This window comes from Varanus komodoensis, unplaced genomic scaffold (genome assembly GCF_004798865.1).
Source record: "Varanus komodoensis strain SLA01 unplaced genomic scaffold, ASM479886v1 scaffold37, whole genome shotgun sequence".
Classification (NCBI taxonomy): domain Eukaryota; kingdom Metazoa; phylum Chordata; class Lepidosauria; order Squamata; family Varanidae; genus Varanus; species Varanus komodoensis.
In genome coordinates this window covers 7,192,846-7,264,934 of record NW_025335889.1, presented here as the reverse complement: position 1 = coordinate 7,264,934, position 72,089 = coordinate 7,192,846, and the positions used below count along the sequence as shown (strand labels likewise).

The following is a 72,089-nucleotide window of genomic DNA, read 5'->3' as shown; positions in this document are numbered from 1 at the left end:
TTTCAGAATTGTAGTTCTTGAGAGAGTGTATTGCACAGAGAGTCATACATTCTCAGCCTCCAACTTCTGTCTTGTAGTTTCTTTCCAGAAGAGGTCCTGGGCCAGCAGATGGACTGTGGGCTGAAGGTTCCCCACGCCTGTTATAAACGATCTTATTCACAAAGAAACACAGTCCCACTGGAGTTCTAGCACTGCTCATACTAAAGCACACTGGTTGGCACTGTAATTATACCATTGTGTCATTTATGACTTATGACAGAGATGAAAGCAGAGCAGTACAGCTCCATTCATTTACAAGAATCCTGCCTATTATTGGGGGAGTTTTTGGGGGAAGATCAGGTTTACTGGGGAAGAAGATAGATTTAGGCTTAAGCACATATATGCAGGTCTAGGTAACTGTACCTTTTGCCTCGAAGTATCATTTCCAAACAATGTCTTGCTTCATGTGTGTCTCCCAAATATTCCCCTTTCTATCCCTGCCTACATTTCTGGGTGTTAGGGCAGACCCCTTCCTCCTTTCACTAATACTTTTAATCGAATAACAGATGCTCAGGCCATATATCACTCTAGTTATCTCAACTCTGTGCTCATTTCTTGGATGAAACAGTTTCTTGGACAAAACATGCCACAAGGTATTCTGAAGTTCAGTGTACCATTAGATCATTATTTATGCAACTTGATCTAGAGAAGGAATCATCTTCCTTCTTCACTAAGATGCACTCTCGATGAAGTTGCATGAATTAGCTGATGGGGGGAACTCCACAATGTAGCCTTTTAATTGTATATCAATACATGAGCATTTAATGGCTGACATTTAGGAATGACCTTGCCAGGCATCAGTAGGTTAATATTGATAACTACAGCATCCCAAAGTAGTGGGCAAGCTTTCAAGTTCTCCAGAACTCTTCTTTGGGCTTATTTTAAGCAAAACAGGTGATGCAGGGATAGAAAAGGTCAAAGTTCTGTAATTTGTAGTTGTCTTCAGGTGGAGAGGAGGAGCTGTTCTAGCAGGAGTGCTAAACCTCCAAGACATATTTGGCCTCCAGGCTGTGCAGTCCCACCTACTTTGTCCTAGGGGGGAATAGACCGCTGTTTTTAGCAGCCTTGGGACAACCATCCAGATTGGAATCATGTGGCACGTTTTGGGGTGCTAAGTAGGGAAACCACATTCTTACCTACAAGCTGTTTAAAAGCAGCTGAACTTTAAATATCCTGTGCTTTAAATACTTTAACATTTTAAAGGTATTGGGAAGTGTTCAGTGAAAACAGATATAGGGGTATATTTTGCATAGCTGAAACTAGTTGTACTGGGGTTTTCTTCTGAGTAGACATACATAGAATTGAGCTGTACTTTGTATGCTTATTGGGTCAGAACTGCATGAGTGTGTCCACATTTGCAGCTTTGGGCCCTCCAGCTCAGTCCAGATGTGGTGCACAGGGCTGAAAAGTTTATGAATGCTAGTGTTAAATAGAGCCAATTAGATAATGCTGTGCAAGGTGCAAAACAGATTTCAGGCTGAACCAAGCATTTAATGAAACAAAGAAATGAATAAACATGACTGTTCTCCCATTATTCTAAGTATAAAAGTCAGCAATTTCTTGTAGCTTGCCACCTTGTGTAAGATGGATGTGCATTAAAAAGAGTAGCAGTTGCAGCTACTTAATTAGCTTGAAACATTGAAGAGAACAGAAAGATGGGTGTATATTCAGATTTGTGTTCATTCATGGGCTCATTAGATGTTCCCAGGTGAGTCATTTTCCCAGACTCATTCTGAAATCAGAGAAATGAAAATGACTACTTTGTAATACATAGGAATAAATAAGATCATTTAAAAAGCATTTAGAAAGAAGGATATTTATCATGATCCATGCTCTGGTTTGAGTGCATAGTAAAGTACTTTTCCCCTCTCCCCCTACCCTCCTTTCTAGCTTCACATGGACTGATGGGAAGCTCAACAGCAGCAACTTGTTGCTACTCTCAGGCCAGGTAGTTGAGCACTTTGATCTGGAGTTCAGAATACTTTATGCAGACTCAAAGCCTGTGAACACAAGGCTGTCATCAAGCTGCAGGAACAGTGCTGCTCAGGAGCAGCCAGCCAGCCAAACGCCTTGCAAAGACTTCACTCAAAGTAACCTCCTGAGAGCTGAGTTTGCCCGGCTGTCAAGCACCCCCAAAAAGCTCGAGAGAGAAATAGAACGGGCTAGAGAGCTCCAAGAAGGCCGGGTGAGTGTAAAACGCCCTCACCTTAGTGGTGAGGAACAGTGGCATGATGGTCCTGAATTTTTGGCAAAGGCTCAGGAGTCCAAGAGCCAATCAACTCAGACTGAAACACTAGAAGAGGAGAAGCCCAGCGTTACGCTCTTTAACTGTGCTACACAAACCAGTATTTCAGTGGCAACAGCCACCACCCAAACCACTACTCGATCCAGAATGGCGGGCACTCAGACAGCAGTTGTGCTGAAATCTGCTGCCACACAGACAGGTAATAGGGAGGTTCCAGATGTGGTCCAGCACCAGAAGATTCCTGACCAGAGGATACCCAACCAGAGAATGCCCTCTAAGGAAGGATCTCCTATTTCTAGAAAGTCCACCTCAACGTCTTCTAGTGCACGGTCACTTTCTTCACTGTCCTCCCAGTGCTCTCGGGCAAGTTCTGCTGGCTCACTGACATCCCTTAGGTCTATGGACTACTCTCCCAACCACCGGGGAGAGTATTTCCGCAAACTAAGCCAAGAAAGGGATATCCACTACTCTGTCATTCAGTCCAAGCTTAACCACATGGTTTCTCTGCTCTCCAGAAGAGGGAATGTAGCTGAAAACTACATAGGTTGCCGCCCAATAAGGTGCAATTTAAAACCAAGGCGGCAGATTAGCACTAGCCTAATAAACCTCAGAGACTTTGCACTGTATAGATCAAATGATTGCTTCTGAAAAATGGGGAATGGGTGAGCTGGTGCATGCGCACACAAGTGCCTGCCTGTGCACACCTGCACACCAACCATCACATGGATTTTTTAAAAATTGTCCAACCACATCCAGAAGTTTTTCTGGGTCATTTCCAGCCTTCCCCCAAACTTTGCTGCGGAATGGAGAAAAAAACATTGGCGTTCTAAGCCAATAAAGAAATAGTTTCCATGACTAAAGCAGCCATCATATGGAGACTTAGCCTGTGTTGCTTATATTTTTTGTGCATCAAATTGTAAATGCTCCAGTCTGTGTTACCTTATGAAAGTTGTTTTCTGGTGTTTTTTTAATTATTAATTTTGTTTGTTTTAATTGTGTGTTAACTTGTTAATGCACAAAAACATTACGGTTTTGTTTTGTTTTAAATCTCAGAATGCTTACCAAATCAATGCACATGAAAACGTATTTTAACTAAGGGTAAAGGTGGGTTGGTAAGTGATGACTAATTAAAGGCAGTGTCATAGCAATTTTCTATAGCTATGGTCCTGTACTGTTAAAGGTTGGGGGAAATTTCCAGCTGTCTTTTGCTACCTTTACTGTTGTTTGTTATACTTTCACATACTTTGTTGATGCATTTGACCTTGTGAATAAAACCTAAAGAAACAACCTTGGGAAGGTACTGTGGACTCTAGATCTGGTCTCTAGTTTTATTTGGAAGGTGTTGGATCTTGTGCACTTGGAACTGTCTAGTGACAGTTGAAAACATACTTAGCCATAGGATGATACTGCCAAGGGGGAGTTTCTGAGATCATCCTTGTTACCTCTGTGTTACTGCTTTGCTGTGTTACTTCAGTAATTCCCCTTCCCTTGATGGCTACTTTAGCATGGCATTTTAATCTATTTAGCAATCATGCACACTGTTCTGGAAAGGTGCTTTAAGAGTAAGTGTGGTCGTAACATGAAGCAGCTTTCCTTTAAACAAACAAGTGTTTAAATGAATGAAATTGACAAGTGCAGACCATAGCTCTGCTGGGTTTAAAGAATTAATGTGTTGACCAAATGAAACTGATAGGATTTTTACAGGGAACACATAATGGGTAGGTAAACTTGCAAAAGACTACCCATTAAAACATTGAAAAATATGACACTGTCTGCTTAAATTTAAAGAGCCATTTCCCCTAAACACCATAGTATTTCCACCAGTGAAAAAGCGTGGCTTTAATCTTTTGTGCAAATTGTCCATGTCATTAAACAACCTAACAAACCTGAGATCTAGTTATTGAATCAAGTCACTAAAGACATAAAGCCAAACATGAAGATAGAGGAATATAAAACATGACCAGAATTCTGTGTAGTTGTAGAATGAAATCACCCAACAGAACCAAGTATCTGCCAAGGGGATCCAGATTCTTGCCTAAGAACAATTCAGTGCTGTGACATTTATCCAAGCTAAGCAAAGGTGTGTGTTTTCTTCCTGGTTTGCAGTTATGTTTCTGCCTCGCCTGTGGAGCAGTTAAAGAATTCTTACAGGGTACAAATACACTTTACATTTTTAGTCTGTTACAGCTGTTACTCTTGGCAAGTCATGCACACATTTGTGTACATAAGGACTAGAAACTTGAATGTTGTTACACAAAAATTGCCATTGTTGACAAGCTTAATCCTCTGCCAAATGATAAATTACTTAAGGGTGGAGAGCATAGTATATAGTACCTTTTGAAAGTGGTGCCAGTGTTTCTTGCAAGAGGAAATAGGCAGAATATAAACACAATGTAATAATATTCTCACCTCACTGTTTATTAATTAGCTTTAGATTTATATATAACTTTATTAAATTAGATTTATATATTAATTAGATTTAGATTTCTGCCAAACATGGCCCCTCCAAGAGAATCCTAATACGTGTTGCTGATGACTTCCTCCAACAAATAGGAGGAAGGAATGAAAGGAATGGCTATACTATGCTAACCAACAGGGATGATCTAGTGGACAAAGTGGCAGCTACAGGAAATCTGGGAGAAAGTGACCTTACCATGCTTGAATTCTGGATTCTAAAGGAAGCAAAAGCCAAATGTAGCCAAACATGTTTCCTGGCTTTCAGAAAATCCCATTTTAATAAACTTGGAACAATGCTAAGACCAGACCCATGGGAACTGACTCTAATAAGGCATCCAAGATGGGTGGTAATTTTTTTAAGAACATTCTAAAGGCACAATTTCAATCATTTCCCACAAGGAAAAGGAAGAGAAGACAACAATATAAGCCTATGTGCCTTCACAAAAAGTTTAGAGATAATCTAAAAACAAAAAGGACATGTGTAGGAAGTGGAAGGAAGGCCAGGCTACAAAGGAAGAATACAGACATGTAGCATTGAATTGCAGGGAAGGTAGTTAGGAAAGCTAAAGCTAGGAATGATCTGAGGCTAGCAAGGAATGCCAAAAGCAACAAAAAAAGCCTTCTGGTAAGCCCAAAGTAAAAGAGGAAATAAGTAGGAGTACAACTGCTCAATGTGGATGGCAAAATAACAGATGACACAGAAAAGGCATAAGTACTCAGTAACTTTTTGGCTCAGTCTTTTCCCAAAAGAAAATCTATGACTTTACTGACGAAGGGGAAGTACAAGCAGAAGCAGCAGGATGGCAACTCAAGGTTGATAAGCAATTGGTCAAGCATCATCTAATCAGGTTGCATGAGTTCAAATCTCCAGGGCCCGATGAACTCCATCCTAGAGTCATAAAGAAGCTGGCAGAAGAACTCTCAGAAACACTGTCTATTGAGAAACCGTGGAGGACAAGGGAAGTGCCAGATGACAAGGGCTAATGTCCCTCTTCAAAAAAAGAGTGAATGTGAGTCAACAAAGTGATGTGGCTGCAAAAAGGGCAAATGCTATTTTAGGCTGCGTTAATAGAAGTATAACTTCCAAATCCCATGAAATACTTGTTTCCCTTTACTCAGCACTGGTTAGGCCTGATCTACTGTGTCCAGTTCTGGGCACTAGAGTATAAGAAAAATGCAGACAAGCTAGAAAGGGTTCAGAGGAGGACAAAAAGGATGATCCAGGGACTGGAAACAAATCCCCATGAAGAGAGATCGAAAGAACTGCACATATTTAACCTTGAGAAGAAAAGACTCAGGAGAGATATGATAGCACTCTACAAGTCCAAGAAAGGCTGTCATAAAGAGTAAGGACAGGATCTCTTGATCATTGTGGAGAGCAGTACGCAGAATAATGGGCTCAAGTCACAGCAAGCCGAATTCTAACTAGTATCAGGAAAAAACTGGCTGTTAAAGCAATACAAGAATGGAACAAATTACAAGGAAAGTTGTGCGTTCTCCCACACTAATGGCATTAAGAGAGCCAGTGTGGCGTAGTGGTTAAGAGCATGGGACTGGGACTCAGGTGATCTGGGTTCGAGTCCCCGCTCAGCCATGGAGCCAACTGGGTGACTTTGGGCCAGTCACAGACTCTCAGCCCAGCCTACCTCACAGGGTTGCTGTTGTGGGGATAAGAGGAGGAGAATGATGTAAGCTGCCTTGAGCCCTTTGTAGGTAAAAGGCAGGATATAAATCGAAGGAAAAAAAAAAGATACAACTGACAATCAAATGAGAGGAATGGTTTAATTTGGAGTCCTGAGCTAAGCAGGGAGTTGGACCCAATGGCCCTCTGGCCACTTCCAACTCTACTATTCTGTGATTCTATATCCTGTCTTTTTCTTATAAATAACTCATACTGGCTTACATAATTTTTTTCTTCCCCTCATCCCACAACAACCTTGTGAGGTGGGCTGTGCTGAGAGCCTGTGACTGGCCTATGTTGCTCATTTCCCTGGGTCATATGAGCAACACTTACCAAACATTAAATTAATATTACTGAATAGCACTATGTAGCAACTGGGGGCAACCAGACATGAGTGAAGATTGTTCCAGGAATGGGGCAGGTTTGCAGAGATCCCAGAAGGGAGTTCCACTGACCTGTCCAAATGCAGAAATGTGTCCACTTATTTCCAGGATTATTGTGCAAAGTGCTAACCTCAAATTGACTCCATTCAGTGGTTTCATATAGGTCTTAAATAGCAAGTGGGGTGAAACTGGCACTTGTTCCACCTCATACTGAATGTATAGGGCCAAGCAATACTAGCTAAGCTCCACTTCCTAGAACTAGTAGGAGTGACTCAGCTGCAATGCAGTGCCTCCTGCTCATATCTCAGACCATAATCCCAGATGGACACCTTTCCTTCACAAATTTGTCCATTTCTTCTTTAAAGCCATCCAAATTGGCAGGTAGAACCGTATCTTGTAGCACAGTTTGAAATTTAACTGTGTGTTGTATGCAGAATTCTTCCCATTTATTTATTTATTTATTTATTTATTTATTTATTTTTAAAAGTTTTTGTATGCCATCCCCTTGCTATATAGCCTCTGGACAGCTCACACAAATAAATATAATACAAATACAGATAAAAATCTGACTCAAACCTCCCACCAGTCAATTTCTACAAAAATCCAGTTTGTTGACAAAGGGAATGTAAATTCAGTTTTGCCAGTGGGGGCTCCCGAAAATGAAGTATGTTCTTTATTATTTCTATTACTGAAAAAAGGAGGCTGGATGAATGCGAGTTCTAAAAAAGCGGTAAGTATTTTTGTTGCTGTGTCCATGTTCCTGTGTGCTTTCTTTTATCTCCTGCAAGTGAAATTTGTGTTGAAAGCTGCATAGTAAAAACCACCTAATGCATATTAGTCAACACCCTTTTAAACTACCCTAGCATATTTGCAATGAGAAGTGCCTGATTCACAAGTGGAAGCACCCAAGGTGTGGTTGGTTGTAATAAAGAGCTCTGCTGGATTACATTGAAAGCTTATTTAGTGCAATTTTCTGTTCCCACAGTGGCCAACTGCCTGTGCAAAGCAGACAAAACGTGCATGAGCAGAACAGCACCTCCCCAGCAACTGGTATTAAGCACACTGACTCTGATCCTAGAGGAAATATGTGGTTATGGCAAGTGGCCATCGATAGCCTTATCTTCCATGAATTTGTCTAATTTCCGTATGGAAAGCCATTCCAAGTTGCAGCAAATCCAACGGTATGATTGCAAATTTTTGAAACTCGACATGTTTCTTGTTCAAAGCAGCAGAATGGGGACCCAATTCATAAGAATAGCACCCCCCCCTTTGTTGTTCTTTAACTGGCCACTGAAACTGGTTATAAATTGGGCTGCAAGGAGCTCAGTAAAGTGGATGGGGTGATCTTGAGTGAACTTTAAAACATTCACTATACCTTACAATCGATATTAATGGGTTAGGGAACAGGACAGGCCAAAGTAATTAGGGGACAGAGCTATACAACTATTAAAGGGAACAGATTCCACTGCTTTCTTTCTTGAGCTCTTTTGCATGTGCAAATGCATTTCTCCAGTTTGCACTTCCAACTGCTAGTTGAGACTAGAAAACAAACTGGAAAGCTTACAGGAGAGGTAATGTTACAATGGAACTTTCACATGTCTGACTTACTGTATCTTTGCATGAACAAAGGTACGCATGAGCTCGCAAGGAAGCCCTAATAAATGCTTCATTCTGGAAGTTCTTACTGTTTTCGTAATCAAAGACGGTCAGATTAAAGCAGACTTCTCATGTAGTGGGAGCTACATATGCAGTACAGCATTAATAGAATCTAAAATTAATACAGACTGATGACCATGTTGCAGCGTGCATTTTACCACTACACAAAGGTTTCCTCCATTTCTTTGAAAGTTTTCTTCTTTAGGGAAAAATAGCTTTAGGAGGTGTCCGATTTTTAATTGGGAAACCTGTGAGAGTGAGTACAATTGTCTGTCTCTCACGTAACACCCCTACCTCACTCCCTCTTTCTGGCCTTGGTAGCACAGTCCTAATCCACTTGCTCCCCACACATTATTAAAATATTTGAACAACATATCTCCAGTCACACGAACAGCGAGCATAGTAATAACGCTGGATCTTGTAATAACAGCAAACAGGACTCATGCTGGAATCAGTTGGAAGAGTTCACACTACACGTGGGTGACTCCTGCAGCAGAAGCTCCTCTAACATTAAAGAAAAACCACTGATGTTGGAGAGAGCAGTCCTCGCGCCGTCTGCTCTCCACTATGCTTGTGTGTGTGTGTGTGGGGGGGGGGGCGTTTTCTCATGAGAAAGGCCCCCTCTAACGTGCCAGCATGCGGGAACGAGTTGGATCAGCTCCCTTAGTGCGAACAAAGCTATTGTGACTCAAGCGCTCTCCTGTACGATTCCTATACTCGCGCTCCGGGGCTCTTGCTCAAATTGGGCTCAGCAAAGTGATTCATCGAGGCAATCGCGGTGCCACTTCTCCGCTCGCTCTGCTCGTCCCAGAGCGGGTTCTCGGATAACCAGCTCGACTCCGTTCCCCCCCGCCTCTGGGGCGCTGTCGCCGAGGCAGGCGCCTGAGGCGGCAACTCGCGAGCCTGTTCCACAGCGGCGCGTTGCACGGCTGTTTTCCAGCGCAGACCCCCCAGGTTGGAGGAACTTGGTAGCCTTGTGTGGCGGGCAAGTTATATGAGCTCGGTGTCCCGAACACTTCAAAAAATAGCAGTAGCCACTCATTCATTCAGCCTGGCATGGGAAACTTGGGGGCGATGCGAGACGCTTCCAGCTATACAGAAGAAAGAGGGCAGGCGTTCAAATTTAGCGTATGATTTACGCGCCTGTCTTCACCCGAGACACTGGGTACGTTTCTGCACCTACCTCCCCGCAGCTGATGGCAAATCATGCTCAGAGCTAGGAGGATGTACATTTCAGGGGCTTCCACGTGTGGGATCCACCCACCCCAAACCTACAGCGAGGCCCAGCTGGCTTTCGACGCGTTCTTGCCCCGAAGATGAGAGCCTTCCTTTCCGACCGCGAGATCCGCGCCGCGCTGCTGCCCGGGCCGGACGACAGCGCCGCAGTTGCGGAACAGGCGCTGAACGCATCTCTGGAATGCTCGTGGCTTGCTTAACTCCCCGCTGCAATCTGACGTGCAGGTCCAGTGCTCCAGCTGGGCTGGTCAGCCTTTGTGAGCAGCTTTTGCCAGGTTTGCATCCTCGTGGAAGCTCACTTTCAGCCCAGTTGTGGCGAGGCCATCTGTCAGTTAAGGAGGCTGTTCGCAGGCTGATCTGGTCGGATAGGAGGGTGAGAGACACTCTCGAAGGCTCTCGTCTTCTCTCTCTAGTCCTTGCTTTCAGTTGCATGCCTTGCACAGTAAATCTGGCCTGTTTCCCACTTTGCTCAGTGGTGTTTGCTTCTGGATAAACATGCACACGACCATACAGCCATAGGATTGAATCCAGATTTACAGATACTTAGAGCTGACCTTTAGAATAAATGCAGCAAGTAAGTCATGACTAACCTAAGCCTCATGGTTTCAGTGGCTCTGCTCCAGGTAAGACTCAATCAGGATCCAACCATTTGCATGGCAATCATATGGTTATTTGTTTTGTATCAAGCCCCGCTGAATGCCATGGCTTTCTTGCATCTGCAAAGGTTAGACTCGATTATACCACCGAGGTCATTTCTAACTTTCTGTAACTAAACATGCCTAAGATTGGGCTTCATGTCTACTCTTGTCACCTTCACAGGCTCTGCAATATCGACACAGGTAAAAATTCAACAAGTACATCATTCTTTAATATGAATACTCCATGCTAGCCTGTCTTGCAGTTGCAACCTTAGCTACTAAAACTGCTGTGTTTTTATTAAAGAAAGGATAGCAGGCCTCAGCTGGATGGTGGAATTTTGAAGAAGGTGCCTTAAAGTATGAGAAGCATGCTGTTTTGCTTACTATGAATAATCCCTCCATCAGGGATTAGTGGATACTTGTTAGGTTGAAAACTTAGATACACTTACTAAGCCCTGTAGAAACATGTGTGATGTACTTCTGACTAGACCCTAATAGGATGCACTGTTAATTGCCATTAATTTAGGCACACCCTGTATGTTTAGCAGAAACAACTGCTCTAAGGGAGACGAGATGTTGCATGTTTGAAGGCTGCCATATGGGAAAAAAATCTGCACTTAGAAAAATATGTCAGGGAGAGGATGAACGCTTCTCTCTCTGCTTGCTTTTAGTACAGGAAATTAACACAGCACCCCCACACCTGTTTTCTTTCTCTACAACAGTTCTGATGCATGAATGGTAAGCTGTGCTCTGCAAGCAGCTGGAGCAATATAGCCCCCCCCCCAATAATAATTAGCTCTTTGGCACAAATGAGACAGAATGACATGAAATAAAATTGATTATAAATTTCCCTAGAACTCTTCTTTTTTCTTTGTTTTTAATCAAAAGCAGATTCAGCTCTAATCGAGGAACATATAATAGGTGAGAACAGTTTAACTTTCCACATTCATTTTGCACACAAGGTTGCAGGCCTCGTTGTGTCCTTTCATGGGTGTAGGGCATGTGTAAAAAGATATAGAATTTCAGGAATAGAATTGGTTTTGAAGGTTATCTAGTACACAGTAGAGGATGCAATTATAGCTTCCCTGAAAGTTGACCATCTAGCCTCTGCTTAAAGACATCTAGTGAAGGAGATCCCACCAACATTCACTCTAACCTGTTCCATGTCAAACATTTTTCCTGTTTCTCTCAGAGAGAGAAAGTTTCTCGTAATGTTTATTCAACACTTGCCTCCCTGCAGGAGCAACAAAAAGCAAGCCTGCTCTGCCACTTCAGTAACAACACTTCTGATAATTATTTATTTTATTTCTGTACTGCCCATATGCCCAAAATGACTCTTTGGGCAGTTATGTGAAGGTGACCGTTGGTTTTCCCCTTAATCTTCTCTCCAGCCAAAACATATGCAATGTTTTCAACCGTTCCTCATAGAACTTAATTTCCAGACCACTAAACATCTTGGTTGTGCTCCTCTGGATATGCTTCAGTTGGTCATTGGTCCCATTAAAATGTGCTCAGAAGTGCTCCAGGTACAGGGTTCCTTGATTTATTTGGACCTCCATGGGCATATCTGGGGATCTGAGCACCGCCACAAAATGCCTTCAGTGGAGAGTATGGCTAGGCATGTAATCATTGCCATAGGGACTTGCTAGTCAAAAGGGGCAGGGGGTGCATGCACATTTGCACACTGATGGAGAGCTCTGAATGTCACATACAATTTTGCTTCAAGCACACACACAAGATTGATGACAAGTTTATTTTGCCTTTCAGGGCTTGGTCCAGTGAAGATCCCTCACTTTATATTCAAGAATGCTTAAGAAGACGTGAAACCAGTTATGTCAGAGCTGCTATACAGTTTATTGAATATAGTGATGAAATATGGCTGCAGAGTAAGAACAAGTGAAAAAAGATCACATTCACCTTTTCTGTGGCTGCATTTTCTCCCTGAATAGGTCAAGGGATACCTTGCGGGTCTGCGAGGTTGGTCAGGCAAATGATATATCAATTTCTTTCTCCAGGATGAGAATAAAAGACAATGTCTCTTGCCATGCACTTTATGAATTTCTTCTCTCCCAGTCACTTAGTCTGCCAGTATAAGCAGAAGCTCCCACCCTGCCTTGTGGGAATAAAGCTGTTTGCTTGGTAAGGCAAACAGCTTTCTTTTAACATCAAGGGCTGCCCTTACTTTCAGAATGACTGTGGAAGGCAGCTTCAGGGCAATCATCTTTGGTGTTCTTTCTAATAAGATGAAGGCTTGGCATGGCTTCAAGAAACCATCCTGGCTCTTGGACACTGGGAAAATTCAGTGCACTACCTGTTGAACCTTAATGACTTATTTAACTCCTCAACCTGTAATTTGTTTCAGGTCCATGCTCTAGTTATGGATTTCTTCACAGATATTGACATCTTTAGTGATCTTCTGGAACCATGTCAGAAATGGGACATCAGAGTGTATGTTCTCTTGAATCCAGTTTTCTTTCTGATAACGGGTAGTAATTGGGGAATCACCGTTGAACAGGAAAAGGTCAGTGCTACCAACGTGACAATCAGAGATTATATGTAGGAACCACAGGAAAATATTTCAGTGTCCAGTGAAGGTTCCAGCCAGGCAGCTATGCCTTCTACCCTAGCATTCCATCCCATTCTCCCATCAAGTCTTCTTGTCTCCACTGAGCATTCTCAGTCCTCATAAGGTTGTTTAGGCTCAGTACTCCCAAATTCAGAAGTATGCAGGGTGAGAAGAATGGCAGAGGGCGCCTTTGCCTCCCTGTTCTCCTGCCTTGTGTTTTTTCTATACAGGCTCTTTTGCCCATCTAGCAACAGCCTTTTGGAGAAAGAAGCAAGAAAGCTGGGAGTAGCTTGGAATAACTTATATCCTGATTGTTCCAGTTTCTTTTCCTTCTCTGTCCACCATAACACCCCCTTTTATTCCTCTCCAAGACTCTTTCCACAATGGCTATAAGTGGGAGAGAGAGAAGGTTGGAACTCTGATTTCCAGCTCTGTGGTCAGAGTGCTGTTTCCAAACTGTGATGTAGAAATCCAGGGCATTGCTTGGAGGCTATCAGATTGCATCATTATCCATGCCCCTCTGTCCTGTGAATGTTTGGGTTTCTCCAAATCTTTTGGTTCCTTCCCTAGTATATGTGGATGGTACCTTTAGGATTTGTGCTCAGAGAAGGATTTGTACTGAGAGAAAGAGCTTGCTAGTATATAGCACCAAATTCAATTTCAGAGGAGTTTCTAAGGCCTGCATTTCAGAGGGGAGCAGATCCAAAGACAAAGGGGGCAAGAGCAAAAACTACTAATGTTTAAGTTTTAACATGTTTAGTTACTGGCAGTAAGTATTCAACCTTTTAAAATGGGGAAAGGATTGCATACAAGGCTGGTAACCATCAAATAATCAGAGGTCAGGGGAAAGGGAGTGGGGTTTGACCCCACATGCTTCCCAGAAGTTCTGTACCCTTGGTGTATCTGCATGTGAACATTAGAACCAAATCTGCTGTCTCTTCAGCCTTCGAATTCCAGAGGTATTTGTACAACTAAGAGTAGTGGACTCTCTGTTGTCGAGTATGTAAGGAAACCTACTTCCTTGATGTTAAAAACTGGACTTGCTGTATACATTATCACACAACTGATTACACATAAAGATAATTTTACCTTTAGTTCCATAAAGCTAATTTTAGTTAATACAGTAAGATGCATGTTATAACAATAGTATTTCCCCTACCTTTCACTTTTTAAAATTTGAAATACCATAAGGCCTAGATTATGACTGGAACACTTTCCGCACAAGATCAGAACCAAATTATTTGAGAATGCCTGTGAAAAGTTCATGTTAGTTAATGGCATAAGAGTGACAGCAGGTTCCTACAGGCACGTATTTGTATGTTTTTGTTGGCAAGTCAGATGCTATGGTTTCAGAGATAACGTTTTCCTCTAAAATGCCTCCAGCACCTAGAATTGTTTTTGGAGGAAAAAACACGCCAGGTGCACACGCCATCAGTATGTCTACTCTATTTGCTTGTTACTAGCATAATGGAGAAGCAATGGTGTAAACATAATAGGTGTTGTGGGGAATTTGGTTTGCACCCATGATGCTGAGCACACTGCAGTGGATGCATTAGGAGCTCATGCAAGAACTCATTGTGCATCAGCACACTGATTGGAGCCATACAATATTATGTGATACTAGAAGAACTGTAATAAAATACTGCAGAATGGAGTACAGCTGTTCAGCATTCCAGTCCTCAGCCATGCATTGGTGGTGGTGGTGGTGGGGGGGGGGATACCCCATTCCATTCAATTCCATTCCCTCTCCCTATCTGGCTAAGTGGTTCCTTCCATAGCACGTGTGTCAAACCTATTTCAGCCAAGACCAATTGCCATTGTAGAAAAGTTCTTGGAAAAGTTCACTACATTCCTTTGAAGGGTAGAGTTGAAGGCAAAGGAGTAGGGCCAAACTAACAAAAGTACCAGTAGCTGAAAGCTGTTACTGCATGTAAAGCATTTCAACAGAGGTCATTTAGCAGTGACCTTGCAACTTCTTAGAATGGAGGAAAAGCTGGAAAACTACTAAACCATTGGTGATCAAATGAAAGACGGTAGGGTCAACAGAAGGGGGCATAGTCACCTGGGTAAACTTCCAGGGCTGGAGACCACAGCTGGGTCTGAGGTTCTGTACCACTGTTCCAAAAGACGTGTGAAAGCTTTAGAAATCACAAGATCATTGCATAGTGTTGGGAAAGGGCCATTGTGACTTAATTCTTAGTTAAACAATGCAATTCCATACTCAGATGTCTACTCAGAAGTAAATCCTGATGGATTTAGGTTTGGGGAGACTTACTCTTGGGTAAGATTGCATAGGATTGTATCTAAATATTTCACACATCCTGCCATCACTTTTTCTAGTTTAGCTAGCAACTGCAAATTTATAAATTTAGTTTAAAATATTTAAAAAGAAAGCCGAGGATCATATTCTGTCCCTAGCCAGAACCATCTAAAATACAGAGTTTATATGAACATGTAAAGATATATTTCAGCTCTTATAGATCCATTACAATTGTATTGTTTTAAGTTTTGTATTTAAATTAATAAAATAATACTATACTAAATTTGCTGGGTTCAGTTTCGCTGCTGGCTGAATTTTCTATTTTTTCATATTTTTATTTGGACTGATGGCAATTTAGGCAGCTGCAACATTTTAATTCTTTCAGGTCCAGTGGTGACTGCTGAACAATGATTCTGGGACCTCTGTGCATAGTCGACGCTCATCAACACAAAGATGTTGGTGACTCGCAAAAATACTAGGCTGAAGCATTTGTGGGGCGGGGGGGTGACTATGACTGCTCCATAAGAAATGTCTGGAAAATGGTTTTTGTCTACCTGGGAACATATGCTGGAAAGGTGATGAGCAAACAAACTTTTCTACAGGTGTCCAGGAATGCGAGGTGTGAATCCAACATTGTAATAAAGGTGCCTCCACTGTTAGCAAACAGGAATAATTCACTGTTCATAAGAACACAAAGGAGGATACGATGGTAAAGACTGGATTTATTTGGAACACGTTAGTGTAAGCATCTTGGGAAGTACCTAATGCTATCACTTGCGTGGTCATCTGTCCTGAAGCTGTCAGAACACAAGCAATTGCACTGCAGAAAGTATTCTGGTCAAAAAATGAAATAAATTAACTATTTGGGGCAACTGAGGGACATTGTAGACACTGATGGCTTAGTAATACTATACACACATTAGGCCGATATAGACATCCTCTGCATTATGTGTGGCATGTGTCCATCACTGGCTATAGTAAGCAACATCAGAGCCAATAAACATTCCTATCATTCATCCAGTTCCCACATGGCTTCCACATCTTTTTTCTGATGGTAAGGTAAGAGCAGGAGTACTGCCCTTGCTGCTTTATGTGTCTTTGTCTTGTACTGGTTCCTGTTGGTGTTATTTCTCTTGTGTTATGGATTGTGCATAGTCTTGAGACTCAGCCTTAAACTGAGCATGCAGCCCAAGCCTGTGCCTGTGCACTTGGAAGAAGATCCTACCATGCTCAGTGGAACTTAGTGCCAGGTAAGTGTGTACAGGATCGCAATCTGTCACCTTTCACTTTTTTGCATTAGTAACACACGCAATCAATGCACTTGATAGAAAACGAAGCTTTGGAACACTAGTAGGATGAGACCAAAATCTGCTCTTGCAGTTAGCAGTGTTCAGAGCAAATTCCTTTTCATTATGAAATTCAGTCTTTTCATTTTCTCTGATTCAGGTAGCTCCCACTGATTTGTACAGGACTACAATGAAGAGGAGCAGTGCCTGAACCCTGTTGTCAGGTGCAGAGACAAATTTGATGCTTATCCATGCCATAACTGCCTTGTGGGGTAGGCCAGTAGTGCATGCCACTATCTGATTGATAGAATGCTGCCAGCAAAGCCCTTCCCCTATCCAGGGTAGGGGAATCACAGAGCTATGAGCTAGTTGGATGAAATAGCAACCACCTGAGCCTGCTTTCCTTTTATTTATCTGTGGGCAATCAGGTAGGTGAACTAAATGACCATAAACATGGGAAGCAGGGAAGAGAAGCCTCTCTTGATATTGCCAGAACCTCTCACTGAAACTGTAGGTCCAAATGGAAAGAAGATTTAAGAATGGACTATAATAAAAAGGAAAGCTGGTAAGATACTTGAAAATAAGCAAGGTAAAAGCTTGTAAAACGCAAAAGATTTGCACTGCAGAGGTTTCAACCTGGAAAGTTTCAACTTGCATGGCATCCTGGGGTGGTCAACCAAGTGATGGATCAGTGTGACAAAGGAATAAACCAGTTTTATTATGTCTGGTGGGGTACTGCAGGGGTGACTGTCCTGTAAACTTCATCAATATGAGGAGTGTCATATAAACAGAAAAATCCTGTTTTCACCTTTTAGGTCTAGAAGGTAGACTATCAAAGCGTAAAATTAAAAGGAGATAGAGTTAGCTGTCTCTAGCAGATGGGAGACATCAAAATGTTTCCTGTTGTGCTGGATTTTGCAGATACCATAAGCATTTCACTAGAACTCATGATTTGCTTTGAAAAACATCAACTAGAAATAAGGATCTTATGTTAATGTTATTATTTAGTCCACTCATTTATATATCACTCAATTGATGTGCCTAAAAAGCTTTGCCATTTATTAATAAGATACCTGAAACATCCATTTGTCTAGTTTTATTAAGATTTCAGCATGTAGTAGTCAAATCAGTTGTACTTAAGTGCCTTTGCCCGGATCTCATTACTTCTATGTTTGCATTTACTCTCAAGATATTTAAAGTTTACAGTACTTTTTGGGCAGGTGCAGCATAATATGGACATTTTTTATCTCCACAAGATGTTTGCTACTTTATTTTAGACCAAATTTGCAAACTTTGCAGAATGAGTGTGTGAATTGATGACTGGCGTTTGAGGATGGGAATTAATCCTTATTTAGATAGTTGCCTTCTGCTTCTACCTTCTGTTCAGTGTCATCTCTCTCCAAGTGCTGCAACTAAATATTTCATAGTCTGCTTAGGATTGTCAAGGCATTTCCAGTGTGTCCTTTTGATGCTCTGGGTAAAGTGTGATGATGGGTTTCTTGCAGGTGATATTGCACTGACTTTTGCTGCCTCTGGAGCCTATCTTGTTTCTCATCTGATTCTTTTTTTGCAGTATGATGGTTTCTTTTCTGGTCACAAAGAAGAAAAACCACTAGTGATTGACTGACACATGCATTTCACAGTGGCTTTTGCTTCAGCTCTGGAAAGCTTCATAGAATTATCATCATCAATATTAACATTTCTGAATGTCATTAAAAACCCAATCTTTGCCCTGAGAGAGAATAAAGATACTCTCATGTATCACTGCCACTGACACCAGATTGCAATTTGCAGAAGCCCTTGGGCCATATTCCTTTGAAGGTGGGGCCAAAATAATCAGCAGCTTCTAATTTCAAGCTCTTCACTACTGTAACTAGGGCTTACAAAAAGATTCAACTTTTAAGAAGGTAAGGGCAGAAATAAAAGCTGGAAAACCACCAAAACATGTTAGCTTGAGGGACAGCAGAAAGGGTGGGGCTGCCAGAGTTATGGATTGGGGGGGGGGCAAATGGGCCACATTTGAGATCAATACCCCTGAGTTTCAACAGCTTTGCTAGTTAATAGTGACTAGCTCTTTTCACAAGGGTAACATTGGCTGTCTTGCCACTCCAGTCCTGAAGTACCACAAAATTCTGTGTATCTGTAATATTTATATTTTGGTGCCTGCATTACTTGTTCCTGAAGTTAATCACCCATACTCAATATCATATAACTAATAAAGTATTCATTTAGTTTTCTTCTGAGAGAGTGAAAGAAACGGGTGTTTTTAATATAGGAAGAAGTTTACATTAATAACATTTCAAACGCCCACAAAAGAGATACATGTAGCACTGAGGTTCTGGTTCGATGTTTACTCAAAATAACAAGTCCGGGGTTTATTACCTTCTGGTAAATTGTACAGAAATGTAGCCTTATCTCTCTCTTATTTTAGTGGCTTCTACAGCCTCAGACTGTGGCCTGCTTGAGCCTCTGAAGAGAAAATTGTTTGGCTGGGATTCAGAAAGCACTCTCTGTGCTGCAGCAAGGTTTTGATGTAGTTTTCCTGTTTCGATGGTTCATTCCTTTTGCCCTGATATTTTTGGTGTATAAATTCCATAAAGGTCCTTGTGATAGTCTGTTATAGCAAATATCATAAAGAAGGTTGTAGTAGCTGAAATGACTGTGTGGCATAAGAATTTTTGGATTTCAGCCCATCTCAGCCAATGCATGCAACTCTCTCCTCCACGGGCTTTTCTACACAGACTAGCGGCCCTTTAAACCAGTCTTTTACAGTTCCTCACCCTTCCCTAAAATCCAGGAAACTGATGCCATTCATACAGTATAAATGTCTGCATATTTACTCAGAAGCCCCTTTCTAATTAAGGGGGCTCTTTCCAGATTAATGTATAGCTCTAGGTACACTTTTTTGGGATTAAGTTTTGATGAACATCGCTTTATTTTTGAATAAACATTTAGTATTGCACTAATTTATTAGGTCCTGGAACTGCGGTTACCCATTTGGGGTAGAAATTCAAAAGCCACAATAAAATGCTTATTTATTTGGACGACGTAACGTCTCACAAAATACAAAGTTTTGTGTGTCTTGTATATACAGTGAATTACTAGAAACATGTTACCCTCGAGAAGGAGAAGGGTTGATAGTCCGCCTAGCTCCGTCCTTGGCGCCAAACAAACAATTGCAGTGCAAGCTTGGGGGGGGGGGTGAACAACCATAGCAACCACCAGCCAATCATGAAGCACATGTCTATCACGTGGCTCTCCCGGTCCGTGCTGCGGAGAGGGCTCCTTCTCTTCCTCTTGAACTTTCACCCCAAGATGGCGGCGCCCGTCGGTCCATTGAAGTTTTGGAAACCAGGTAAGGAATGAATCATTTGGGAAAGGTGTGAATAAAAGAGCCTGGGGAAGCGTCAGGAGTGAGAAATGGTGGTGGGAGGTTTTGCTTTTCTTTTCTTCATCGGTTAGAAGCGGTTTGTTCCATGCTGCCGGATGACTGAGGGGCGGGGTCCGGCGTATGAAGAAGCTGTGACCGGTGGTGTTTTCTAGTGGAGGTCGGAAAGGACCTGCTTTTTCCTCTGACGCTACAAGCGAAAGCGTCACCAAGACATATTTGCCGGCTGATTTATTAAATAAGTAATAAAGGATGTAAAGGATTAAGGTAACCTGGATCCATGTTGACAGCCGTCACCTTAACGTTGGTTAGGACAACCACTTTGTACCCGCTCAAGAGCGTCTTCTATTTTACCATTATTACACCTGCTGCTGTTTGAGAAGAAATATTTGAGAAGTGCGTTGTAATCTTGTAAATAAAGATTAATGCTTCTCAATATTTGCAATCCCAGTGGCTTTAAAAACAAACTAAAAAAGTGAGGGATTCTGCACTGGAACTGCATTCCAGTTGAGAAATTATTGAAGGATGGCTTAACACAGCAAGTTTAACATAGCTGCTTGGTAGTTCTAGTCTAAGCTTTCTAAGTTTTGAGTACACAGAGCAGAAAGTCAGCTGAGTGGGTGGTAGTCATAAGCATCCTTGCTTCCAAAGTGGCACTAATATGAGAATTACATGCAAGTCATATTGGAATTTAATTACATGTAAACTGAAATAAGTTTCACTGATTTCATCAGTTCTTTTACTAATGGAAACTTTCCCATCAGTAGTTCATGAAATTTTAAAAAAAGATTGTATTGCTTATTTTGATTTACTTCTAATGTCAGCCCAATGACTTGAACAAATAGAAAAAGTGTATGCAGTATATTGTATTTTTGTGTAGAGCTGTAATAACAGCATGGACTATTTTATTTTATTGCTCTAGATCACTCTTCTTAAACCTGGTACCTTCTAGCTGTTTTGGGTTTAAGTTCCCTGGCCAACATGGCTTATGGTCAGAAATGCTGGAGCTCAAAAGAGCTTGGGAGTACCAAGTTGGGGAATGCAAATCTAGGAAGTTATGTTTAGAATCTAAATTAAAATAAGCATTTAGATTTAAGGTCAACTGGAGATTATTGAGGAAAGTTTGCATGTGAGAAAAGAAAGCAACAAGGTCAACAGTATTTTCTGTGGTGAAATGAGATCTTTTATTCATTAGCTCTCTGCTTATGAAACAATATACTTACTGTTGAGGTAGCAATGTTTCTGCAGCGTTAAGCACTTTGTGCACTACCTCTTTGATATTTGCATGTTGCTTTTGAGGTGATTGATCTGGTGTGAAGGACAATTAATGCGGTTTTTCTCTGTGAGCATGAAATTTTATAGGGCTATTAATATATAATTGAATTAAATCATTGCACATTTTTAGGTCTGGACCAAATCTCCATAACAGTTCAAGAACACTGTTTGCAGCAGTACTTCACCTTACTATTATTTGTGTATAGTCACAGGTTGTTGTTGGCACTTGTTTCAAGTTGCAAAAGGGTATAAATATTGGAATGCATTCACTATTGTTGTTGTTCAGCTGTTCAGTTGTTTCTCACTGAAGGCATTCACTAATAACAATCTTGAAAAATACATTGTAATATCTTGTAAATACTTGTTTGGTGTTACTGACTGTCCCTATACAATAACTCCTGTGTAGATTTCCCCTCCATCAGTCCCAGTTCCCAGTAGGGACTGAATATTCAAAATAGCTAGCAGTATGTCCCAAACCCATCTGTGGCTTAAAGAAGACATGGTAAGGTACAATATTATGGGAACCAGTTTGCTGTGTTAGTTAAATGCTATTGGCCTCAATTTATAGCTATTTAATCTTGCTTACCTATGGTGCAACTTTCTTCAGCATAGGAATAAACTGTAGGCCAAGCTGTTAAATTTGGTCAGGTCACAGATTTTAGATTCCAGATGTTTATAGCTAATAAACAATGTCAGTTGTAAATTATCTATGCATCATCTCAAAAGAAGCTAAGTTGTCAATTATTCCTTCTCTTTTACCAACTAAGAATTGTTGGCTGTGTGAAATGCTGTTATCTTTAGGACTATTCAGATGGGGCAATATTCTTTGCAAATTTTCTGTTTTTAAGCTATTAACATGGGTTGGCAATCTTTGACTCTATAGATGATGTTGGACTTCAACTTTGATCATTCCTGGCCATCCCTTACTGGCTGAAGTTGATGGAAGTTGGTCTAGCAGCAACTTCAGGACTCCATGTTCCTGCATTAATGTTTTTTCACCAATCTATACATGCTAGGAGCCAGGTGGCCACATTTTGTTTTCAGACCATTTTCAAAAGCAGTCCCATGTAGAATGCATTTTAGTAGTCCAGTCTAGATATCAACAAGGCAAGAATGACAGTAACTGGGTCTCCATATTCCAGTGGATTCAGCTGGTAGGCCAAGTGAAGCATCATTATGTATTGCAGCTTCAAAACAGATTGTGGGAATTCAGTAGCAATAAGCACACTGGATCAAAAACCTAGGATTATGTGTTTTCTCTCTCTCCATGGGTGTGGTGCCTTTAATCTTGTATACTGTCTGGGTATGTTTTATATGACAGGAAGTATTTTTTAAATAACATACACATGATTATACTGCTTATACTGTTTAAAAATTTGTAATGAATACTAAACTTTTCAGTCTGAAATAAATTGAAGTCTGTAGTTGTTTTCTTGTTCAGAGACTGCTAGCATGTTTCCTGCAAACTGAAGGGCATCCCAGTGAACCTGCTTATGGGAAACTGCAAGTTATGCATATCCATAATGAGGTTTTGTTCTTGTCCTTGTAGCATTGTATGGTTCAGCATTTACAGCACTCGGTAATGTTAGTAACACGCAACAGCCTACAATGGTTTATTTTTGTTTTTAAATGAATTTGTACCAAATTTTTATGAACATCATATTTTTAGTTGCAGGTAAGCTTACAAAAGATCTGCCTGCAAGATAGTTTCTTATACTATAAAAATATTATTACATAAAGATATTGGTTCAGATAAAACAATTTCTTTGTGATTAATTTTAAGTCATCATCCTAATAATACTGATTTTTATATTTATTGATTTGTTTATTCATCGATTTGGTCATATAGGCACAGAAGGGCCTGGTGTCAGCCTCTCAGAGGAGAGACAGAGTGCTGCTGAAAGTGCTAGCGTTTCAGTCATCTATAACCCCTATGTTTCCCTTTCTATTGAACAACAGAGACAAAAGTTACCAGTTTTTAAGGTATACATTTCTTTTGATAATCAGATTTTAAAATTCTGAATATAATCTACTATACATTTTATCACTTCAACTTTTAAAGTTGCTTTGCATTATGTAAAATGATAATATGTAGAAAAGAAAAGTCTCATTTTTTTGTTAACCTATGATGAAATTATTTCAGGATGTTTCATTTTGGGTAACTTGGGCAGTAATCCTGTTTGTTCAGACAGAAAAAAGTCTTGGCTGGCTAAGGAATTCTGGGACTTGTAGGATTTTTTCATGTTTAAACTTGTGTAGAGAAAATTTTGAATAGATACAATCCATCCATAGATTTAGGTATGTGTGGAATTCAGTGGGTTTAAGATCTCTGTGCAAGATTGTGGTCTGGTGTAGATGTATGTTTATTTTGTCATCCACTTGAATTTTATTGTTTTGCTATAATGATGTATTTTTATTATGCTATTAGCATCGTATTTTTAACTGGAAATCATCTTAGCACATGTTTAAGAAACAGAATGCATAAATATATCAGTTAGCTCAAGTATATATTACTATACTGTTTTCACTGACAATTTGCTTCCCTAATTTCTGTATTAAACTTATTTTGCATATTGCTATAAATCACATTTGAATACTCATTTTTTAGCTTAGAAATCACATCCTTTATCTGGTAGAGAACTATCAGACACTGGTGATTGTTGGAGAAACAGGATGTGGGAAAAGCACTCAAATTCCCCAAGTGAGTATAAAATAATTTTTATTTACTTATCTATTAAAGCAATTTATATCTTGCTGTTCAGTCAAATTCTGAGGATGGCTTGCAAGATTTAAGAATATTACAAAACTGCCTAAATAAAACAATATATAGTAAAAACATCAGACCTTCCGCAAGACTGAAAACAAATCAAATCGAGTTATAAGGCCTGAGAAAATCAAAAGGCCTTCACTAGGTGTCAAGGGGCTTCCTTGGGGAATAGCATTCTACAGTCAGGTGGCACCTGTGAGAAGGCTTTTTCTCTTGTCATAACTTAGATGGCAGGGGAACTTGAGGGGGACATCTGATAGAAATCTTAGTATACAAACTGGAACATATGAAAGTAGACATTTCTTCAGGTATCCCAGTCCCAGGCTGTGTCCTAAATGTAATATATCCATAGAGCAAATTAGGCCCATGGTTCAACTGAAGTTAATCTCATTTAAGTCAGAATGATTTTAGTTGAAGTTAGATCTGTGCTTATCTCTCTTTTACTCTAATTAGCAGGCCTTAAAATTTGTAATTTAGGCTGCATCTTAGGTCATAAATGCGGGATGGCTTTCATAGTGTGGGATGCAGACTTAACCGCTCTTTTTATCTGAAATCATTAAGGATTTAGTCATTACTGATTTGTCCGTGGATTTCAGTTAGTCTGCTGTAAGGTAGACAATCTATTCTACTCAATATATTTTTGGCAGAGCTATAGACTTAACAACAAATAAAAACTTATTTTTATGTGCCATCAGGTTGTCTCTGACTTATGGCAACCCTATGAATGAAAGCCCTCCAAAATGTCCTGTCCATGACATCCCTACTTAGCTGTTCTGAATTCAAGGCTGTGGCTTTTATGGATTCAATCCATCTCTGATTTCATCTTTCATTTTAATTTATTATGTTTGGAAATGGTTACAATGACTCTGTTTGCATTATCACTACTTATGTAAGCCACAATGGATTGAGGTCCATAAGAAAAGCCATGTAGGATCGCATCAGTGGTCCATCCAGCCCAGCACTTAATTCACACAGTGCCTACAGGATCCCTCAAGCAGATGGATAGAAGAGTTCCACCTGCCAAACTCCTCAACTGGTAAATGCAGGCACCACTTCTGATAATGAAGAGAGCACACAACCAACAAGCCTCGCAGCCACTGATAGCCTTCTCTTCCAGAAATTCATCTGATCCCCTTTTAAAGTCATCCAAATTGATAGCTGTCACTTCTATTGGCGTTGAATTCCATAGTTTAATTATGCATTGTGTGAAGAACAACAACTTGACTTTATCTGTTCTGAATCTCTCACCAGTCAGCTTCATGGGATGACCCTGGGTTCTAGTATTATGGGAGAGGAAGAAAAATGTTTCCCTCTCTAGTTTTTTCACACCATGCATGATCTTAAATCCCTCTAAGAGGTCTCTCCTTACTTGCCTCTTTTCTAAGATGAACATTCCCACTTGTTCTAACTTCCTCATAGGTGAATTATTTCTACCCTTGTTCATTTTAGTTGCCCTTTTCTGCACTTTTTCTATCTCAGTAATGTCTGTTTTCAGAACTATACACAATATTCTAAGTGTGATTGAGCCAATACTTTATGAACATTGTTGGGGTTCGGTGGTTTATCATATAATCTGAGCCAGGGTGACAGGTGCTGTTTGAGAGTCAACCTTGAACAACTTTACAGGGTTAAATATTCAGAATGGTTTCTAGTACATGCTGCAACCCACTGTGACTTAACATATGCTGCATTGATTGTGCAAATTAGCCTTTGAATCTATGGTTAACTATGTATTTGTCCTTTTCCAGGGAATACGAGTTATCCTTCAATAGCATTTTATTTCAGTGGAAATACTTTTTAAATTGTGCTTATTTTTATTTTCACTTTTAGTAACTTTCATGGTCTTCTCCTGCTCCAACTCTTAGCAATATCAATTTCACAAAAATAATTCTGTTGAATTGAGATTTAACACTTAAAGTATGGACTTCCATTTGAGAAGCTCTGAGCAGTGGGAGACCTTGTCAGAGCAAATTTTCAAGGTGCAAATGGGACTGCAGGGAGAGAAGCGAACTGGGAAAACAATCTCCTCCCATGTTTTGCTAGCAGAAATGTTCTTCTAGAATATAAGCCTTCTCTAATGGAAGGGGGGCTTCCATTCTTGAGAGGCAAGGTTTCATCCATGAGACTGGTTGGACTGAGAATGGTAACTGCCCCAGTGTGAGATAATTGTATGATGATGGGAGAAAATGGCTTTTTTTCTCTAAAGCCAGTTGCTTTTTTTCTTGTGGTTGTGTTTAAAATCATTAATAATATCAGTAGGGAAACTGCAGAATCAAATAAACATAGTTGACTGCATTAATTTTGCTAGTTCATTAAATATTTCCTATGTTGGATAAATGGAAATGGAGGAGAGAAAAGAAGAATGAACATTGCTAAAAAGAGATTCACTTAGTATATTTCTACTGCCTCTCATTATACATTCCTCTTGCTTATAGTATTTAACAGAAGCTGGCTGGACTGCCGAAGGACGAGTGGTAGGAGTAACACAGCCTCGCAGAGTTGCTTGTGTTTCAGTAAGTCTTCCTTGTTCATTCTTAATGCAATATGTTTACATATATATTTTGTATATGTATTTTGGAGACCATGATACATGTTTTAAGATTTGTATAAGATCTGACATTGTCATCAAATTTGATGAGTTTTTGGCATAGTTAAGCATTTTTCAGTCTCATTAAGATCCATGTGGTGAGAGGACTGGAACTGGGTTATGGAGCTGATTGACTTTTGGCATAGAGTATGACAGGTGAAGACCTGCTTGATTGAATGTGGCTGTAGTGTCACTTATGAAATGGGATGCAAGACCCTTTTTGCGTGATACGAGTAGCAATGTAAAATGTCCAAAAATATTGAAGCAATGAAATAACCCTTTTTTGCCCCTTTTTTTCTTGATGGGTGGACAAATTTGGGGGAAGATAAGCAGTACTTTTTGGGTAAACATTCTTAACAGATCTAACGGCACTTTGATGCTTGAGGACAGACTTTCCATAGCCTTCTGGTTATTTTGCACACCAACATCAGTCTCAGACAGCATAGCCAGTGGTCAGGAATATTGGACACTTCGCTCCAAAGCATCTGGAAGGCACCAGGTTGGGGAAGGTTGCTTTAGGAACATGAAGCAGCCTTTATGTTCTAAAGTTATGCTATGTATAATTTGGTTTGCTCATAAAGTAATATTTACATTTAAAAACTTTAAACAATACAAGCATCCCGTGAAGGCAGGAAGAGGGCAAAGGTGAAGGTCTTAGGTGGTAATTTCAAGCATTTACATGTTCAGGCTCAAATCTGGCAGGAAGGTGAGCTGCTGCCAAGATACTGCATATGCTGGTAGTGCCTGTCCCCTCCCCTCCCCTCCCCTCCCTCTCCTCTGCTTCCAAGTCACTCTTGTGACCTTGGAACTGCAGACAATGCAGTTCTTCCTGTGCTGGCTGTGAGGGCAGGGGGAAAATTTTCTGAGAGCAGAACTGGAAGTCTGAAAAATCCTGTGTCTATTTAGACTCTGTCTAACAGTCATAGGATTGCACTGCCCTTAGTAGATTCATAATTGTCTAGATACCCTATACTTTTACAGTGAATATAGCAAACATATTTATGAGTAAATGAAGCTATGCATCACATATTTTAGATCCCTATTTTATGTCTTACCAGAGGGAAGTTAAGCAAGTAATTCCTGCAACATGTGAATCACTCTAGAACCCAGAAGAACCAGAAAGAACAGATGGTAGAGGAAGACGGATGTACATTCCAGTGTGTAAGGCAGTTTAGGGAGATTCCTAAACATGTTCCTATTGCAAGGTAGAGCTTAGGGAAATCAGATCTGAAGGGAAAAAAACTGTAATGATTTTGCTAAACTTGGAAAGACTCATCTTAGAAATGGTAGGTGGCTAGATTTAATTAAAGGACCTATTTGAAGGGTGACATTTTATTCAATTTTGTAACTAGTTTCCATTAATAAGCATTTTTGTTCATTTTGAAAGGTGGTCTCTAGTGATAGTGCCAGTCTACTGAATTTGCTTTAGATGTGGAGCAGAGGTTATTACAGTGGCAGAAGTTAAAAGGTTGAAAGCAGTATTCTAACGTGGTGAGATCTAATTGAGAATTTTATTAAAAACTGCACAGTTAGTCTATCAGTTTTAGACCCAAATCTCAAAGTTAATTCAGAAAATAAATATATGTAGGATAATCTACATGCTATTCTACCATATCTAGTGACTGTTATGGGATAACCTACAGTGATTTTTTCCTCCACATGTGGGTTTTAGATTAGAACTACATTAAGTTACTGCTACAGCAGTTAACCAGTACAAGGTCAGAAACAGGATTCAATAGAACAATAACCCAAACTGTCAAGAATGCACATTTTTCATGTTCTGTGGTGATTCTATTCATAATGGAAAATTGAACATGACTAGAAGCACCCTAAATTCTATCAATAAAGGATATGCATTGGATCATGAATAAGGAATGGAAGAAGTAAGTTTGCTGGCAATTTAATGGAGAGGGTAGAAAAGAATCCTTTGTGATTACATTATTTCCAAACTTTTAATATCTGTAATCTTTCTGTAAAGCCCTTTTATTGCCTGGTCTCTAGCAATCATTTATTGGGGAGTAAAGACTACATGAGAATGTATAAACATCATTCCTTTATTTCTAAAAAGAAGATATTTCATACTTCGAAAAACAAAAAGGGGAAAATGGGGAAAAACCATCTTTGGTTGTTTTTCATTCATCCCATTTCCTCTTTCTTTGGTATTTTCCCATGTCTTCACATGTGAAGTGAAGTGAACTAACTTGATCTGCAAATTTTGTCCCATCACAACTCAACATAGATTTTGGTAGATTTCTGTTATTGTGTTGAAGTATATGATGCTCCCAAAAGAGAAATGCTACTGTGGAGGAATTGATCATGGTATTAAGGTGCAGTTGTTGTGGTAGCCTAATTTATTTCTGATTGTTCATAAGCCAGTCCTTAATGTTGCATCCCAACCCACTGAAATGATGATTGGTTTGGGACACATTGGAGCTGGTTGGGGTGGACTGCAGTTAATTAGTAGATCATTATTGCATGCTATAATGCAACCAACATATTATGGTAGGCATAGTTGCATTGCACTTCAGTTCAGATATTTGAATTTCTTTGCAGCTGTATGAAAAATGTTGGGAAGTGGGTTAATAAACTGAGGGGCAGTAAAGATGATACTTTTAAATGTATCACTTTAAAGATGATACTATTGGGATAAACATGGAGTCACCAAGATAGAGCCACAGCTACTTTGGACGCCTCTCTTGGCACATGCAGAAGTCCCTCTCTAGACCTAAAAAGCCGCATCATAAACTCATTTGGAAGGTCTTGGTTTCAAAAATGCTTTTCTGTGTCCTATGGTGAGACTAACAAGGCAAGTTGAAACCCCCTCAGGTTGGCATATAGAATTCTTTCAACAAAGCTCTTTCTAGGTATTTGCTTTCCTGCTTCCAAGTTCTGAGCTGAAGCCTTCAAACTTCTGTGCACTGTGGGAGAAAAGTCTCTTGCTTAAAAAATTCTATCCAGTAAAGTCTTTGCTTTGTGAACTTTACAGTATGCAGCAGTTTAAATGCATCAATGTAAAATTAGTAAGATAGGAAATGGACAACGACCTAAACTAGGAACGAAAGAGCCACACAACCAGTAAATATTTGCTTTGAATTCAGACTGCTTTTATTGGTGTGCAGGGGGTTTGTAGCAGGCTACACAAAGCACTCAGTTTTTATTTGCAAGAACTATGTTTGTCATAATTATTTACTTTAAAACAGATCACTTTGATTACAGGCACTGAATTCAGAGAGATACTTTTTACATCTATTAAAATGTGCTATGCAGGGCTCTGTGTGTGTATAATTTAACTGTGTGGGGTCACTTGGGTTCATGATTAAGGTTTGCCATATAGCTTATTTTGATGAATTAACGTGAAATATGTCAGGACATTTCAATCTTCAGTTCTGCAGGCTTTGGTGGGTGTATTTATTTCTGAGTTACATAAAGAATACAGACTTTTGAATGAGTTGTTTGCATGTTATTGCTGAGAGAACCACGTTAGAGAGATCAGTTTTGAGGACAGATGAATGTGAATGGAGAGGTCCATAGTTCAGTTTTAGAGTGCATGCAAAAGATTTGTAAAGTATTCTAATGTCAGACCACTGCAAATATTGATTACCCTTCTGTAATACTATCTTAGTATAGAGCCACTCATGTTGAAAAAAATAGTAAGTGGTAGATCCCGTCAAGACTATTTTTTCCACCTGAAACAATGTGCTACCATTTATTAAACTTTTGCTTTTTATTTTTCTCTTCTTCAGACATTGTGCTTTTCATTTCTTCAGTGGTTATCATCTCTTTTCAAAAATTTGTTTTACTTTATTTTATTGGTTATTGGATTAATGTTTTTAGAATATGGCCTTGCAGAATTATGATGGAAAGGCGAAGATGAAGTTGAAATATATGTTTACTGATTGTCCTGTTCTGCCCTTAGAGAGAAGCACTTGAATGGTTATTGTAGCACACTGTAAATTGCAGAGATTACTTACTTGGAAATATAACTTGAAGCAATAGAGAGTTGATTTTGGCATCCTGAAACTTTTGCCCTTGCATGACCATAGACAGTTGACATACCAGTTTTAGAGTTAATATGTAATGGGTAGCTGATGTAGTATTAAAGATTTTCAGAGATCTGTGAATATAGGTTCTGTTCTGTTCAGTTGCAAAGTCATGCCCGACTCTAGCTATACCTACTTTAGTATAGATGTTATAGTATAGTATATAGGAGACCTCTGACCTTTTCAGTTTCATATTTTGAATTGGTTAACAGCTCTATCACTAGGAGAATATAATATTTAATGAGCAGTGCAACCATCAGCCTGCAGGGCAATTTTAACCCTTACTGACCTGGTGAGGGTTAGAATGGGCTGAAAATACCTTTTGCTAATGAAGAGTAACTCTGCTGACAGGGGCAATGTCTACTCCAGCAGCCCCAGTTACACCTGCAGAAAGCATCACAGATACAATTCTACAGCTGGTGCTATTCCCATCAGAACCCAAAGAAGACATTCTGGTGGCACAGCTGGTCTGGGATCTGCGGAATACAAAGTGGTTCCATTACCCTGTAAAGTGTTTGAATTGGGCCTCTCACCTATGCCAGCATACTTAATTACCCCACAATGGGTTTTAAAGGTGGTTGTGGGGAATACCATAAGAAAAATTCAATGGGCTGGCTGAAAGCATGGTAAAGCCATTATCCCACCTTATTACTTATTTATTATAACATGCTAAAACATGTAAAAAGCCATAACATTAAAATTAGGCAGCAACTAAAGATTAGGCAGAGGTATTTCTTGAGTTAAAATGTCTGGAAAAATAGAAATGTCTTAATTTAGCACTGGAAATATTGTATTGTGTTGTTGTTGTTAGTCGCAAAGTCATGTCCAACCCATCGCGACCCCATGCACAACACTCCTCCAGGCCTTCCTGTCCTCCACCATCTCCCAGAGTCCACCTAAGCTCATGCCAGCTGCCTCAGTGACTCCATCTAGCCACTTCATTCTCTGCTGTCCCCTTCTTCTTTTGCCATCTATTGTGCCCAGCATTAGACTCTTCTCCAGGGAGTCCTTCCTTCTCATTAGGTGGCCAAAATATGTGAGTTTCATTTTCAGGATCTTGCCTTCTAAAGAGTAGTCAGGGTTGATCTCCTCTAGGACTGACCGGTTTGATCGCCTTGCGGTCCAAGGGACTCACGGGAGTCTCCTCCAGCACCACAATTCAAAGGTCTCAATCCTTCAGCGCTCAGCCTTTCTTATGGTCCAGCTTTCACAGCCATACATTGCAACTGGGAAAATCATAGTCTTGACTATACGCACTTTTGTTGGCAGGGTGATGTCTCTGCTTGTATTGTGTAGGCATCCTATAATTGTGATGCCATCACCAAAAAAGACCTCCCTTTTGTTCTTACACAAAATACTTCCTATAAAAAAGGCAAAGTATCTCACAGTGTTCTGAGTTTCATGAAAGGCTATTTGGGCAATCCTACTCCTTTGTGCTGAGGCTCTTATGCTAGTTAAGTCTTCATATATTGATAGAGGTTGCACTAATTTCTTCATAGTTCATGAAGAAGCAAAGTAGTTGTAGATCCAGGGATTCTAAAAGAAATTTGCATGCACCCTATGTGGGATGGTTATGCTGCTATTGAAACGATATAGTTATCCAACAGAATTAGCTCAGTTCAGCAAAGTAAACTTCTTTTTAAAATTTTGCTAGTTTATATCTAGCACAGAACAGTCAAACAGAATTAAAATTTGTTTTACCTCTGGAGTATCTTTTTTCCTAGATTGCTGGCCGGGTAGCTGAGGAAAGGGGTGCTTTGCTGGGTCATGAAGTTGGATACTGCATACGATTTGATGATTGTACTGACCCACAGGCTACAAGGATTAAGGTAATATATTTTATTGAAATGCCTGTATCCCATAACCATTTGCTAATGCTTTCAATCAGTGTTTCAAGGTGAAGAGGATATAGTACTGGAAATGGATACTCACATTTATGTAAAATAGAAGAATGGAGGTTTCCCAATACTTGAATTCCATGCTGATATGGTGATTGTATATTGCTGTTTGGAGTCATAACATCACCATCAGATAGGACCATTTTTGTGCACAAATACCCATGTGGGAATTTGGCTGCCCAGGGGATATGCTGTAGTAGACACCAGGAGTAGCATATGTGACCAACAAATTGCAAATGTTTTTCTAGAAAAGACTGAGGAATCTCGTGCAAACTAGATAATTAGGTATTGGGACTCATAGATGCTGCACATGTTAAATAGATAACAATTGGAGTGGTGTAAGACTGGGCTTGTTCTGTTTCAACAAATGGTGGAAGGATCTATTCAGAAGGACTTTTTGCATGTCGCAACCTCGATGGGTTGTTTAACCCTCACAATAACCAACAATCACTGGATTCATATAACCAAGAACCTCAACAAGGTTTGAATAAGTGACACTGTGGGCTAAATTTTGACAAGCGCTGGCATATTGTCCAAACCCATTTTGTAACTTTTGTTAACCCTAATTATGTGAACAAGCTAGTGAATATAAACGCTTTTGGACCACAGAGCGGGCTTATTCCCCACTGGGCTGTTCTTGGGCTTTTTCTTAACTTGACCCACATAAGGCTTTTTCTAAAAGTCTGTTTCTGCAATTCTTGCTCTGTTTCCTCATGTGTGTGGCTGGTGCATATAAGTAAGGATCCACACTGATCTCAGAACTTGGGAAATAGAAGGCTTTATGTATTTTGGAGCTTTCTTTCACTGAGTTTGTTTCATTAAAAAGTCATTATTGTTTCTTTGTTTTAGTTCCTTACTGATGGGATGTTGGTGAGGGAAATGATGGCTGATCCATTACTAACAAGATACAGGTAAACAGTGTTGTATATATTAATGTGTGACATTGATTTCTAGATACTTCTTTCCCTTATTGGATTTTAAGCAGTAAACTTTTGGGATCAGATGTTGTCTGTTTCCATCTCTACCTTTCTCTCCTTTGCTTATTGGTCTATAATAAGCCATTCAGTGAAATCATACTACATAAATAATAGGTGAGATTATTAGAATGATAAAATTTACGGCCAGATTATATTTTCCCCTACTCACATCTCATCCCAATAATATGTTAGGTTTTGCTTCATAGTCCTTACCTTACATTTATTTATTTGTAGATCAAGTAATGCTTTGGGAGACCAAAAGCATCCCAAAGCAGTTTACATGAAATGATAAATTACAATAAAAGCAACAAAAGATAGAGCAACACAGAAAATGAAAAGCCAGATAAAACACGGAATAGAACAGAACACTCTAAACAATCTGGGGCCTTCACTTGGTGTTGAAGGCCATCAGACTTATTCAGCCATGTCTCCATTGGGACTGCATTCTAGAATTGTGTTGGCATGACTGAAGGGGGCTTGTTCACAAGCCACTGTTTGCCACAATGTAGCTAGCATATTTTTATTTATTTATTTATTTATTTATTGTTTATTTATTGCATTTATATACCACCCCAATAGCCCAGAGGGCTCTCTGGGTGGTTTACAAACATCAAAACCCCAAATACAGTATCCAATCCTAAACAAATAAATTGGCTACACCACAACTGAGTATAAAATAACATGGTTAAAATGAATAAATATGCAATTAAAATCAATTAACTTTAAAATATTGGTTAAATAAAAAGGTCTTGACCTGGTGCCGAAAAGCATATAATGATGGCGCCAGGTGCACCTCTCTAGGGAGCAGATTCCGTAGTTGGGGCACCACTGCAGAAAAAGCTCTCCTCTGAGTACTCTGTCCCATAACCTCTTTCAAAGTGGGTTCCTGGATGAGGGCCCCTGCTACTGATCTTAGGGGGCAGGAGGGCATATAGGGGAAAAAGGCGTTCCTTTAGGTATCCTGGTCCCAAGCTGTTTGGGGCTTTATAGGTAATAACTAGCACCTTGAATTGAGCCCGGACTTCAATGGGAAGCCAGTGGAACTGATAGAGGACTGGAATTATCTGAGAATAACGACCAGTCCCCGACAGCATCCTGGTAGCTCTATTTTGCACTATCTGAAGTATCCGGACCTTCTTCAAAGGCAGCCCCATGTTGAGTGCATTACAAAACAGGAGGTAACCAGTGCATGTGTCACTGTTGCCAGGCAGTTCTCCAGGTAAGGATGCAGCTGATGGATCTAACATAAGGGCCTCTAAGGATCTCAGTATTTAATCAGGCTTATATGGGTAGTCTGATTCTTCAGGTATCCTGGTTCAAGCTATTTATGGTTTTTAGGGTTAAAACCAATGCTTCGAATTGGACCTGGAAAGAAACCAGAAGTTAGTCCAGTTGTTTTAAAAATAGCAAGATGTGTTTTGTACATTCGGGCTCAGTTAGTAGCCAGACTGCCCAAGTTTTTAGTAACTGTAATTTCTGCACTGTCTTCAATGGCAGTTCCATTAATAATGCGTAGCACTAACCTAGATGGGTGTTTCAGGGACTATGCTAGGCTGTCTCTTATGGATGCTGGGGAAGGCAATAGGTTCTCTAGAACCACTTTCTAGAATTGAACATGAAGGAACAGAACTACTGAACCAGTCTGGAGGAATACCATGGTTGATGCCATATATGGCACATACAGCCTCTTCACATCTGGAAACTTCTCATTTTACTGTAAAGGACATTATCTTAAGTAGAGCTATTCCTGGCCTTTGATTATTTGCCTTCTCCTGAGTAGTAGGTGTGTGAGTGGAACTTCATTGATGGTTGTTGCATCTCTGGAGTTTTAAATTCTGTGAATTACAAATGCATGACTTCCAAGATTGACTTAAACAGTGATTATCAGAACCGTGAGGCTTATTTAATGAGTTGCAGTTGCTAAATGCTTTTTTTCAGATGGTCTTAATGGTAGCATAATTAACACTTCTGAAGATGTATTCTTTTTGATTTGATTCAGTGTCATCATGTTGGATGAAGCTCATGAAAGAACCCTGTATACAGACATTGCCATTGGATTGTTAAAAAAGGTTAGAACTCTCTAACTATATTGTGTAGTGCTCCCCATCCAAATTGTTCCACTGGGAAACGAGCAAAGAGTTGTAATGCTACTGTAGCTGTAATCCTTAAATTCTTCTTGGAGCCTCTGTTCAGCAGCTGTGAACCTATTATCCTGGCCCAGTATGCCATTTTCCAACAAAAATCCCTCTGTCTGAGTGCTCGAGACAGCTCAATGCTGAGCATTTGCTTCTCCAAGAGATGGCAGGTGGCATTAATTAATGGCAGGTGGACATTAATTTAGAATGAATGCTCTTTGATCAAAATTCCAGAGTATATCCTTTTACACAAGTTGGTGGTTTACAAAACATCAAGGAATCAATCCTGATATTATTTCAGAAAGCCTTTTTTCTGGCTTATCCTAATGTTTGCTTATGAATTTTAGGCAAGATGCGTTAATATCTTTTTTTCTTTTTTTTTTTTTGATAACATTCTTCATATACGGGTAAGTTCCCATCTCAACATAGGGGAAACTGGACATGCTTATAATGCATGAAAGCATGTCCTTCTTTTCAGTTCATCATAGGTGGCTCTGAGAAATTGAAAACAAACCCTAATTTTATAATTGTCTTGTGTGCCTACTCAACTAGCATTTTTCACAAATCAGTTCTGTAATGTAAGGGATTTTGTAGCATTTGACCGTAATTGAATAATGAGTATATTTTCCCTTCTGTGTTTCCCAGGTTCAGAAGAAACGAGGTGACCTTCGTTTGATTGTAGCATCAGCCACACTGGATGCAGAGGTAAAACTAATAGATTTATTTAAATAATGGCTCTTGAGTGATTGATTTCTGATAGATAAATGAGACAAAAATCATTCTTGTATTGTAATAAGGCCTGAAAAGAAGAAAGCACACAATCAGTTGCAGAGGCACAATCCGATGGGAACATAGCTTGTCCAGACCAACCCCACCAGAACAAATAATTGTTACAAAACCACCTTTGATGATTTCGTTCAATATTCATTGCTTCCATTGATCTTCTGCTGGAAGGTTTCCTGTTTTCTTGACAGGGATACTGTAAATACAAGCACAAGATTCTCGTGTTCAGCCTAGGAAATAACTGAAATTTTTTTCTACTGAAAATGTGTGCAATGAACTTTTCAAGTGTAATTTGGAGCCTGTTGCTTCCTCAGTATTGTCTTTCGGAAAGCACAGATGTTGATCCCTTTATACCCATTCACTTCCCGTGCTTGCATCCCTTTCCTTTCCTATGTTGCTGGTACAATGGTAACCAGAAAACTCCTCACTTGTGACAACTGGGATTTTGCCAGCACTTTTGCTGGGGGAAACAACATTCCCTGGTACACCTTCTGCTGGATCACCACCCATTCCTTACTAGACACTGTGGCTGTTCACATAACATGACAGCCCACTATGGATTATTTAACCCACAGCAAGGCTGTGGTATGTGTGTGTATGTGGCTTCCATTTTCAAAATGCAGTTCACACTTAGGGGTTGTGTTATGTGAAGCCAGTGAAAAGCAATTATGCAAGGGTTAGACAACAGTTGTAGTCCATGGTCTGATTTACCATTATGCAAGGGTTATTTAACCATCTCATAACCCATTCTCACCAGGATTACTCAACACAATATTCCCTGAACAGGGTTTGATTAATGCATTCTGGTGCCCATGAACTTTGCGGTGCATCATGGATTAAATGCACAAGGAATAATGACATGATTTATTTATTTATTTATTTATTTGGAATATTTATGTGCTGATGATGTCTATGAGATGGAAGCAAGAGAGCAAGTGCTTTGATTTCGTCTGTTGCTAGAGCAACTATTTAAAGTAAATGCCGTGTGAAGAAGGGCATTTGGTGATGTTAAATGGAGAGTGAGGAACATGATCCCAAGTAGAACTTTCACAGATGAAGCACTTCCCTTCTTTTGAGAGGAATAATACAAGCTCATTGAGATTTGTTTTTCCAAGCAGAATTTAGATGAACCCTTTTTTGAATCCATCCCTCCAGAATCTGTGGGCTTCCTCTAGTGTGCAGTCCTGCAAAATGAGCTGAGCCAAGAGGAAGTTTGCAAACACATGGTTCCACAACTGCCAAGCTTCCCTGTCAGGAGTTGCTGCAAAATACATAAGTGGGGAGCTGTGAGTGGGTGTGCCAGCTGCCATTCCTGATGACCAACCTTTTTCCCCACTCACTGTGGAAACCACGGAATCCGATGGATTTTCTGCACAAAATGGATTCCTTGCACATTCCTATTTCTAAGCTAAGAAATAAAGTCTGGATGACTGGCTTTATTTATTTATTTAATATATTTTTATCCTGCCCAACCTGAAGGCTCTCCGGGTGGTTAACAAAATATGTGACATGGTTGACATTAGGTACATTTAATTTGGTGATGATCTGCACAAATAGCTAGGAGCTTAATTTCTATGAATTTAAGATAATAGTATTTATCACTTGCTAATTCTAATTCTTTTTTAGACACTTTGTGGGGAAACTGTGAAATTGCTTGTCAGTTTATTTTATTAATAGCTTTTTGTTTATTTATGAGTTATTGCATAAATAGTAATTTTATATCATTTCTGTTCCATCTAATTTTCCTGCTTGTTAAAAAATGAAAAAGTTGTAGCTATATATTAACAAGGGGAAAAATTACTCATTAGCAACATAGATATTAAATGATACTCTGCTCTCAGCCCTATTTAATGTCTCCAAAATGACTGATAATTACTAGATGAATAAATTAGAATGTAATTTACTCATTATAAATTATATCTACAGTAGTTGTTATATAGGCATCTTATGAAAAGTGGGAGGAGTGAGAAAGTGATCTCCCCAACTTCCTGCTCTGCAATTTGGCTTGATAGTCTTTTTGCACATCTAGCTGGGGCATTTCAAAAGGGAAGGGAAGGAGGCTGAAGGGGCTTCAGGATATCTTAGTCTGGATACAGTGGTCTCTTCCTGTGCCACCCCATAAAAGACCTCTTTTTCCCCTCTCTCTGAGGTTGCTTTCCTAACCTCAAAGGTGTAGTTCTTTCCATACCAGATGCATGGTAGATGTCCTTCAGTTTTTTCTAAAGTCAGAGTGCTAGTCTGAACTTGGCTTGAGGAATCCAAACTATCCTGTGGCCCCTCAGATGCTTTCTAGGGGCCATAGGTTTGTTTTCCTATTGACTTACGTTCTGAAGTGTGTTTTGTGGTAGTATGAAATGTTTGCAAAATGGAGAAGTTATTGTTGAAACCTCATATATGCTAGGTACTAGCTTTGGCAGCATATTTAATATATAGCTGGTGTGTATGATCAGATTAAACAATGTTTGGTATGCATGTTAAGTGTTTCCTTCTAACTCTGGAAATATTCCCAACTGTATTTCCTATTTCTCCAAAAATACTAGGTAGATGCCCTACTATTAATGGGCATGCCTTATTAAATCAAAATGATGAATTATCAGAAATTATTATTTTGATCTCAAAACATGTATATAATAATTTCTATATGTGTACATAACAGGATGTATGAGTTCACTTTGAAAATGTCCAGCTAACATTAAAATAAAAGTAACAATGTCCTACTTGAGCTCCCAGTATCCTGTAGATCTTTGCTACATTTTAATGATAAAAATGATAATGGCTTGCTGTTTTTACCCTAGAAATTTAGGGATTTCTTTAACCAAAATGAGACCAGTGACCCAAGCAAAGATACCAGCATGATCCTTACTGTGGAAGGGCGAACATTTCCAGTGGATGTCTTCTACATTCAGAGGTCTGTTCCTGTTTAATACTTGTAAGTGGTGGCTAGAGGAGCATGCATCTTTGATACCTGATTGTCAACCAAAAGTCTGGGAGGGAAGGGAGCTTGAAATAGATTTTAGAATTTTTTTAAAAAGAATTGTTTTACATGGGCTTCAGTACCAACACATTGAGGATGTAAACCTGAATCTGTTTTCCAATTGAATGTGTCTTTCTCCTATTTTGTGAGCAACAGGCGCAGACTTCAGTGGAGGAGGGCTTCGGGAACCTTCCCCCGTCCCCTTCTGCACCGGCCAGCTGGAGCAGACTTCAGACGAGTGCTACGGGGACTCGGTGGAATCTTCATGCTTTTCCTCCCCTGGAATCTTAGTCCTTCCCTTCCCCCTCCACAGAAGGGATATGGGCAAACCTGGCAGCACCTTCATGCCCTCTCTCCTCCTCCACAGGAGATGGACAGGTCCGATGGCGGAAGTGGGCTCGTTTTTTTACCCCGGCACACACAGTGCTTGCTTTTGCACTTGTGCTGAGCAAGGAAATGTGGGTGTCATAGATGGATAATCATATGCTTGTAAATCATATCCCTTTATGTTCTTCCAAACTTTTGCATTAGACATAATTGAGGAATGCTGAAGTAATCACAATTGAAATATTCTGGAAAAGTAGCTATGTTCATTTATAATTGAACCAAAAGATAGTTCAATGGGCTTTTTGAATCTAACTTTCTGTTGTGGTATGTGCTTTTGTAGGTTAGTGCTTATTTCATTTGCTGCATGATGTGGTGTTTCTTTTTCATACCTTAAATACCATTTGGGGTGTCTAAATATATAAATGTATTAAAGGTTTGGGGTTTCCACCTACCTTGATTTTTAGTTGAAATTAATATTTGCAATATTCCCTTAATAACTTTTTACAAAGAGAGACACACTTTATAGCAAAGCTAGGGCAGCTGGTTTCTTCTAATAGAGTTGCGTTTTAAAAACAGTTTTCTAACTAGTGTGCATAGGTTGGGTCACACACATATATGCACATATGACTCTTTTATGCTTAGTGTTTGGCAGCTGATCATATGAACTGTTCCACTAGAAAGCATTTTCTTTGAGTGGTATGAGAGTTCAATCTGTTTTGTTTCATCCATGATGGCCAATCTGTGATGGCCACATATGCAGGATCAGTTGATTATCCAGTCAGTGTGTGATAAACTTCCATGTTTGATCCAGAAATACATTTCTAAGGAAAAGGAATTGTTTGCTTTAAAAAGGCTTTAAAGGGCTTTAAAATGCCCTATATAATCAATCTTAGATTTAATGTCTAAGTGCATGTTAGATGCTTCTTGCAAAATGTGTAGGCCCTTAGAATTAGATTTTTATAACTGTGAAATGGGATATCCTGGCAATAAGAAGCACTTCAGTTTGTATTTGTATTGTGCTTAATACTTTATAGCCAAAGTTTAATAGAACTGAATTGTTTAAATTTGACTTTTAATATATATTAAATATTTTTTCATGTTTGTGAAATTCTTATGTATGTATCTGTGCACATGTGTGTGTGAATGAATGCATATATATTTAGAATTTGTGATAATATCAAATAAGTGAAATATCTGTGAATGACTTATGAAGAATCCAGGAACAACCAATTATTGATAGGGTTGTGCATTAGGCATGTTATAAGGATGTCACCTGTCTATATTATATATGAAAAGCTAACTATATATTCTCTTTTATTTCTCTTGGTGTTAAGACAAAGCAATGCATTCCTATATTTAACTATGTATATGCTTTTTTTCAACAGTCCTGTTCCAGATTATGTGAAATCCACTGTGGAAACGGTCATGAAAATTCATCAGACCGAAGGTGATGGAGATATTCTGGCATTTTTAACAGGCCAGGTAGACACAAAAGAAACATTTGTCCTGTTCAAAATGTTATTTTTATGTAAGATACCATGATCACTTGATTCCATTCAGCCATTCTGATTGGATTTATTGCTTATATACAATGTGTGTTTGTGTGCGAATGAAGAAAAGAGAGAATACCAAATGCTAGTATTCAGGTATATTATTCTAATGGTAATGTATACATCTCTGGTTCTGTTTGATTTGATGTATACATCTCTGGTTCTGTTTGAGGGAACTCTACAGCTTCATTAAGCAGCATAAAGTCCATGCAGAATGGTTTGGTACTAGCCGGGGGGACCTGCGGAGTATCAAACAAGCGGTGTATAGAGAGCTGCTAGAGGTGGCCTATTTTAGACCGCAGGTCGTCAAGAAAGCAAGGAGGGAGAGCCTCTCTCGATACCTGAGGGAACAGACTTACCCGATAGAATATTTTCAAGACAGGAGGGTTCCGTTCCGGTTCTTTTTCTATCATTCAGAAGAGAGACTATTTCTAGGCCCTGTATTCCTAAGCATCTCTTTGTGCTGGGCTTTTTCCTGAGCAGTAAGCATTGTCTGTAAGGTTCCTGAAATTGTCAGCCCCTTTAGCAAGGTTGCTTTCAGATTACTAAGGATTATGGCTTAGTAGCTGCACAAAAATTGTTCTGCTGTTCCAGCTAAGTGTGCATATCTAGTTTCCAAGAAGAAGTCATAAGTGTTAAAGTTTTTGAAACACATAATAATATAAATGTGAATGGCCAGTTCAGCCTGTGCTTTCCAGATGATCAGGAGCCATAATGTGGATTGGCATGTTGATTCTGACCCTTTTACTACAAAAAACTACTTTATTGCACAATTAGAAGGAAAAGAGAGCTTATAGTAACTATTAAGTAACTTAAAACATTTGTTTGACCTTCCAGGATGTTTGGAATAACAGTCTGAAAAAATTGGTGTGGTGTTCCTTTTGGAATGTTGTAACTTCTGGAGTTACAAAGTTGTATCCAATGTTATAGCCTAACATGAGTCTTATTAATTTCAGTGGTTCCACTCTAACCAGATAAATTGGATACAACCCACTGGGAAACAGTTATTTTTGTTAGTTGGAAGACCAAGCTGCTCCATACAATGTAAAGAAGGAAGGAAAAGGAAGTCTTTTGAGACTAAGCCATCTTCCTTCCTTCCTTTTTTAATTCCTGGTTATTTCCAGGAACTATCCCGTGGGAGCCATGAGTTCATGTAGATCCTGAAACTTAAAAGGAAGTCTTAGTCTAGTCAAGAAAAACAACACAAATTTTGTTGGCTTCCTCTTTTGAATAAGTTTGTTGTATGAAGCAGATCTCTAATAACTAAGCGTTCAGGAGGTGTTATGTATTTTGATAGTTTGTCTTGGAATGGAAACATAACAGAGTACTGGAGAAGGATCATGACTCTGCTGAAATCCTGTCTTTATCACCATTAGCTGACTTTTTGAGGGTAATAAAGAGGAAGAAAATCTAACAAAAAACTATTAAATGTTGTCTATAAGCATGTCATAGTGCCCATAGAGGCTTCGGCGAATGGGGCGGCATTAAAATGTTTAAATAAATAAATAAATAAATAAATAAATAAATAAATAAATAAATAAATAAATGATGTGGTCTGGAAACCAAATGCATTTTATCTGGCATTTTTCTTCATCTATTTCTAGGAGGAAGTAGAAACAGTTGTTTCTATGTTGATAGAACAGGCTCGGATCCTTGCTCGCACAGGAATGAAGAAACATCTCCGTGTTCTTCCTATGTATGCTGGGCTGCCTGCTTCTGAGCAGATGAAAGTGTTTGAGAGGGTATCTCACAACGTTAGAAAGGTGAGCTGTGTCACTCAATGTCCTCAGTGTAGCTTAATAGAGTATTATGCTTTTGATGTGGTGATAGCTGTAGATTATGTGTATACAGCCTAGCAACTATCTTTCTGCATTTTGCATGATAGTCTATGCTGCAGAGCATCTTTTCCCAACTTGATATCCTCTAAATGTGTTGAATTTCAGTTCCTATCAGCTCCACACTATATTGCCAGTGGTCAAGAATTCAGGACATTAGGGTGCAAAATATTGGAAGGGCACCTGCCTGGAAGGGAAAGCTGCCTTAGTGAAAGGATTTCAGTGTTCTTTAGAGTAGCTACTTCATGCCTACTTTCAGCTACTTCATGCCTACAAATCAAGCACTTATTTGCATGCTTGATTTTTCTAATTCTGCCTGGGAATTTTAACAACTGTTTGTTGCAGGTTTTTTGTTGCTGTTTGGTGGTAGTTCTTTAGTGCAGCTCTGCATAGAATCTTGTGTTGTTTTCTCAAGTTTACATAGTCTGTAATCAATGAGTGTGATGAATATGAAACAAACTAGCTTTATTTGGTGTTTCAGGTCATAGTGGCCACTAATATTGCGGAAACATCCATTACAATCAATGGCATTTCATTTGTGATTGACTGTGGCTTTGTGAAGCTCCGTGCCTATAATCCAAAAACAGCAATTGAGTGTCTTGTGGTTGTCCCTGTATCAAAGGCATCGGCTAATCAGAGAGCTGGTCGTGCAGGCCGGAACTGTTCAGGGAAATGCTACAGACTTTACACAGGTGGGGTGTGCTTAACAATGCAATCTTTGCTCTTTTGTAGTTAATGTTATGCTTATTTATTTATCCATTCAGTTTTTATGCCACCCAATGTACACTCTGGGCAATTTGCAATACCAACCTTGCAAATCTTGATAATGGCTTTGATGCAACAAGGTTTCACAGTCTGTAATACGTTTATAAGAGACTTAAATATACTTGAGTAAATGTTCATTGTTTGAGTGTGCTGCACACAGGCTGTCCAAACACTTTTGCAGCAGGAAAAGTAGTTCTGTTTCTTGTAATCAGTTGCATTCGTTTACGTACTGGAAGTTTCCCATCTGTTCATGCTGCAGCCCTTCAAAAGGATGCAGAAGTGAGCATTCTTATCCTTGGCAACCCCTCCAATTTTTTTTTCATCCTGTTCCTTGATCTTCCAGAGAAACTTAGGGGTGGTGAGTGTGTCAGAAACTTCCAGGGAAGAAAGGATGGGAACATTTTCTTCTGTAGCCACCTTATGTTTGCTATTCTCTTGATCCAAAAGCTTATGTAGTTAGCAGGCATATTTAACTCTGTGCAGATCTTCTCCCTCATTTTACATAACCTTGGTCTAGGATCTTTAAAGAGCCACAATTTACCTTTGCAGTCAGATCAAAGCAGCTCCCCATCACATGCTTCATATTCTGCAAAATTGCCTTGCTGGTGTACCTGTGCTACTCTAATCTATGGCAGATAAGCTGTGTTATATAAGCAGTTCCTCTATGAAACATATTCATTAGCATACATTTGGGTTTGAACAGCTTTACTTTCAAAGCTGGATGAGCTGCTTAGCTCTTCAGTTTTGAGATCCTACAGTAGAGTTGGCTTAATGAATTGATGTTTAATAAACCCAATCTAGATGAGCTTTGCTTTCTCCACAGAGGAAGATTTTGAGAAGTTGCCACAGTCCACCATTCCTGAAATGCAGCGCAGTAATCTTGCACCAGTCATTTTGCAGCTCAAGGCTTTAGGAATTGATAATGTGCTTAGATTTCCCTTCCTCTCTGTAAGTAAGAAATTTTTATTTAACCTTTAGTATTTTCAAGTTGTTCTGTAGTTTGGGCCATGTTACATGAAGGACCTTAAGGCTGCTCTCTTCTTACCTTGTTTACATGGATCGCTTTCATATCATTTTGTTGTGTGCTAAATAGAACAAGAAACAGAGCCTTGTATTCAATTGCTTGCCATCAGTGACCAGAAATTTCATGCTGGTAACTGCATGGAATATCACAGGGGAGAACCAGTGAGCTCCAGAGGAGGGATGGCTTTTATCCCTTTTCCATCAGCCTGCTCAGCTTTTCATGCTGGCTATGATGGAAGTGAAACACTGAAACCAGTTAGGCTGATGGTAAAGTGATAGCGAGATCCATGCTCTTACCACCAAACCTACTGTACTTCTCTGCTGGATGCTCAGAAGACAAAGCCTCTTTCTGCAGTCTAATACAGACATTATACAGGCTGGGAGTGGAGTCATGGTCATTTCCATTTCTTTGCTTCTAATTACCTGTGACTTGATGCTGGATGTGCAGGAGGTAAAGCCTTTTTCACTGTACTCAGTGTAGAAATTAAGTGTGGTGGTGGTGGAGGCAAGTATGCTTAAAAACCAAAACAAAACTTGCCTGCTTTTGAGTTTATAAGAGATGCCAGTAAAGGAGGGCTAGTATAACATTCCTCCTTGCCATAAGATCACTAAAGGCACAATCCTGTGCATGTTTAAACAGAAAAAAATCCAAAAAATCCCTGTAACTCTCAACTAGACATGCTGTAAGACTTTTTCTGTCTTACACGGGTAAGACTGCATCCTGAATGGCTGTAGGCTGCAAAGTCAGAAGACATGTGCATGAGACTTGTTTAATGATTACTGGAAAGTTCTCATCTCACCATGGTTAATAAGCTAGTATTTGCTGCACTGCCATAAATAAACTGGCCTCATGCCTGCCTAAAAGATTTGAACAACGTTATACAGAATTCCTCAGGAAAAGAAAATATTTTACTCAGGAACATCTCCAGAAGTAAATTTAAAAAACAGCAGCAGCAACACAACCAGTTTTTTGTACCTTGCATTCAAGGAATTCAAGATTCAAGGAAAAGAATAATCAGTATATTGGGATTTTTTTTAAAAAAGCCTTCATTGTCATTTTTTTCTTTTTTACCCTCTTGATTTTTATTGATTTTATTGGGGTAGTGCTGTATTGGGGCTGTCACAAACTTTCTTAGGAGTGTTTTTGGTCAGATGAAGTTCATAGCAATGCAGAGTTCTCTGAACATGGGATCTCTGACAATGGTTGGACTGCTCTTATCAGACATATTGACAACCACAGAAACTGATAATCAGTGCCTGAATATATCTATATCCCTGTTGATTTCAGTAGAAGAAAGGTGGAATGTGAAATAAATGTCTCTGCAGTAAGCAGGGTAAATTGTGTCACTATTTTCCTTTTCCAGCCTCCACCTGCTCAGTCAATGGTTCAGGCTTTGGAGCTACTCTATGCATTAGGAGGTAAGCTTGTTTTTGTAACAACAGTAATGATACAGGATAATACTCAACTGTCACCTTTCTAAACTTCCATCCTTTCCTAAAGAATAGGGTAGATGAAACGCTAACTGATTGCATTTCTACACATAATTAGAGGAGCAGATCACTGAACCATTAACTGCTGTAGGAATATCCTTTCTTTTATAAGTCCCAGAATTATCTGAATACAATTGATTTTATCTTTGGTACAAAGTACTTAAATTGCTTTCAGTTCTGTGCACCAAATGTATATATGATTTCTGGTAGATCTATAGACATTTCTTTTGACAAACTTAAAACCCAAATCAACACAAACATGCTATGGCTGGTAAGAAAAATCTATAGCTGCTGGATAGTGCAATCCCATTAAAATGTCTCTTGTGCATGCATTGGAGTTCTTTGCTACTCATTCAGCTTCAAAAGAAGTAAAGTATTCCATTGACCCATGTATATATTTTTTTGATTTCTGCATTAATTATTACGGAGTGGTTGAGGATCCTACAATAATAGGTGACTAAAAATAGCAATCTAGACCAGAATTCAAATAATACATAGGTAGCTCATCTTCCAAGTTCATAATGTTCTCATTCGTTTTTTCCTCCCACTAATATACAGAATTAAAAAATAGCACTTACCTTTTCTGAAAACTAGCCTAACTACTCTAAAAACTAGCCTAGATACTCTTTGCTTGTTAAGCATGCCTGCTTTTTTGTGTTGGGATCCTAATATTGATGCATTATTGATCCTTCTGCTTTCTCTGCTTTATGTTTTTGTGACAGTGTGTGGATAGTATGCTGTGAAATATGGTACTAAGAGAAGAATCTTCGTAGACTGTCATTTATTGCAGCTTGTTTGAAAGACAAATAGGTGTTTTCACTCAAAATGTACTGCAAAAGGTGCTCAGAAATACCTTCAAGTATTTGGAAAGGTTGATAGAATTCCCATTGAGCTCATGTTTTTTGTTTTTGCCTAAAACATCTTGCATTGCTGAATAAAAGTAAAGAGAGGAAGAGGGATCCTTTCTGCTTATTGCCATTTCCAGTTGAATGGTGGACTGTTGCCAGCAATCCTTTTAAGTTTTGCAAATGCTCTAAACCTTAAATACAGAAAGTGAAAAGCAAGGCTAAAATGCAATAATAGATTTTTCTGTAGTTAGATTTTATAGTTATAGTCAATTTAAGCATTAAGAGTATTTCTAATTGTTTGAAACTATTTGGCATTTAAGGTATTGGGACATACTGCATTTTGTGAAAACAGTACTGTGATTTCAGGATTCATAATGATTCTAAAGAAAACTGATTGAGTCTGCTTTCCATGTTAGGATTTTCAGTCTGCCTCACACAGAGAAGCTTATGTAAGGCAAACCACTGAAGGATTTCCCCCCATCATCTTCTCTACTCTAGACTTCCCGAGAATCCTTTCCTTTCTTGATTCTCAGAATCTTAATGTGTTGGTTGCATGGATGGTGGATTTTCTCTCTCTAAAGAGAAAAAAGAAAAAGAAAAGAAACAAACCACACACCATGCTTTAGAATGATAGACTTTCACTCTAAGACTCATGTGTTATGGTCTAGGAATAGCACATTGACATAGCACAGAAGATCTCTTCTGCCTTTGTGATAATACCTTATGTGGCTGGGGCTACTATCACTTCTTTTTGCAAAGGTGCACATTATTAAATCCTACAGTAAAATAAATGAGTGTTATATGTGTTTGATTTGAAGTATATCCACTGCACAGTGGAAGTTCATTTGCTTTTCCTCATGGATATAAACTTGGCCTATGGTGGTGGCATACAGGATTTCTGGTCTCAGGATGACGACATACCTGGATTATTATTATTCTGGAATTCTGGAATGCCCAAGAAATCTGAAGAATGGCTTGTCCCTGATTTTTTGGGAAGCTTGCAGTTTCTGTTTTGTGCGGTTTTAGGTTCAAAGTGTAGTGACCCATTCAGTAAACAGATACCAGAAACTCACTTTAGACATGCAGCATTATAGATCTATTTCTGTGGAAAAAGAAGTGTTTCTAACACACCATAATTTGTTTTGAAATATTTTATAACCAAGTGTTGGATCATTTGAATTTTCATTTTGTAATGCTGCTTCCTTTTCTGCAGGACTTGATAAATATTGTTGTCTTACTGAACCACTTGGAATTAGGATAGCAGAGTTTCCATTGAACCCCATGTTTGCGAAGATGCTGTTGGAATCAGGTATAGTCACAGTACTGCAGTTTAGCTTACAAATCTGTAATACATCTTTTAGAACATGTAGCATTTATATTATCTATAAAATAGAAGTAAAATGTTAAGTGTGTTCTGTAGGTTATAGCATGGTGGTCTGATGGCAGCAATGAATGAATACACAGTTATGAAAGAAACAGAGTAAATATTTTACAAAAACAGAAACATTATCCTGCTTTCTGCTTCAATTAGTTTAATATTTATACATTCCATATTTAGTGTTGAGTCACAATCAAAGTCATCCATGTCATGACTATATTTACCAGGTAATGGTAGAGAGAAAAGTATTTTCTTTATGGGAGTGTGAAAGTGAAATTCCTTTTCCATTCTCTTTTCCTTTAATCATTTTGCAGGGAATTTTGGTTGTTCCCAGGAGATTCTGAGCATTGCAGCCATGATGCAGATCCAGAACATTTTTATAATTCCTCCAAACCAAAAGTCACAAGCTGTAAGTGCCATTCCTGGGCTCATCAACTCCCCTTTCTAACTTGTTTACATTGGATATATTTTAATTCATGTTGTGAAACACTTTGGTAACTGACTGCCTGAATATTTAAATATTTATGCTAAGGCTCTCAACTGCAATGAGAGAAGATAAAATTATATATGCTAGCTTTTCAGAATGAGAAATACATATTTAAAATATAGTTTGAATATTCACTTTGGCAAGAATGAAGCATTCTTGGTAAGTTGGATTGTTGATCCAGTGACAGATTTCCAGCTTGTTCCAGTTTTATTATATGTTGTCTAAAGGGCCCCTATTTTTTTAATTCTCCTTTTCAGATCAGAGAACACAGAAAATTTGCTGTTGAGGAGGGTGACCATCTCACCATGCTCAATGTCTATGAAGCTTTTATAAAAGTAAGCAATAACCCCAACTACATGAGGGCATGTAAAATATGGATTCAATTTACTAGCATTGAATCTGTTTAATGTCTGTCTTTGAAGACTGTAAACATGCAGCATAAGTAATTAACAGGACTGGATATGTGTTGAAAAACTAAACAGGGAAGTTGGGCAGAACAGTAAAGCTCTTCTCTGCTGAAAGACCTACTTGGCCCTTCTGTGACATGACAGATTTAAGAGCATGGCATGTATTTTGTAGGCAAACAGTTTGAAACTTATTTCCTTTACAATAAGAATTAGGACCTTGTATGTGTGCTAAAACATTTAAAAGCTATGCCGAGCTTCTCAAGATTAACATATGCTTTCTGTCCTCAATAATCAATTGGATTGGTTCCTTGTTGACAAGTTGCTTATATTTGGAGCCTATGCATTATTTTACTAACTTAGTGCCTTGTCTGCAGTATTCCTTCATCTATAATGGCCTTGTCAAGTGAATTCAGAATGCCGAAAAATTAGATAGTTATAAACATCCTCATGTACCATGAGATTTTCCCAAGTGCCAACTTAAAGAGTTGAACCGTGGAAGCAATTGGGTACCACAGCCTCCTTTGTAAATTCCATCCTTAATCATTACTTTTTTTGCTGTTAGGATTGTAGGGTTTTAGACTGTTGACAGATGTTTGTGTTGTGTGTATCCTGCTGCCATAATATTAGGGAAAGCAAAAACCTGGAGATAAAGCAAATACCAATACTTCCAAAAACAAGTTTTTTTAGTGTGTTTTATCCTTTCCTCTGCAGCACAACAAGAGTTCTCAGTGGTGTCAGGACCATTTTCTCAATTACAAAGGCCTTGTCAGAGCTACAACTGTGAGAGAACAATTGAAAAAACTCCTTGTCAGGTTCAAAGTACCAAAAAAGTCTAGTGAAGGTATGAACAAAAGAAGAGAATATGGTAATCTCTTTTCTATTAATTATTTCCAGAATTGCCAGCTTAATTATGAAAGTCTCCTTCACAACATTTGTAGAATTTACTATGAAGCATGATTTTTTTTTTAGCATCCATCCATTTAAAAACATTTCCATGATATGTAGTATATTTTTTTTCCAATATACAATTTGGTGGAAGTTTTTTAGGGTACCTAGTTTACTTATAAGTCATACTACATGTTGCGTTATTCTCAGTGTTACTGACACAAGCTAGTAATATTTACTAATGTGCAGGTGGTTAGTGTTGAATTGCATACCTGGAAGATCTGGTTCATGGCTGAACAATTCCATGTGGCAACATTAATTTATTATTATAATACCATGCCCTTCAGTTAAGATATCAAGGTAGCTAATGATAAAATCAGCCCAAACTGCAATGTCATATAATAGGAGCACCCTCTTCAACCTGCCTAGTCACTGAGGCTATTAGATGGGATGCTACTTAGTTGGAGTATACCTGGAGTAAAGCCTTCGGTATGGTGGGTGCCTTTCTGAGGAACTTCTTGCCTCTAGAGATCAGGTAGACATGAACATTGTGTTACTTTCTGTGCCTGCTGCAAACCCCCTAATTTCAATAAATCTTCAATTGACCAGCTAAGGCTTTTTTCTTTTTTTAATATTCTTTTCTTAAAAAAAGCTTTCAATATCGTGTTTTACTATTGTGTTTTTCTGTTGTTCACCACTCTGGAATCTGTCTAGATATGAAATGATATATAACTGTTGTAAATAAAATATAAATAGACTAAAAGTAATAAGATGGGGTGATAACTAATGGTTCCACCTGTTTTAGCTGGACGTAATGCTATTCAATCATTTACTGAACTTAAAGGGAATAAAACACCTATGTACCACTTAACAGACCAATTAAACAACTTTAAATACATCTATAGATCTGGTTTGCACTTAATTTTTGGTTTGTGGAATCATAGGCTGTTACATGTGAACTCAAAATTATGAGTTAACCTGGAACAATCCATGAAGAGACTCCGTGTTGGATTATGAACTGTGGATTGTTTAAATTGTGACTTGTTGTTAGGGACAGACTTAGAACTGTGAATTGTTAATGGTTTATTTTGCAAGGACACAAAGGTAGCATATAGGAGCAGTTTAAAAATCAGTCTGATTATGTGTCTCTAATGCAGTGCCATGAAGGCATTTGTGATACAGTGAGGGAGAAAGCAAAGGAAACAAACAGTACAGGAGATGAGGAAACAAATCATAACCTGTTGGATCATCTGCAAGACAAACCCTGGCTAGGGCAACAAACTATGGTTTAAATAAACCATGGTTTAGTCTGGTGAGAAGCAGTCCTATACTGAGTAAACAACTGACAGATGCAATTTACTATGAACTATGTGGGTTTTATAATTCATTTTCTTTCCCTGATAATTTGCCTTTGTTGACTAACAGCTTTGTGAAATAATTGGTCCACTACTTTTAGGGGATCCGGATCCTGTTCTAAGGTGTATAGTTTCTGGATTCTTTGCTAATGCAGCCAGATTTCACTCTACTGGAGCCTACAGGTAAACTAATAATAATAAGCCCCACAAATCAACACAACTTGCTTTGCTTAGCTCAGCCCAGTGATGATCACTATAGTGCAGGCCAAAGAATGATGGTAAAAGACAGTTATTGCCAGAATGGAAATGGAACAGAATTGATTTACATGGGTCAAAGTCGTTCTTGATGAACGAATCATAAGAAAATGAATAGGCATAAAAATAGTACTTTTATTCCAGATTCTGTTGTCCAGTATATGCTCACAGGGAATCTTATCTTTGCTTGAGGCAAATAGGCATTTTGCATCCTTGCTTAATCAAGCTACATCAGAGAGTAAAGAACTTTCAGCAGTCCACCAACTTTTTAGGGAAGTCTCCTTTCACCTAAAAAACCATCATACTAAATAAGGGGAAAAGGCAGGTACTCAAGGGAAAGAAATGGAAGCTGGGAAAGCATCGAATTGATCTTTGAGTAGCTGCTAATGCCTTTTTTTTGGAAGATTTTTCTTAACTACGGCTGATCATCAGGCTAATCATCAAAGAACAGTTGTCCTTTTTGCCACACACATATATCATCCCTATGCTGCCTTGGTCTGACAGAACCATTAGTTATAAATAAATCAATAAATAATCTGAAATAATGCTGTTCTTTCAAGGACTATTCGTGATGACCATGAACTTCATATCCACCCCACCTCAGTGCTGTATGCAGAGAAACCTCCTCGTTGGTATGTTGTTTTCATATGTGTGCTACGTTGCTTTTGATGCTCTATCATTTACAGTCATATCTCTCATAGTGTATCTGAGAGTTGGAGGTTTCAGAATACACACTTCCTAGAATGCATCTTATTTAGGTTAAAAATCATTAAACGGAATACTACTGGAAAGAACCAGGAGTTGTGAAAGCTAACATATGACAGCAAATCTAAATAGCTTTTTTTTAATGCTATTAAAACATTTAATGAATGTTGAACCGCAGAAGGGCCTCTTTGATACTACATTAGTCTTTATGGGAGTGCTTTTGTAAATGTTTCTGTGAATGTATACATGTGAAATTCAGAACTGGCCAACTGTTTGCTCCACTTTGGAATGGTCCGGTGAGCCCTAGCTAGTAGTACTGCATTTGCATTTTGATTGTGCTTCTTTGCTTTTCAAATTTTGAAAGTCCTCATATTTCTGGTGAATGGTCAGAGAAGAGTTTTTGTATTAGATAAATGTAACTGCTATTTATTTATCTCAGACTGCTTACCACCTTTTGTGACTTCAAACCTGTAAGCAAGTGCTAGCAACCCAACTCACAAGTTGTGTCATAAAGAGATAATGTGCAGCATGAAGAAGGATCTTCTGCCTTCTTCAAATTGTCAGTTTCCTTGACCAGTTACTTCTCAGAGATGAGAAAGTATAGTATATGACTTTTGAATACTCTGTTCCCCTTCACCTCTAGCTGTGTAGACAGGGATCTCATTCACACCATAAAATGGATTAGCCTACAATCAGCAAAGGCTCACTGGAGAAGGCAGTAATGCTAGGAAAGTAAAAGGCAGAAGACGAAGGGAAAGACCAAATATAGGGTGGATTGATTCCATAAAGGAAGCTACAGCCTTGAGTTTACAAGAACTGAGCAGGACTGTCAAGAGCAGGACATTTTCAGGAAATTCAGTCAGGGAAAGGCACTGTGAGGGACCTGATGGAATTTGAAAAGCTGATTACTCAACAAAAGGATTATTTGTTAGGATGGTTTTAAAAGCAGCTACTCCAATTTGATACTGAAACTCAAGCCAAAAAATGCATGATAATTTGGATGCAGAACCTTGGAGAAGAAATATCATTCAGCCAAAGGCAACTGTATGGAAGAAGAACATGAAATTTACAGCCAGTCTAAAACCCTAAAATTGTTTTGTTTTGTTTTTTGGGGTTTTTCTTTTTGGTAGTATGTAGATAAGATATAGAAAAATGCACAAGAATTATAACAGAACATGTTGGAAATGTGAAGTAGTAGATGGAACTTCCTACCATATGTGGTAGACTTGTGATAAAATAAAAACATTCTGGAAGCTAATACATGTGGAAATCCCCCCCCCCCCCAAAAAAAAAAAACCCCTTTCCTGTGACTGCTAAGAATATGCTTTTGAATATCATGCCAGAGACTTTCTCAAATAATATGTTAGAGTTATTTAAATTTATGACAACTGCAGCAAGAGTTACAATTGCTTTTAAATGGAAAACAACAGAATGCCCAACCATTGAATTTTAGAAAAATAAGTTGGATGTTGGCAAAATTAACTAATTATGTAAACAGAAGATGGATTGAAGAATTTAATGATAAATGGAAATTTTACTATATGCAGTTTAATACAGAACAAAATGAAGCTTGTAAAAATATTGTTGATGATTTATAACTGACTGAAAGTGATTGGCAAATTTATTGGCTTAGCAACCGATAATTATATTCGTATTTCCAACAAAGTACTGATTGACAGAAAGATAGAAATTTTATTTTATTTGGGCAGAGATTTGCTAGGTTATGAATCTGTTAGGTTTGTGTAAGATCCACTGGCATTCTTATTTCTCTCTTACATTTTTTCTCTTTTCTGTACTCTTTTTTTAAAGAATGCAATAAGATTTTTTTTTTAAAGAGCAGGACCTTTTGGAGGACATTCATTCATTGCCCTGTGTTGGAGACCAGTTGATAATACATAACAGTAACAAAGCTGCAGTCTGAGTACGGCATGTGTAGCTGCTGTTTTGAATAAATGATTTTTGATCAGAGAGACTGGGGGTTGTATGCTATGCAGGCCCATGCATCATGGTTCAGTCGAGGGCTAGGCACATACTTAAGCCTCAGTTAATGCTGCAATCTCTCACTAAGAGGGATCATATTCAAAATGGTGGCTGCATGTTTTCAGGCTAATCTTGGGTTACATAATCCACAATAAAACACTGTGTTGTGTGAATTGGCCTAGCGATTCAGTAATTAAGACTTGATGTCTATATTATGAGACCTTTCCAAATACCAAGTAGAAAGGTATTCAGATACTCCTAGCAGATGCTTTTTATAATGCACCTGTACCTTTTCTCGCTATATTTTTAGGGTCGTCTACAATGAAGTGATACAGACCTCAAAGTATTACATGCGAGACGTAACAGCGATTGAATCGGCTTGGCTACTGGAACTAGCCCCTCACTTTTACCAGCAAGGAACGGTACGGGCTCGGCATAGATTCCAAACGGTACCATTGCCGTATTGGCAGTTCTTGTTCTTCTGTGCTTTTATGTGCTTGCTGCATGTGCTTTGCATTAAGAGAATTTGATGAATTGTGTTAAGTTGTGCAGTTTATTGCTACTGTACTATGAATCTAAAGGTTGAGATTGCTTGGTTGTTGTTGGGGCTTTTTGCCGTTATGTAGATATCTGTTGAATTAACATTGAGCTTATAAAGCTGTATCTGATGGAGTTGGTAGGAAAAATGCAGCTACTTTCAGTCCTGGAGGTATCCTAGTCACTGAGAAGCCATGTTTAAGGCAGCCTGAGTTTATTTGAAGTAGTATAAATCCTTCATTATTTATACTTCAAACTTCTGTGCAACATGTTTTAAATTCATCTAGCATTTAGAACTTTTTATAGATAATTTTAATATAAGGTCATGCTTAAGGAATAACTGGCATCGTTGACTCTTCTCAATGAGTTTGGTGTGCCCATAATAACATTTTAGAGATCAAGAGCAGCTGTGGGATTATGCACCAAATGTCCTCCCCCTATCTCAACCATGATTTATTTTGGTTTTGTATTTTTGTACAAAAAGTATTATTATTATTTGTATTTTTATTATTCCTATTAATATGCACCTACAATAGCCCATACCTGGGCTCTCTGTGTGGCTTACAACTTTTAAAACAGCATAACATTCTAAAATCAATAGCAGAAAATCATTAACAATGTATCCAAAATATAAAAGCATAATTAACAAAATTAAAATATTACAATTTAAACTAAAATCAACTATGTACCAGGAATAGAGTCATTGAAAATCAAGTTGCCACTAAAATTCAATATTAAAATAGCTGGGGAAGGAATATGTTTCCACCTGGCACCAAAATTATAACAGCAGTGGACTAGACACACCTGTCTGGGGAGTCTATTCTCAGCAACCAATGAGAAGACCCTTCTTTTAGCCACTATCCCCCTCACCTTCCTGGGGAATGGCTACTTAAGAAGGACCTCTTCTCTTGATCTTAATAGACAGGTAGGAACATATGACAGTCTTTCAGGTATCCAGGAGCCAAGCTATTTAAGGCTTTGTATGTAAGTATAAGCACTTTAAATTGGGCCCAGATTGTCAAGAGAAAGGATAATAATGCTAGCCAACTTTAGGAAAGTCCCCATCAGGATTAGAAAGATAATTAATGGATAATGCTTTGAAAGTTTGAAGTGCACTATAAAAATATTGTGACCATGAAGCACAAATGGCTTAATTCTGCCTGTAGTAGCTCTGGCAGTAGGTAGAAGCTGCAGCATTTTACTGTAATGAAATCTTCTGAGTGTTGCAGAGTAGCCAAGGATAACTATTTGAGGTGATGGATTTATTGTTTCCAAAGGCTACCTTGAAAGAAAAACTTTGTATCAGTGCTACTGGCTCTAGGAGTAGCTGACTTTTAGGATGTATGTAAATACTGAATCAGGAAGCCCCATGATGATATGTCAGGCACAACACCCTGTGAAGAGGAAGAGCTATTAAGCCATTATAAAGTTTGAGGAATTTGAAATTGAAAACAGTATGTAATGTATGCATCCTGTCTATCATCACATCCTGTATGAGTTCCAGATACTTGTCAGGACTGGCAGGATTCCAGCAAAGCAATGATACGATAAAATAGCATTGGCCATGTGCCCGTTTTTGAATTCCTGGAGTTGCTCAGACCTTAGAATAAATGCATAGCATGTGCTGGTAACTGCAGAGAATTGCTACACTTTAAAAAGGAGAGTCATGTGCCAAATGAGGCAATACAGCAATTTTAGACCTATGTACCTTTATGTAAAATAAATAAATAAATAAATAAATAAATAAATGGATGTTCCACTTATCTGGTTCTAAGCCCAGAAATAGCCAGGTGCTGTCTTTTTTGGTATATTTAAATCCATGAACTGAAGTGATACATCTCTGGCTATTGGCTTGCTCACAAAGTTAAGGTTTATATATCCTTGTGATAAAGAAAAAAAGGAAGTAGCATACCACATAATTTTTAATTGTATGAATATATGTCATAAATTACCTAGTCCTTTTGTTAGTTCCACACTGAAAAGGGAATGAACAATTAATTACCTTTTTACTAGTCTGTTTCTTTATTTAAATCATGGATATGCTGCCTTTCAAGATATAAGTTTGCTTACAAGTAACATAAAATAATTTTTGTTGTTAGTTGCGAAGTCGCGTCTGACCCATCGCGACCCCATGGACAACATTTCTCCAGGTCTTCCTGTCCACCATCCCCCAGTGTCCACTTAAGCTCACGCCAACTGCTTCAGTGACTCCATCTAGCCACCTCATTCTCTGCCATCCCCTTCTTCTTTTGCCCTCAATTGTTCCCAGCATTAGGCTCTTCTCCAGGGAGTCCTTCCTTTTCATTTGATGGCCAAAGTATGTGAGTTTCATCTTCGGTATCTGGCCTTCTAAAGAGCAGTCAGGGTTGATCTCCTCTAGGAATGACCGGTTTGATCCCCTTGTGGTCCAAGGGACTTGCAGGAGTCTTCTCCAGCACCACAATTCAAAGGCCTCCATTTTTCATAAAATAATACAAATTCATTAAAAAAATTCTTTAGAAAGCTAATAAAAATCCTTTCCTCAGGACAGTTGGTGGTAAAAGGCTCTGGGACAGGGAGAAGTCAGCTGAAACCAGGAACAAGTTTCATCCTCACCTACCCTTCACTATTCTGGAATCCTTCCTGCAGCACAGTTGATGGCAGATGACATGGAACAGGGAGAGACCAACTGGAATAGGCCTTAAGGGCTTCCTCACCCACCTCTCCTTTTTTTGCGTTTTTGCTTTTAGTTTTTATATCCTCAGGTACTTTCTGCTGTGGTTATAGGGTCACTTCAGGAGTGATACCTGCTGGATTTCTTTTGAATTAAACATAAAATGAGCCCTGTTGGATCAGACCAAAGGCATATCCAGTGTCCTATTTCACATAGTGGATAACCATGTAACTCTGGGAAGTTCACAAGCAGGACATAAAGGCAATAGCCCTTGACCACTGGTTTTCTTTTCAGCAGTGGTAATTCAGTGGTAAGTTGCCTCTAAACCTAGATATAGTATATGCATATGACTTACCCTCCATGAATTTGTATGATCCCCTTTAAAACCATGTAAACTAGTGGCCATCAACTCATCTTGTGGCAGTGAATGCCAAAAATTAACTATAGGTTGTGTGGAAAACTACCTCCAGAAAGCATGAAGCAAATAAAGTGAACTCTGTATCCTTTGTGCTTATGAATAGACTTCTTTGGGAAAATGTCCAATGCATAGGTTAAAAAGCCTCTGAAGTCTAGTTCACGTGCACAGATGTACAGGCTGTACACATCAGCAGACAATGAGAGTGAGAATTCATGCTTGCTCGTTCAGCTCTGACAAGTATATAACTAGCTCCTCTGAGCAAGCAGGCTATCTTTGCACTTTCTATTTGCATATGAATCCATTGACTATGGATTCGTAAGTAAGACCTGTACCTGGAGGGATTTTATTTATGTATATTGGAGTTGCCTTTGCAACTCACAGGATGCAGAAAAAAAATAACATGTAAAATGTTATGGCATAATTCAGTATAATGTAAAAACATGAAAACATAAGCTGCTTTGGAAAAAATATTTTTCATGTGATGCTAAAAGTTCTAAAACTAGGATAGGAACTGTATTTAATGACAGAAAAGCATTCCGTATTGCCGGTTGCTAGCACAGTGTAGATGCCACTCTGTACATCCTCACATTTTAACACAATGAAAGGAATGCAGAGGAAAATCAGATGGTCTTAGATGAATAGGGAAGAATATAATGGGAGTAGCATTGTGTATGTGTGATACAGTATTCAACTGTTAAGAGCTTTAAGAATGAATCCCTTGAATTGAGCAGGGAAACAGTTCAGCAGCTAATGCAGTCACATTAAAGCTGGGGTAATATGGTCTAATTTTCTGTTCAAATAGAAATATGAGCACCTGGATTCCGTACTAGTGACTGAAGTTTCTGAGTCATCTTGAAAGGCAGCGCAGTACAGAATACATTATAGTAGTCTAAATAAAAAGTTACTGGGCAAAGTTAGTGTCATCAGCATTTGACATTCTACTCCAAGTAATCATACTGAAAGGATGCACATAGGTAGTAAAAAGCAAAGGGCACAAGGAACACTGATAGGTTCTACCACCAAATGAATACATTTCAAGCAGTCAAGTTGCTGTTGACCAAAGCTGCCTTATAGAGACTATCAGTCAGGAGCAGAGCCACTGCAATACAGTGCCTGCTGCTGATCTAGAACAGTTGGATGTTCAACTGTTCTCTAAAGCCTTTCAGCAAGCCCTGAAGGATCACACTCAGCCCATTAAATTCTAAATGCAAATCATCCTGAGAATCACCTGTGCAGTATCTATTCGGTATCCTGGCTTAAAACTGGAAGGACCCAGGTTTGGAACATTGTTTTCACATGCATCAGGACCACTGTTTACATTTTGAACACAGTACGCATACAATGACATGAAAGTTCAGTACTCCTATATGGGCTGTGTGTTAATCTGGCCTACACTTTTGAGTATTTTCTGCTTCCCATCCTGTAGTGTGTTCAGTAAATTGTGCTGCAGTGTCCATTGTGGCAGATCCCATCTTTTCGTCTGTTCTTCTATTCCCCATTCCAATTGCTAACCCTCTTATTTGCATCCTTTTGGAGGAACAAGAAGCTACCAAATATAAATTATGCAACTCTGTAATTCAACAGAAAATGATTTTATTTTTTTTTAATTCACAAGTGTACAAGCTGTGAAAGGAATTAACAGAATGAAAAGGGAAGGCTGCATATAAGCTATTCTGTGCACAGTTGCCAAGGTTCAATTACTGAGTTGTCAGCTTAAAAGCCACCAGTAAAGGGGGAAATAACATCAAAAGTAAATAAACCGAAAGTGTGTGTGTAGAAGGTGGGTGCGTAGATAGCATCTTCTCTTAATGATACAGTCATCTCAGTTTAATGTGTCGACAATGACAGTTCTCATCACCCTGCACCAATACTTTTCTGAGTCTCAAGCTATTCCTGAAAGGAGAGATACTAACTCCACTGCTGGAGTAGGGAAGTGTTGTTGTGGAGTTCACTGTGAAGTGTCAATTTGCCAAGTGAAAGATACACTTCTCTGTCCCTCTTGATGCACTTGCTCCTTTGACTTTCCCCCTTCAGCTTTTGTGCTTCTGTCTGATGCTGCTGGGTCCTTCTTTTCTCTTACTATTACCCCCTCCCCTAGTTCTCACAACTCTGTGCAGATTAGTCAGTAGATAACCTTGTCTTGTTACTACTCATCAGCTATAAGTATGTAATTGCAAAAGACCAACAATACGAATACTAATCACAATAATAAATTGTGACCCTACTGATCATTTTGAGGCACTAAAATAATTTAAGAAGTGGGGGAAACAAGTGGCCATCCTTCCAAAGCTATTGTTTTTGAAATGGCTGTTACTGGCAAGATTGCAAAAAGTGAATAGCATGGGCTTTTTTTTGCTGTTTCTGTGTGGTTCCATAGCCATGCCAGTTACCCATGATAAAATTGTTCAGGTGGGTTGCAGTGATACAACCTACTATGGGCAAGAACAATCCTAGAAGAAGCAGCTGGTTTTCAGGGTGGTTTGTTTATAGAAAATAAACCACTGTAGAAACCATACCATGTATGGATGGTGAGTTGTCATGTCATGCAGTCCAGGTCCTTTATAACCTCGTGTGCATGTATGTTGATCACATAACATGTGCCTCTAACTCCACAGTTATGCAAATGATTACTCAATTAATTGTCAAAAGTAATTGTTACAGGAATGGCCAATTACTTGTAATTATCATGCTCTATGACACCATAACTTCTTGTATTGAGGAGCTTCCCTCTGTGTATGACCAGAACTCTTGGCTGAGTCTTTTTAGTAAGTAGCTTAAGGAAGAAATCCTATGCATATTTAGACTGAAAAATGTCCTACGGTACTCAGTGTGTGTAAGCTGACAGGTTTGTCTGAAGAGATGATGGGAGTTGTAGTACTTCTGTCTAAACATGCAGAGGATTGCACATTTCTTCATGTTGATTAGAAGAAAGTTAAGGTAATAATAGAAGGGGAGAAGGGAGGTAATTCATAGATGCTTTTATCCATTATTAAGTAAATGTTTCGGTTTGGTACAGTATATACATAATATGACTTATGATATTGCCAAGATAGGACTTACAGATGCTCTAACATAAATCCAACAATTTAAATAACATGAAATAAAAGTTAATTATCTCATCAACAAGAATAACAATAAGTGTTAGTTCAAGTTCAGAAAGTAGACAGTGGACTGGATGGTAAATGCTCATATGGGAGGGATGTAACAGTGGGATCACATAGGGATTTTTAGTGGAACCACTGCTTTTCCATTTGTTTATAAAATGATCTAGAATTAGGAGTTACTGCTGACATAGCCAAGATGCTAGGGTAGTAAAAACACAAAGGAGCTGTATTCTAAGCAGATCTCTCCAAACTGGAAGAATGGACATTACAAGGGCAACTGTGGTTCAGTTTAAGTGAAAACTCCCAACTTCGTTTTAGTTGTTCCTGTGCCATTCCAGTAGCATAAACCCTTTCCCAAGTGATTTTGGGCGCAGTAGCAACATTTTACCAATGGGACAGGTCTTAGTTACAAGTTGCAGAAAATGCAATATGCCTGAACCATATACAATATTCAATTAACAGATAAACTTTTTTTAAAAAAATGCAGTGTTCTGTAAAAATTCACCTGTTGCTGTACAGGAAAATGATTGTGTTTTTGGAGTATTTCAAAATGAAATTTTAGTTAGTCTAGAGTAAAAAAAAACTTGGTAGCTTGGAAACTGATTAATTGAGATTAGAAGAGTTGCTTCATCGAAACATTTATGAAACTGCAAAATCAAACATGGTGCTTCTCTTTCATTGCAGCATCTTTCTCTGAAAACCAAAAGAGCCAAAGTAGATGACCACTGATTTGCCATGGCTGTTGAACTTCGCAGTGTGTGATGCTGAACCGGCTGCCGATTTGAAACAACTACTCTCCATCTAACAATTAGTTGATTAGCAACCTCACCCCACATCAACTATACATGTTGAAATGCCTGCTTGGCAGGATTCTGTAGGGATTTATGCATGACCAATACATTGTAACACTTTAGTAGAGCTTGCTTTGTGGACATTTTATCCAGCAGTCTAACTGTGATGACCACCCTTGTTTACTAGGCCATTTACTTCTTTTAAATTCAGTAGAAAAAGTAACAATACTAAATGAGAAATTTTGCAAGGTGTGAATAGTTACATTGACCTTTGCAATAGAGAGGGAAAGGGGGAAGATGCAGTGTCCTCAGAGAGAGGAAGTAGAGCTCAGGATCCTTTAGACCACTGTGAAAGCTGTTGGCCATTCTGGACCTACCTGCAACTTGTAGGCAGATTCAAGACCACAAGCAAAGCCTTAATGGATTGCATTGAAAACCTTCAAAACTGTGATTGTGCCTAACTGCTGTGATGTTATTCTTCTCTCTTTCTCTCTCTCTGCTATGAAGCAATAGATTTTGAGCTTTTTACCAACTGTCCCCTGATTTTCATCCGCCTTGCATTTTTAAAATATAATAGGTCTGTTTTTCAAATGAACCCATTTCTATAAATATAAAATGTGTTGACTCACACCAAGATTTTCACTAAGGCTAAGCTCTTCTAGGAAGGAGGTATAGGGCAGGATGTGCATCCTGTTCACAGTCTTTAATTACTTGGGTTTCCTTTCAGAAAAAGAAATAAGGAACTTGGGGTCAGTATTTGGTTTTAGTGTTTTGTTATTGTGAATCCTGAAAATCCTCTGTACTGGGTCTATGGCCTTGCAAAGTGTTTCTGTGGTATGAGATTCATGATCACCACTGGTAAGTCAGTTATCAATCAGATGGTGCTGACTATATATCAGGGAGGAGAAAGAGGGCCGGGGGCAGGGTGACCATCTATGAGAGAGTTCTCTTTTCTTCTGATGGAGGGTGAAAAAGTTAAAGGAGTCCTCCAATCTGGGAAGCAGGAAAGCTGCCCTCTGTAAGGGCATTAAGCCCCTTTGGCTCTTAAAATCTTCCATGTTATTCCAGACAAAAAAGCATTCCTTAACCTGGTGCTGATGCTTTGTGATGCATGCCAATGAGAATTAGTTCATTTCAGGGGTTCATTTCCCTGTATGTAACATAGAAATGGCTTACTTTCAAAATGCTCTTGTGTGATTTAAACTGTTGGTGTTGTTTTTTAATCTTATTCCGGGTCCCCACTTGGGGGCCTAGAGGGAAAACTTGTACTATGTAGGAAAATGGGCCCCTGGATAGGGTCCTAGTGGGCCCTGCTGGAACTTCTACTAAGGCAATAGGAGGATGTTGTCTCACCCAGGAGCTAAAGCCAACTGATACCTTGTGTAGGCTGTCACGGAGTCAGCTCTGCCACTACTGGAAGAGCTGACTAGACTGTTAAAGGACCCTCTCCAATTGTGTAATCTGAGACCTCTGCAAGGCTGAAGGATAAAGGTTCTGCTTATAACATATCCTCTGTCCCAGAGGATGATGGCAGGGCCTTCGGCCAGGAGGACCCTGAACAAGGCATTGATTGTCCTGTCCCCAAGGACGTAGCATGTCCCTTATCAGAATGTACCACTGCACATTGGTGGACTGGAGGGCTAGGGGCATGAGGCTCTTGGTCAAAGTGTGTTTCCATGATCCTGGAAAACACATCTATATGCTTCCCTGTTCACTTTTACTGAACCATTGTAATCTTTACAACTATACTGAGACTGCCTTCCTCAAAGGCAAATGGTGGTCAATGTAGCATGCACTGATAATCTTGCATTGGCTCTCTTTCTCCTGAAAATCTCTCCCTTGTATCAGTGTTATAGTTTGGGATAAATATATATTTATTTTCAAATAATTTTTATTTCAGGAGGATGTATTTTGATTGTATGGATCTGTCTTTGTTTTTAGAGCATTGCTTTTGCTTAATGCCTTGTTCTCTTCACTGTTTTTAAATGTATGTAAACAAGGGCTTTTTTTATTTTACACAAAATAAGCATTTTCTTTGCTCTGGTTTTGTATCCTAAGTCACTTTTTCAAATCTTCCTTGCTTTCCTCAAATCTATAGATAAGTTTTTTCCTGTCAGTGTGTGGTCCTCCCAGTGCTGTATAAATCACCAGTTTAACAACATTTCATTTACAACTCTGAATTTTTGAGTCAACCATTTCTCCCTCTTCTCTTTCTCTCAGTGTGTGAGCTCTGTAGAGCTGGGGTTGTCTTTATTCTTGTGTACTCTGTAGTGTCCAGAATGCTGGTGACGCTCCATAATGGACATCTGACTTACTTCCAAAGCTGTGTTGTTCCTTTAAAGGAGCTTTATCCTGGATAAAGTGTGTAAAAGTCTGTGTTGTTTTGTCCTCTGGTAATTCACTTAAGGGAGGGAGGGGAATAAAGTTGTGGTATAAAGAACTTTGGAAATGTGTGCCTATTTATGGAAGTTAAGTATAAGCATAATTTATCAAGACCATATTTTATTGCTGGTTGGTAAGCAAGTATTTGTTTTGATGAATAGTCCTGTGTAAAGCAAAATCTTGCTCCATGGAAAATTAGAAGTGGCCATTCTGAACAAGGCTCCCAAAAGAGGCCATTCTAAATTATGCAAAACCTGATGCATTTTGTGTTATTCATTCACTAGTAATGCAGTGCATTGCCCTTACTGTAATCATCCTATATTTATTAACGTATTTTATACACCCACCTTTCTGCTCTAACAGAGTGACTGTCAGGGCAGGGATTTTTCTTTCTTCGAGGAGAAAAATTCTTCTAACAGTTTTGATCTTTACTTGTGTGCCATGTTCTCATCCCCTCTATTATGGAATTTGGGGCAATATCCACTGATCCTAAATATTTTGGACCTTTGTAAGCAGGATTAAACAAAAAATACATGGTAACAACAATGAAAAGGATAAATAGTGTTCCATAGACAGCATTGAATAAGTAGAACTAGAGCTTAGAGTTCCTTTCTAGGGAGGGTACCGATGGTCCTAGCGTTGTAGAGATCAAGGGCCTCTGTTTTGTTTGCACATCTATCAACTTATTTTCCTGTCTCATGCTCATCCTGTGGGTTGCCAGTGCCCCTTCTAGGTGGCCATAGACCAGGGACAAGAGGCCTTAAAGTCTGGATTTATTTTCAGAGAAGTTCTTGGGTGTCATAGTCAAGTGTGAGTGGGGCTGAAGCAAAGGAGGAAGAATCAAAGGAAGAAGGTGGGCAAAGTACAACATACATTTATAATTTTGGGTTAATTTCAGGTCAATAATGAAACCTTAGAATTCTAGAATGGGGAAAAAACCAGAAATAGGAAGCTCCTAAAGGGTTGGTATTAGAGGAAAGTGGGAGAGGCCATGGGAAAGGGGCATCACTATAGGGAACCCCAGAAGTCCGGATGTGACTCCTGCCCTCCCCGGGAGGGTCAGGCCAGGCTAGGCTGAAATTGGCTCCTAGCGCTTGGGTTGCCTTCATCATATACCATAGTTGCGGGAAGTGAAGAGAGGAATGCCTCACATCTGACTTCATGGGTCAGTTGGAGTCAACCACCATGCTCCATTGACTGTTTTCAAGCCACTCCCTGGCTTCTTGGGGCAGAGATTTTTTTCCCACTCAACCAGGAGGAAGGTCCCTGTTCCAGCACGCTCCAAGCTCCAACTCATTCCTCACTGGCAGGTGTGCCTGTCTCTGTGCCCATGACTGTTAACTGCCCATTGAGGTAAGGCTTCTTTCCATTACAAGCTATCCAGGTTCTCTGTCAGTTTTCCTCCTCCCATTCTTTGCACTCTTTCTACATTCTGTGTGGTCCACAATTCACTTGGCTCTTCCAGAATTGTTTTCTGGTGTTTTCTTCTCTCTCCTCACCTGCTTTATATTGATTTATATCCCACATTTTTTTCTTTTTTAAAGAACTCAAAGTGGCTTATATCTTTCTCTTCCTCCTGCTCCCAGTCTTCTCTCCACAACAACCCTGCATGATAAGCTGGGCTGAGAGTCAGCCAGTTGGCTTCATGGCTGAGTGGAACCAGCCTGCCTTCAGAACCAGCACACATGGGCCCCATCTACAGCCAGCTTATTTTGGGGCTGGTGTAGCAACTCCAGGCAGCCATCCACATAAGTTGTTTTGAGGGGAAATTAGGGTCCTTTATGCTTTTTGACCCATTGAATCCAAATATTTTTACCTAAGCAGTCCACTTCTGCATTTATCCTAAAACCAAGAGTGGTTACAAGCAACTATGTAACTGCTGATGCCAGCTCCTTAAACTTAACCTTGGAGCCAAACTGTCTAGCCAATATTGGAATTGTGAAGGGAAGCTGATCTTAAGGCCTAACATCCCAAAAGTTTTGTGACATCTATGTTAAAAAAATTCAAAATGGTAGCCAACTGAAACTTCCTTGGGCAGCAACACAAAATCTACAAAATGTGTTATGATATCAGATGTGTCAGTCAAAGAGTGTTAAATGTCACATAGTTTGATGTATAAATGAGTCTTCTGTGACAAAGTAATGCTTTTGTTTGTATGTAAGCTGTCCCGAGACTATGCAAAGAATGGGATAGAAATGTTTTAAATAAATAATATCTACTGTTGCAATATTAAATTGTAGATTGTAGATATAGTGGAGGCCGAATAATAGTATTTCATTAAAATGTTATGGAAGTCAAACATCTGTTTATTTTTCTAATGCTTTGATGGAATATAAACTGGCAAAAAGTAAAGAGGGCTATTATGGGTGCTTAGATACATTGAGAGAACACACCACAAAAAAGAGAACTATGCTTCAAAAGGGAACTTTTAAACTACAGTATCTTAACCATTTCTTTGTCAAATTTGGACTCCATATGGCTCTCTCTGTGCAAGATTTTATGAAGCTGGGGCACACAGTCCTTTTGAAGGCACTACAAACATTTTCCTACTCAATGAGATCAGAGTCGTGACATGTAGCCCTTTCTCCATTGTTGTACATGTTGAACATCCAACCCCTCCCTAGTATATCTAGTAACAACATCTGAGAAAGGGAATTCTATATATGTGCTGTTGTAAACATGTAGCCTACCCTCCAGGGTTCCAGATCAAATGGTAGGGACTCACTTGCAGATAGCTCAGCTCAGCCATTTATTCAAATTGATGCAGCCAAGAAATAAAAAGACTGAAACTTGGAAGGCAACCAGGAAGAAACTAGAAAAAATCAAGTGTAAGGGTGGAGACCAACGTCAAGATAATCCAAACTATATCTTGCTTTACTCTTACAAGCCAGATAATCTTTGCTGGAGTGAATTAGGCTCTCCAGATTTAATCTCTGATTTTACAAGATCCAGTTACTGACTGGCTAACATAATCTAAGGACAGGGACAGGGGTTTTAGGTTGGTTTTAGGACCAGATGTAGTAGGCAGGTCATATGGGGATTTCAACTTTCACTTGGTGCCCTAGTGAGCTGTGTGGTTGGAAGCAGTAGACGAATAGTTGCCTAAACAGAGCTTGTAGCCGAGTGGCATCCCCTCTGCCCCCATCCTTAACAAAAGGGACCCACAACCCCTTCTGTAAATGCTTGGTACAGACAGCTGTCTGCTCAGAGTTGGCTTTTCATGGTAACTAGAACACAGATCAGGGATGTAAAATCCCAATCTGGGCCTCGGGGCTCTTCAAAAGACGATGTCCCCTTGACCCCACACTCCTTTCCTAACCACCAATTATTTGTTGATTTCTCAGCTTTTGTGCAGGCTGAAATGCCTCCCCGAAGGCTCAGGTACACGCAGGCAGACCTTTAACCCAAACATGCTGGAATGTGGGGGTGGCTCCCCCTTCTGCCTACAGCTCAGTTCACCACCGGTACAGAGATCGTCTTGCAACCCAAATTTGGCAGTTGGAGGCTTGGAATTCCTGATGTGAATTAAAGGAAGCAAGAGATTTCATAAAAGCTCAGGAAGGCTTTTTATCATAAAAGAAATGGATTGTGAAATGTGCCAAAAGGAGCTCCGACTTTAAAAGAATTAATTAGAAATGTGATGTCAGCACTTTCGTAGCACGAAACCTAGAAAATACTGCTTGTGTTATAGGAGGGCTCTTAGCCAAGAAGTGAGACCTGAGCCGGGAGGAGGGGGCTCTCGCATGGTACAGCGAAGTGACCGTCAACTGCGGCCAGTATTACATACAGAGCACTGATGGCTGCAGCAGGTCTGAATGCTAATAGAGGAGCTGGAGCTGTATAAAACAGTGGAGCTGACAGGTACTGTTAACCATCCATTTAGTGTGAATAGCTGGAGAAGCTCTTCACTGCTCCCAGGGGAAGGGGTTGTTGGAAAGAGGGGGAGATGTATCTCAGAGTTAAGCAGCACAAGGCAAGAGTTGGCGATAGAGGACAAGGGGAGGAGCTGGATCTAGTTATGGATTTCACTTGGGAATGTTGCCCAATTCTTGGAAAGTGGATCTTGCTCCTTTAATCCGTTGTAGGGCACTGGGAAATAACCTGAAAAAAATAATTATTGTTGATTAGAAAGCTCTCTGTGAAGGGGATTTACTTCAAGTTTAAACTTGTGGCTCTAGGAACATCAGGATTTTAAATGATTGGAAGACCTCATGGATATCAGTTATACTGCATAGTGAACTTGGAATGCTGATTGTCCATTGTGGAGGGGAGGGGAGGGGAGGGGGACTGGACTGGACTGGACTGGACTGGAATGGAATGGAGGGCATTGCTGGCTGGCAGAACAGGAGAATTCGACATCACATTTTGTTGCAGGTCCTGCTCGTAGCATTTCTAATACTGGGTAGACAGCCTGATGTAGATGGCCATGTAATGTTGCCATGCCATTCTATGGCATGGTCCTTGTGCTTCCCACAGGCATTTGTTTGGCCACTGTGTGAATGGAATGCTGGACTGAATGGATCCTTGGTGTGATCCAGCTTGGTGGGTCTTCTGTTCTAAAGCCAAGATTGAAGTTTATCAGGTGCATACATTGTGCAGTACCTGAGTTTAGTCATCAGCTGTGATGACCTGCTTGTGAATCACCATGTGACTCCGGTGGCGGGAGGAATTTTGTCATGTGAGGAGTGGCCTACAGTCATATGGCATCCAACTGCCACACTTGTTCATATGAGCCACTATGCCACACCATTTTTGATAAAAAAGCAAGAATCAGGTTGAGAGTCTTCTGGTCTATACAGAAGGCTGACCACTGGCGAAGCCCTTACCAATGTTTATGTTCACATATTAATGCAGTTATTATGGATGCCGGTCTGTCTAACATTAGGATCTCAGCAAACAGTGGCCTGAGCAGGTGTGTTTCTTATACCTAAGATTTATGATGAGACCACTTTTGTATCTGCTCTTGTATTGCCATTCAGCCATCAGGATTTTCCTTCTTGGGGTGGTATAAGGAAAGACTGGTTGGGTTGGTCAGGAGAATGCGGAAGCCTAAATTTATGGAGTTTGGCAACCTTGGTCCATTTTTGAATGAAGTTTCCATTACATATCAGCATGAAGATTTGCTTAGCTATGCTTGCAAAATAGTAGTTGTGAGCACAACTACTTCGTCTTCCATCCTTTCTTTCTTTACTGCCACACTTCATTTTGCAGGAATAAGGCTCTTGGTGTGGGAAAGAATTGTAAGAAAATAAGGAGCTGGTCATTGAGTGAATGAGCCATAAAGATAGAGTGACCTAGATAGTGACCAACCAGCTAATCAGATTGGAGAAATAATGAGACAGTTAAAAAGTTTCAGTGCTGCATAGTGATGCTTTCAGAAGATGAATATAAACACAGATCGAAGCTTGCTTTTTCTGTAGTCTGGAAGCTGTAGCAGTGATGTCCAAATAGGTTCAAGTTAGCTGTCAGTTCTTGATTTGCTAGTATGAATGCAGAATTGTAGAGTTCTTGTAGAGAATGTAGAATTATTGTATCTGCACAAATGTCCAAATAGTCATGCTTAAAATATATAATATATAATGTATATCTTACTCCTCTGACAAATTTTGAGCTTCATTCTATATCCTGCATCAACCATGAGTTTTTCTAGAGAAGAACTTTGAGAAGGAGCAAAATTGGTGCATTGGCATTTAAATCTCCAGCATGCAAAGCAGGATAAGGTCAGGCCTGCAGAAGCTCCTCACCTGACCTTGAAGCAATTGGTCCATTTCTAATGCAGACCAGATACTTCAGAGAGTACTGGACTGAAATGTCCCACCTATCAGCCTCTTTCGCCTCTATATTGCCTCTTGAAGTTTAGTGGAAACTGCCTCCATACTCAATATAAACATGGACATTTTGAAGTCTTCAAGGTTTGACCCAACAGTATTCCTTGTATTAAGACCACTTTAATAAACAAGATTCATGGTGCAGATGAAATGTGGTGGCCATTAGTACGAATTGCATAGAGGATGCCTATTTTCCCCCATGTAGAGTGACATTATGTGGGTTAACCCCATGACACTCAGGAAATGAAACGGCAGCTGTGGATTTCTGGTCACCTGCAAAAGTTCAATTCTTGCACTAGGTAGCAACAGGGTTTCTTTGGAAAAAGGAGGGGTCCAGAAAAATCCCCATTTCTTCCTCCCATTTCCCCCCTGTATTGCCGAGCTATTCCTTTCCGCCACCGCCTCCCACAAAAAAAAAAAAAAGAAAAAAAAAGTTGCTTCACGCTAGTGTTAAGGGCTGTCTTGTTCTCGGTTCACTTGGTGAGTTTTCAGTGGGCATCTCCTAGTGCGGAGTGCTCCAGATGCATCGGATTGCAACTCCTGCAAGTCCCAACCAGCGTGGGTGTAGTGGGCCATCAGCTCTGGGGGACGCTAAGTTGCAAAAGGTTACACTTGACTCTAGTTCTTACAGTATCTCTGGAATGTGGGGTTCCACTTGCTTTGCCAAGCGAGAACCCAGACATGCCCGATGAAAGAGCAAATTGCAAGCTGGGATGCTGACAGAGAGAGCAGAGTCGGAGGCGCTCAAGTAACAAATTGAACAGTGAATATCGGAAGACGGCTCTGGTTTATTGTCCAGATTGGGTCAGCGGAAAAAAATATTGGGAGGCTGAACAAAGAGATGGGCTCCTTTAGCAGATAAATGGGCTGATCATTTCATATTGAGGAACAATCTCTAAAACATAGTTTACTGCGCAGCTGAGGGCTGAAGCATTTGCTGATGCCAAGAGCTGCTGCTCTGACCCTAGGCACGAGGGGAATTAAATGGTGCGCTGTTTTTTGATGGTTAAACTCCCTGAAGAAGACACACCATTTGTTACCAGAGCTCTGATGAAGTAAAGTGCGGTTTATATGTACAAGGCCGGCCTTCAACTCATCTCAGAATGAATGGAGAGGTAAAATTGAATTTTACACTCCTGCTGCTATGATTAATGTTCAGTCTGTCAAGTGCTGCTTTTGGCCACAAGAGGGCACTGTGGTCTCGTGGTCTCCCACCTTTTGCCCATTTATGCAGAGTTGCCAACTGGAAAGCAGTCTGCATAAATGAATAAAGGTTGCGAGAATAAACCTGTTACAGCAATAAATTCCCTGTGCACCCACCTCAGTAAAATCCTTTGATACGAGGCAGTACCTGACAAAGGAATAAACTTGTTAGATGAATAAAAGAACCCATGTATGTTAAATCATAGCTTTTAACAGCACAGATCAGCTATAGAGATGTGGTCCAAAGAGGAGTCCTCACAAAAATTGCATTGCATCTGAGGTATGTGTGTGAAGGGAAGGGGGCAGCTGGGGGCATGGAGAGGAAAATAAATAAAACCAGGTAGAGTCAAGCACTCAATATTCACTTGAAATTTGCAGCACTGTCTGAAAAAGGCATGTTATTTTAAATTTGTAATTTGTACAATTGAAGCATATAGAAAACATATGCCAAATCATATAAATAATCCAATTGCAATCAGTGCAGTTGTGAATTATTTCATAAATGCATGTCCAGAAAAGAAATCCTAAATAACTTAGCTAAGTCCTTCAATAAGTTGCCACAGTTTGCATCCCCAGTCCCTGTATCTGGCATCTGAGAAGCCAATCAGAAT

General features: G+C 39.4%; 2 protein-coding genes across 6 annotated transcripts in view; both read left to right on the top strand.

The window, feature by feature from the left end:
* FAM83D (family with sequence similarity 83 member D) overlaps positions 1–3,237 on the top strand; it is a 25,148-nt gene extending 21,911 nt beyond the window's left edge. Inside the window, exon 4 of the mRNA XM_044440278.1 lies at positions 1,930–3,237. Within this exon, the coding sequence (XP_044296213.1) occupies positions 1,930–2,932 (1,003 nt within the window). The 3' untranslated portion in view covers positions 2,933–3,237. The remainder of the gene's footprint in view (positions 1–1,929) is intronic.
* Positions 3,238–19,745: 16,508 nt separating this feature from the next.
* On the top strand, positions 19,746–64,505 carry DHX35 (DEAH-box helicase 35). Of its 5 annotated transcripts, none has more exons than XM_044440322.1 (23): positions 19,746–19,802; positions 22,960–23,093; positions 23,719–23,811; positions 26,313–26,390; positions 32,229–32,333; positions 33,252–33,313; positions 35,379–35,448; positions 36,160–36,219; positions 39,093–39,205; positions 39,428–39,649; positions 40,984–41,080; positions 42,753–42,911; positions 43,465–43,675; positions 44,572–44,696; positions 46,136–46,190; positions 48,324–48,419; positions 48,803–48,897; positions 49,233–49,310; positions 50,094–50,223; positions 51,724–51,805; positions 52,438–52,509; positions 54,873–54,984; positions 61,959–64,505. In XM_044440322.1, exons 1-23 carry the CDS (start codon positions 19,763–19,765, stop codon positions 62,001–62,003), a joined length of 2,334 nt encoding a protein of 777 aa, XP_044296257.1. In that variant the 5' UTR covers positions 19,746–19,762; the 3' UTR covers positions 62,004–64,505. The 5 variants fall into 5 exon arrangements, with proteins under 5 accessions (XP_044296257.1, XP_044296255.1, XP_044296260.1 ...); XM_044440320.1 differs by having other exon boundaries at positions 54,873–55,011; XM_044440325.1 differs by lacking the exon at positions 39,428–39,649.
* The last annotated feature ends 7,584 nt before the right edge of the window (positions 64,506–72,089 follow it).

What these genes read in the sequence shown, in the direction of transcription:
- DHX35 (XM_044440320.1), top strand. Translation starts at nt 19,763, where the DNA reads ATGGCGGCGCCCGTCGGTCCATTGAAGTTTTGGAAACCAG. An exon ending in GCAGAGTTGCTTGTGTTTCA is followed by an intron (nt 26,391 to 32,228) that starts GTAAGTCTTCCT and finishes CTTTTTTCCTAG; the next exon opens with ATTGCTGGCCGGGTAGCTGA. An exon ending in ACCAAAAAAGTCTAGTGAAG is followed by an intron (nt 50,224 to 51,723) that starts GTATGAACAAAA and finishes CACTACTTTTAG; the next exon opens with GGGATCCGGATCCTGTTCTA.